The sequence below is a fragment of the Lygodium microphyllum genome, chromosome 4, assembly GCF_053477565.2.
Source record: "Lygodium microphyllum isolate KBCC chromosome 4, Lygodium_microphyllum_v1.1.10, whole genome shotgun sequence".
Lineage (NCBI taxonomy): Eukaryota > Viridiplantae > Streptophyta > Polypodiopsida > Schizaeales > Lygodiaceae > Lygodium > Lygodium microphyllum.
In genome coordinates this window covers 34,001,825-34,073,913 of record NC_141138.1, presented here as the reverse complement: position 1 = coordinate 34,073,913, position 72,089 = coordinate 34,001,825, and the positions used below count along the sequence as shown (strand labels likewise).

Below are 72,089 nucleotides of genomic sequence, written 5' to 3'. Positions count from 1 at the left end.
CAACTAATAACTAACTTACAATAACTAACTATACCACTACTAACCAACTAAGCTACCGTCTCTCTCTCTCTCTCTCTCTCTCTCTCTCTAACCAACATTGGGCATGTCAGCAATATTAATTATTATTATCTCACCACCCCCTCTCCCTTTCTCTCTATAACCAACCTACCTAACCACTAACTAAGCTACCATCTCTCTCTCTCTCTCTCTCTCTCTCTCTCTCTCTCTCTCTCTCTCTCTCTCTCTCTCTCTCTCTCTCTCTCTCTCTCTCTCTCTCTCTCTCTCTCTCTCTCTCTCTCTCTCTCTCTCTCTCTCTCTCTCTCTCTCTCTCTCTATGTTTGCAAAGCCGCTGCGACAGAGGAAGGGTGAAAGGACATGACATGTGTGTGTGTGTGTATGCACGCACGCGTGCGCATGTAGGGAAGCAGGAAATGCCAATCCAATATCCCATAGGAATCGGATTGATAGAGATAGGTGCGCACATGTGCTTGCACATAGATATGCAAGAGAGAGAGAGAGAGAGTGTGTGTGTGTGTGTGTGTGTGTGTGTAAATTATCACAGGCAAAGAGAGAATGATAATGTCTAGCAGAGAGAGAACAATGAAAAGGGGAGAAGAGAGAGAGAGAGAGAGAGAGAGAGAGAGAGAGAGGGAGTGAGAATGATCAGAGGCAAAGAGAGAACAATAATGTCTAGCATAGAGAGAACAATGAAAAGGAGAGAGAGAGAGGGACTCACTTGCCTTTGCTCCCTTTTGTTGGATGTTGTCTCTACCTCTGCCCACTACTGTCTCTGCCTATTGTGCTGCCTCTGAATGAGAGTGCCGAAGAGATTGTGTGTGTGTGTGTGTGTGTGTGTGTGTGTGTGTGTGTGTGAAGGAAAGAGACCACATACCTTTCCATTTTCTCCCAATTATGAGCAATCATCACCACCTTTCTTAGTTTCATTTGGGAGCTAGGTTCAAGAGCTCCTTGGTGCTTCGACACCCGAACCTCTAGCTCAAATAATAAAGTAGTATAGATTTAGCCTTTATTCATCTCCCTTTCTTCCTTCACAAGCTTCCCATTCATGCAGAGGGTGTCAAGGTCCTTACACAATCACAATCCTATATGAGCTGACTACAAGGAGAGTGTGGGAACCTCTACCAATACAAGAAGAAAGGCTAGTTTTCTTTCAACTTTCTCACAATCACTTGCATCATTCAACTTTCTTGTGTGTAAGCAAGACTTTGTTCTATAATCAATCTTCCTTCATTATTAATAATGGTGTGAAGATGTGTACACTACTTGTTGTTTACCTTCTCAAGCCCCAAGCCTCCATCCTCCTTAGCAATTGTGATCTAATCCCATATAATTGCTATCCACTTTTTCTCCTCCCCATAGGACCAAAGATATGCTCTAAAAAGAGACTCAAACTTTGCTAAGAAAGGGTTGGGGAAGGGCAAGATGGCTTGAACATAAGTAACTAGGGGAGACGAGGGAATTGTTTTCACCATGACTAGCTTTCTATCAAAGCCCCAAGTCTATCCTCCCTATTTCAACATCTTCTCTTTAATATCCTCAAAAAACCAATTGAGCCTCTACTACATTCTGATCCCTAACTCAACCAATGTAGTCCAAATACCTTACGATTATTGCCAATGTTGAGAAATTCGAAGACCAAGCCCATAATACAATCAGGGGATCTCTCAACAATGATGTGTACAAGCTTTGAATTTATTGCATTAACTCTAGAACCTGAGGCTAGTGAGAAGTCCTCATAAGTTATGACATCTGAGCGATAGTGTCATCATTTGCAAATATCTATGAAAGGGATAACAATCCCTTTGAGATGCCCTTCTCCCATCTCTCCTCATCAACTCTCAAAGGAGGTTCAATGGTGTGCACAAATAGGAGAGGGGCCAAAGGACACCCTTGCCTCACCACTTTATGAAGCTTGAAGCCATGGGACAACAAGTCGTTGATGCATAATTTGGCTATTCCATTGGTGAATAAAGCATCTATCATCTTATAGAATAGCTTAACCAAACCCTAAAGTACTTAGTATGTGCAACAAAAACCTCCACAATATCCTATCACATGATTTTCAAAGGCCACAAAATCCTATTGTATGCTTTTAAAACTCCACATTCATAAGGACATGTTTTTTTCACTTTGCACGGTAAAATCTACCAAAGTTTGCAAATTTACTTTGGCGTATTGAAATTTCTTGCCAAATATGAACCCATGTATGTTGTGGGTGCAAAATTTGAGTGGGAGAAATTTGATCCTAAGGCTAATGCTTAGGCCATTACCTTGTGGGGTACATTGAATACGATCAATTCCATCATTAGACATTGCCCTTCCAAATGATTTAGGTACAAACATAATTAAGAACTTGGTGATAAACTTGAAGACTACCCCTGAGACTTTGAATGAGTTCAAGGGCTTGCATAGGTTGTGGGCACAAACATCCCAAAAAACGTAGTTGCATTTGACATGAAGGCGATTTGGGCTAGGGAACTCAAGCTCCTCCAAGGATGATCCAAAAGAGTGGCCATCTCATTGGTTACCCTTGCCTCCATGTACTGGTATAGCTCCTTTCTTGCTATCACCATAGGCAACATTAAAGGAAATGTATGAGTCAAAGGTATTAGCAATTAACCTGATCAACTTGATTGAAGGGGAGCCATCAATGGAGGAGAAGTAAGACTCAATGATATTAGCAATATCCTCATCATATGAGTTCATTTTTCCATCTGAATCTTAAGCAATAGCCATACTATCCTTTGTTCTCTTTTTGTAAATCCTTTGAAATGAAATGGAGTGGGACCTTCACCTTACAGCTCCCACTTGGCTTTTAGCTACACCCTTGCAACATTAATTTGCATTTTTTATTGATTGAAAAATCTAATATTCAAATTAAGATATTTGATACATATATATCAACCTGTAGAGAATGGAGAGAGAGAGAGTAAGAGAGAACCTACTAATAGCTAACTTACAATTACTAACTTATACCATCTCTCTCTCTCTCTCTCTCTCTCTCTCTCTCTCTCTCTCTCTCTCTCTCTCTCTCTCTCTCTCTCTCTCTCTCTCTCTCTCTCTCTCTCTCTCTCTCTCTCTCTCTCTCTCTCTCTCTCTCTCTCTCTCACCAACTAACCTACTAACCAATATAAACACAAACTAACACCATAAACTTACAATAACTTACTAACTTACAATAATCTACTAACTCAATAAAGAAGATAGAACCTACTAGCTTAACTACCCAAATAACCAACCTACTAACAAACTAAACAACTAAGAAAAGAGAGAGAGAGAGGGAGGGAGAGAGAGAGTGTGTGTGAGAGAGGGAGGGGAGAGAGAAAGAGAGAGAGAGAGAGAGAGAGAAAGAGAGAGAGAGAGATATATATATATATATATATAAGAAGAGAGAACATACTATAATAACTAACTTACAACAAGTTACTAACTAATATCGTATATATCCCTCTCTCAGTGACCTTCTAACTAACTAACCTAGTGACTAACATAAACATAAACTAACATCATAAAACTAACCAACTAATACCGTATCTCTCTCTCTCTCTCTCTCTCTCTCTAACCAACTAACATCAGAGAAAGAATAGGGGGAGAGAGAGAGAATAGAAGAAGAGAGAGAAAGAGTTGAGAAGAGAGAGAGACGAGAAAAGAGATAGAAAGAGAAGAAGAAGAAAGAGGAGAAAGAGAGAGAACAAGGGAGAGAGAACGAGGGGAGAGAGAGACAGTGGGGGGAGAGAGAGAGGGAGAAGAAGAGAGAACCTACTAATACCGAGCTTACTAACTTATAACATCTCTCTCTCTCTCTAACTACCTAACCTACTAACCAACATAAACACAAACTAATATCATAAACTTACAATAAACTACAAACTCACAATAAAGAAGTTAGAACCCACTAACCTAACTATCCAACTAACCAACCTACTATGTAACCAACCAAGAAAAAGAAAGAGAGAGAGAGAGAAGAAGAAGAAGAAGAAGAGAGAACCTACTAATAGCTAACTTACAATAACCTAACTATCCAACTAACCAACCTACTATGTAACCAACCAAGAAAAAGAAAGAGAGAGAGAGAAGAAGAAGAAGAAGAGAGAACCTACTAATAGCTAACTCACAATAACTTACTAACTAATATCAACTCGCTAACTAATACCCTCTCTCTCTCTCTCTCTCTCTCTCTCTCTCTCTCTCTCTCTCTCTAACTAACTAAGTAACTTACATAAACTTACTAATTAATAACATCATAAACCAACCTACCTACCCTAATAACTAACTTACAATAACCTACTAACTAACCAACAAATAAGTAACTAACAATAACTCACTAACTAATACCATCTCTCTCTCTCTCTCTCTCTCTCTCTCTCTCTCTCTCTCTCTCTCTCTCTCTCTCTCTCTAACCATCTAACTTACAATAACCTACTAACTAACCAACAAATAAGTAACTAACAATAACTCACTAACTAATACCATCTCTCTCTCTCTCTCTCTCTCTCTCTCTCTCTCTCTCTCTCTCTCTCTCTCTCTCTCTCTCTCTCTCTCTCTCTCTCTCTCTCTCTCTCTCTCTCTCTAACCATCTAACTTACAATAACCTACTAACTAACAACATCATAAATTAACCAACTAATAACTAACTTATAATAAGATCATAAGCTAACAACTAACTTGCACTAACCTACTAACCAATAACATCATAAACTAACCAACTAATAAGTAACTTACAATAATTAATTGTACCACTAACCAACTAAGCTACCATCTCTCTCTCTCTCTCTCTCTCTCTCTCTCTCTCTCTCTCTCTCTCTCTCTCTCTCTCTCTCTCTCTCTCTATCTATCTATCTCTATCTCTCTCTCTCTCTCTCTCTCTAACCAACATTAGGTAGATTAGAAGTATCAATTATTTATTCTCTCACCACCCTCTCTCTTTCTATCTCTATAACTAACCTACCTAACCACTAACTAACTAAGCTACTATATATATATATATAACCAACTAACAACTAACTTACAATAACCTATTGAACAATAACATCACAAACTACCCAAACTAGCAACAACTCACTACCATCTCTCTCTCTAATTAACCAACTAACTAACCTACATAATACTAACTAATAACATCATAAACCAACCTACTAACAACTAACTTACAATAACCTACTAACTAACAACATCATAAACTAACCCACTAATAACTAACTTACAATAACATCATAAACTAACCAACTAATAACTAACTTACAATAACTAAGATCACAAATTAACAACTAACTTACACTAACTTACTAAACAATAACATCATAAACTAACCAATTAATAAGTAACTTACAATAATTAACTGTACCACTAACCAACTAAGCTACCATCTCTCTCTCCTCAGCTCTCTCTTCTTCTTCTTCATCATCTTCTTCCTCTCTCTCTCTCTCTCTCCCTCTCCCTTCTCACCTCTCATCATCATCATCATCATCATCATCTTCTTCTTCTTCTCTCTCTCTCTCTCTCTAACTAACCAACTAACTAAGCTACATAAACTTACTAACTAATAACATCATAAATCAACCTACTAACAACTAACTTACAATAACCTACTAACTAACATCATAAACTAACCAACCTATATTTAACTTACAATAACATCATAAATTGACCAACTAACAACTAATTTACAATAACCTACTAGCCAATAACATCATAGACTAACCAACTAATAGCTAATCGTACTCAACTAATAAGTAACCAACAATAACTCACTAACTAAGACAATCTCTCTCTCTCTCTCTCTCTCTCTCTCTCTCTCTCTCTCTCTCTCTCTCTCTCTCTCTCTCTCTCTCTCTCTCTCTCTCTCTCTCCTCCCTGCAGGGAAGGAGGAAATGCCAATCTAATACCCCACAAGAATCCGATAGATAGAGACACGTGCACACACGTGCTTGCATAGACATGAGAGAGAGAGAGAGAGGGAATGAGAATGATCATAGACAAAGAGAGAACCATGATATCTAGGAGAGAGAAAATGACGATAAGGAAAGAGAGAGAGAGAGGGGGAGAGGGAGAGGGAGATGGAGAGGGAGAGGGAGAGGGAGAGGGAGAGGGAGAGGGAGATGGAGATGGAGATGGAGAGGGAGAGGGAGAGGGAGAGGGAGAGGGAGAGGGAGAGGGAGATGGAGAGAGAGAGAGAGAGAGAGAGAGAGAGAGAGAGAGAGAGAGAGAGAGAGAGAGAGAGAGAGAGAGAGAGAGAGAGAGAGAGAGAGAGAGAGAGAGAGAGGGCATGAGAATGATCATAGGCAAAGAGAGAACCATGATGTCTAGGAGAGAGAAAATGACGATAAGGAGAGAGAGAGAGAGAGAGAGAGAGGGAGAGGGAGATGGAGAGGGAGATGGAGAGAGAGAGAGAGAGAGAGAGAGAGAGAGAGAGAGAGAGACTCACTTGCCTTTGCTCCCTCTTGTTGACTGTTGTCTCTACTTCTACATGCTATTGCTTCTGCCTACTGCCTTTGAGTGAGAGTGCCGGAGAGAGAGAGAGAGAAGGAAAGAGACCACGTACCTTTCCCTTTGCTCCCAATCATGAGCAATCATCACCACCTTTCTTGGTTTGGTTTGGGAGGTAGGTGTAGGAGCTCCTTGGTGCTTCCTGAACCTCTACCTCAAATAATAAAGTAGTATAGATTTAGCCTTTATTCATCTCCCCTTATTCCTTCACAAGCCTCCCATTCATGCGGAGGGTATCGAGGTCATTACACAATCACAGTCCTAGATGAGATGACTCCAAGGAGAGTGTGGGACCCTCTACCAATACAAGAAGAAAGGCTAGTTTTCTTTCAACTTTCTCACAAGCACTTGCACCACTCAACTTTATTGTGTGTAAGCAAGACTTCGTTCTATAATCAAAATTCCTTCGTTATTAATAATGGTGTGAAGATGTGTACACTACTTGTTGCTCACCTTCTCAAGCTCCAAGCCTCCATCCTCCTTAGCAATTGTGATCTAATCCCATGTAATTGCTATCCACTTTTTCTCCTCCCCATAGAACCAAAGATATGCTCTAAAAAGAGACTCAAACTTTGCTAAGAAAGGGTTGGGGAAGGGCAAGATGGCTTGAACATAAGTAACTAGGGGAGACGAGGGAATTGTTTTCACCATGACTAGCTTTCTATCAAAGCCCCAAGTCTATCCTCCCTATTTCAACATCTTCTCTTTAATATCCTCAAAAAACCAATTGAGCCTCTACTACATTCTGATCCCTAACTCAACCAAGGTAGTCCAAATACCTTACGATTATTGCCAATGTTGAGAAATTTGAAGACCAAGCCCATAATACAATCAGGGGATCTCTCAACAATGATGTGTATGAGCTTTGAATTTATTGCATTAACTCTGGAACTTGAGGCTATTGAGAAGTCCTCATAAGTTATGACATTTGAGCGATAGTGTCGTCATTTGAAAACATCTATGAAAGGGATAACAATCCCTTTGAGATGTCCTTCTCCCATCTCTCCTCACCAACCCTCAAAGGAGGTCAATGGTGTGCACAATATAGGAGAGGGGCCAAAGGACACCCTTGCCTCACCACTTTATGAAGCTTGAAGCCATGGGACATCAAGCCGTTGATGCATACTTTGGCTATTGCATTGGTGAACAAAGCATCTATCATCTCATAGAATAGCTTAACCAAACCCTAAAGTACTTAGTATGTGCAACAAAAACCTCCACAATATCCTATCACATGGTTTTCAAAGGCCACAAAATCCTATCATATGCTTTTAAAACTCCACATTGATAAGGACATGTTTTTCACTTTGCAAGGTAAAATCTACCAAAGTTTGCAAACTTACTTTGGCATATTGAAATTTCTTGCCAAATATGAACCCATGTATGTTGTGGGTGCAAAATTTGGGTGGGAGAAATTTGATCCTAAGGCTAATGCCTAGGCCATTACCTTGTGGGGTACATTAAATACGATCAATTCCATAATTAGACAGTGCCCTTACAAAAGATTAATTAAGAACTGGGTGATAAACTCGAAGACTACCCCTAAGGCTTTGAATGAGTTTAAGGGCTTGCATAGGTTGCGGGCACAAACATCCCAAAAAACCTAGTTGCATTTGACATGAAGATGATTTGGGCTAGGGAACTTACCCTTTTTGATCTTGTTGATCACATACTCAAGCTCCTCCAAGGATGATCCAATATAGTAGCCATCTCAATTGGTTACCCTTGCCTCCATGTACTTGTATAGCTCCTTTTTTGCTATATTTGTAGGCAACATTAAAAGAAATGTAAGAGTTAAAGGTACCAGCAATTAGCATGATCAACTTGATTGAAGGGGAGCCATCAATGGAGGAGAAATAAGAGTCAAAGATATTAGCAATGTCCTCATCATGTGAATTCACTTTTCCATGTGAATCTTAAGCAATAGCCATACTATCCTTCATTCTCTTTTTTTCAATGCTATGAAATGAAATGGAGTGAGACCTTCACCTTCCTGCTCGCACTTCTTTTAACTACACCCTTGCAACATTAACTTGCATTTTTTATCAATGGAAAAATGTAATATTTAAATTAAGATATTTGATACATATGTATCAACCCATAGTAGATAGCTCAATTTTGCTCACTATAGAGTCCCATTATGTTTCGAGAAAATTTCTTAACCTTGCTTGTCACTCGTTTCAAGTTTTAGCATCATAAAGGAGAAAATCATCATCAAGCCCATAGATATCCTTCAGTGAATGTAATGGATTACGGAGCACCTCATTCTGGTAGTCCAGCGGCAATTTTGAAAAGATATTGGATGTAAAGTAGTGCTTGAGGATTGTCCAAGGCTTTTATTTTATGTAACAAATCTTTAAACTCGTGTGAATATGTGTCAAAGCTCTTCTTTCCCATATCTAGCTTAAATAATTTATTTAATTTTTTAATCAGATCATTGGCTTCTAAGACTTTTGTTTTGTGTGACAAATCTTTAAACTCCAATGAATATGTATCAAAGCTCTTCTTTCCCATATCTAGCTTAAATAATTTATTTAAATTTTTAATCAAGTCATTGTCTATGAAATGTTTTCTCTCCATAGAGACATCCGATGCGAGTCTCATCCACGTTTGTGAGTTACCACCCGACAAGGTTACTGCAAAGGCCCACTCATCACAGCTGAGCATGTCAGCACCTATTTGGATTATGGACTTTGGAGCTATAGATCACATGACTCCTATAGAGGACATTTTTCGTACCCAAGCCGCTACAACTAGGCGGGCCGCCTAGGAAACAACTCCTCGGTCAAGATCTAAGCTCAAGGTTGCATCAATTTTGCCACCGACAAGGGTTTAGATCTGGCTTTTGCTGCACAATGTATACTATGTCCCTCAGCTTGGGATGATGAAACCAGCCTTCCTTCTGTGGATGGGTGATAAATCCTTGATTACAACTTAATTACAGCAACAAACAATAAATGCAAATCTGAAAATACAAATTTACCTACTACTAATCTTAAACAATGCACACTCGATTGGCCCCAAAATTGGCACCCCTTTCGGTATTTCTTTAGCTTTATTGAAGAATAAGTTGATTTACAATGGGATTCTCTCAATCCCCTTCGCAATCCAAACTCCCCTTGATGTCCAAAGTGATCAGCAAGTCTTCAATCTGATTTGCCCCATGATTCAAGCACTTAATCGGCCTTCACCCACTTCATAGATGATGGAAATGCCCCAAATTCAATGGTTGGTTATTCATCCACCTGAATTTAGCTAAAATTCACCTTCAGTCCTGAAAAATCCAAGTCTTGGAGCTTCCAATTTTTGGCACACTTCTCGAGGTTACTACTAAATCCTAATTTCTGTTGTAAATTAGGGTTTACATCAGATAAATTTGCAATTTCTCAGCCTCCAAGGGTCCAAGCAAGTATAAACATTTGTTTATTGGTATAATGTTCTTATTATCTTTGCGTAAGTCATCCTTCCCCCTTGCATGTTGTTGAGCTTGCTCTAATTTATCAGAGGGACCCTTTGAGGGTGGTTCACCTACCCCAACTCGACTAGTATGTTGTATTTTTTTGAAGGAAATTTTTGAACTGAAGTCTTGCTTCCTCCTTGCCATGAGTGGCCTTTTATCCTAAACCCCACCATTCTTTATTTCCACCATTTCATCCTTATTTTTATTTTGTGCTCTCTCCGAGCAAGACTTCATGAAGTAGCAAGAAGCCTTGCAAATGTAGCATGCATCAAGAAATGCCAAGAACCTAACTTTGGTGACAACTTCAAGCCCATTTGCATCAAAGCATTTTAGGACCTCCAATGTCTCTTTTCTTCAGTCTTAAAAAATATGCATGACTTCTTCTCGGCTTGCATTGCACCCCATTCATTGCTTGCTATATACAAAGCCTTCCCAAGTACCTTGGTTAGAGATCCAATTGTGTCTTTCTACTAGCATGGAAGGATGGGAGGGGAAGGAGATTCAAACATGACACTTGGATAGTAGTATATCATTAGGAGAGAAGTTTGCTAACAAGGGCATTGGGTGTACAAAGTCACCTCCATATCCAAGAGTAGTGCTTATAACAAAATCACACTCAGCAAAAGACCCAAAAAAAAACATTTTCCAACACACGTATTAATGCAATGCCATCTTGGCTTAAAACATTGTGCCAAACCACTTGGCAAACTCTTCCTCGCTAAGTACCCTTCATAGGGAGTATAAAAAATGCCTACTACTGAGAAATAAGACAAATGAGAGAGAATGTTGTAGGTTCTCACAAGAGCGTCATGTTTGATCCAACAACTTCTTGTTATGTATTGGAAGATAGGCTTTAAGCTAGTGCTCCACATTAACCATACTAACCCAATCGTCATGTACCACCATTGCAATGTCCACCTCGAAGGCAGTTGCATCTTCTTCTACATTGGGTTTACACCTCCCTTCCCTCCTTCTACAATGCCTTCTTTGCTACACTCTCGATTAGTGAACCTCTTGTGAGTGACAGGGAATTAACATGCATTTTAGTCTTGGCATTAAGGCTTATAAATGCTCCACCATTTGCTGCCATGTGTTAGAACTTTTCCCTCACTATTTGGCTAGCAAATTCAAGAAAATGTACACCGAAAGTGGATGCCTAAAGCCCCGGAGACTAATAGCTTAGTAATAAGGCCAAAGGAGTGGACAAAGGTTTTTACATACATTGAGATTAACGAGCTTTTACTAATAACTTGTACGCTAATCTGTTTACCAAGTTGTTATAAGTAAATAACTATTTACTATACGTTTGAACCTGGGAATTCAATGCCAAGGGTGAAGAACAAGAAGAAGGCTCAAGAAGAAATGGGCTCGCTACAAGTAGCCTCTGAATTGGGTACAAACTTCAACTAAGTCAGTGTTGATTTTTGCAAGTACCCTAGGTTTCTTCATGTGAATGGCTCCTTAGCAAGTGCCTTTCTTATGGAAGGGCTTTTTCAAAACTTTGCCCTTCGAGAGTCGCATGTTCTAAAATTTGCCCTTCTAGCTACAAGAATACTATTTTACAAACTCCCATTTAATTAATGTATAATCTCTTTGAGCTATTTTCTCGCCTTGTCATGTTCATTGTTCTTTACAAAACTATAATACCAACAATGATATGATAAAATTTTCTACACTTAGTATACTAATCAGCTAATGATTTTAAGCATAAGAAAATAAAATTGTAAATAATATCATGAGAATAAAGTGTAATGCTGGGAGAAAGGCTAGAGTTCAATTAAGTAAGATAGTTCAAAAGGGAAACAAGATAGTTCTATGATAATCCATGGTCACATATCAAAATAGCAACACAATCAAAAGCATATCATTACTCATGCTTTCTTACACCAATTCTGCTCCTACCACATTGACACTACGGTGAGCTTTCAATCGATCCCAGGTGGCATAAATGGCATCCCAATCAACATTCAAAGGGTCTTTAGCACCATTATATGAAAGAAACATGAGATCATTCAAGGTCTCCAATGACATCCTATTGCGATCATTGGACTTGATATGATTCATTTTAGAGAATCCTCTCTCACAATCAACTATGCTTGCAACAATAAGCAAGCATGAATGCCATAACTTTTTCATCTCTCCAAAGACTTGATCAAACTCAATATCATGCCCAGATAATTGCCATGCACCATGCATATTTTGACCTAGACATGTCCTCTTTAACTTCACCATAAAGTCTCCATACTCAAGCTTGCATGCATCAACATCATCAAAGCTCCCAAACTTTTCTAATAAGGCATTTATCCAAATTGCACCCATTGTGAAGCATCCATGAACATCATGTGGGTAATCCTTAGGGCTAAATATATTTGCAGCCTCAAATAGCTTTAAATCGAAAAACCTCACATATAGTGCAGATATAACTTCTTGTACAAATTGCTTGCCAATTTCAATGCAGCTCTCCCAAGTTACCAATTGGTTACATTTATCCTTAGGTCCCAACTGATTATTATGAAGAGTATGCCTTTCCATAGCTCCAGCATTGTTGATTGGAAAATGCATGTATCCATCTTTAACTTGCTGATAAAACTTTGTGAGATGTTGTGTCCCATGACCAAAATCTCCCAATAAGAAGCGTGCCTCTAGAATATTTATAGTGACCATAAGCTATGTTCCTATTGAAGTTATGTCTACTTGTTCAACTTGGAACTTTTTATTTAGAAGGTTTAGGTAGTGTATCACATCATGTAACAAATGTAGGAAGAATTCAACCTTGAATGAGGTGAACAACATATACAATTCTGCATTTTCCCTCATCCATATACTCAATAGTGCTGGCATCAATGTAACAAGCCTTTTCACTACTTGTCCTCTTGAGAGCCAACAAATCTCATGCACCTTCAAGACCTTATGAACTGGTAGCTCAAATTCAATGGCTAAGTTTTTCAATTCTCCATGCCTTTTGTAAGAACTACTAAGCCATTTGTAAGACTTTCAAGCAGTTGTTTCTACTATCTCAAAGATAGATAATGTAGACAAAGCATCCTTAGTTGCCAATGGATCTCTATGTGCTATACAATGGACTCCAACTAGGTGTGGTACCTCTCGTGCAAATCGGTCGACTAATCCATTTTGCCCAAGCATCACACCACATCCATTAGTGAAAAATCCTACAAGCTTAGATTTTGAAAAACCAAAGCTTTGCAAAAACTCATGAGAGCCCATCATACAATCCCTTTGCTGTTCCATTGTGTGTTTTCAATAATGAAACAAATCTATTACGTACATATCCATTGCCCTTATCACATAAATATGTGATACATATGATCATGTGGTGATCATTAGAAACATTTGTGCTCTCATCCACCATTAGTGAGTACAAGGGACTTTCACAAATATTTGCCTTTGCTTTCTCATACAAGTATTTGTAGCATGCCTCCAAAAACATATGAGCATAAGATGAAGAAAGATAGGATGCATAACTTCCTTGACTAGGTACATATGGTTCCCCAAAAAATACTAATTCCTTAACATTCTTTTGAAATTCTGAAAGAGGCTTGTCTCTGATCTCAATGAAATACATCACTTGAAGCAACACTCTAATCCGTGCAACCCTTTTGTCTACCTCTGCTTGATCCATATTGTGCAAATATGTATAAAGAGGTAAAGTTTATCTATGCTCTTTCTCTGCCCATAAGAACTTTGCTTTGTTGTGTTCTTTGGATTTTCATGCATCTCCAATGATGGTTGTTGGAGAACTATGCTATCAATATTAGCAAAAACATTGCTCATCTTGAAGTGTGTACACATCTTGCAGCGAATTCTTTGTTTGCCATCTGCATCATGTGTAGCATAGCTCCATGGAAAGTACACCTTCCAATGTTCTTGATACACATGCTGGCCCCTCACTTTTTTTGACACTGAACCTTCATAGTCTAAAACTGCATTCACATGTGCCTCATATCGTTCTCTTACTTCATGTATGCTTTGTAGTACATTCACATTTTGTTCCATGTGAATGTTATCTTCCTCCTCTTCTAACCTCACACTGAGGTCCACACTCACATTCATTGTAGGATGTGTATATGCATTAGAGCGTGTGTTTGGAACATCATTGTTCCCAACACTATTGGGCATATCCTCTATTGATTTTCTCTTTCGCATAAAAGCCATTGAGAGGCTTAATTGCTGAGAATCTTTTTTAGGGCGCCCAATTCTTGTTGAGAAGGCCATAACTTCAAATGCAACTGGTCACTATCAATAACAATAAGTTCATAAGTTTCAAATAAAGAAATAAATTTTCAAAGGTCATATAAACTATTTTATGTCATACATATCTTAATAAGGTCACAGTTTCACCCATCCATCTCAAAGAAAAGTGGTTTCATTTCTTAGTCAAATTGGGATTATAATACCATGTTTTTTCTACTAAAAAAGACAAACCAAAGAAAAATGAGCATATCCTTACTAGTAAATGTAGAGAAAAAATGAGTACTTATGTTTTGGGGATACATGTAAAGATTTGATGATATATGAGAGTCACTCTAAGAAGTTTTCCTAATATCTCTTCTTGCTAAGCAATCTCACTCCTATGGATAGTGACTTTCATAGTTGTGTCTTCTAGTTTGACAAAGGTTCTAACTCCATATATTTATCCCTATGAATTGTGTAAGACTTTGGCCTTAGTGTTTTTGGGTTATTCCTTGATAGTATAGTTCAAAGGACCTAGAAATTTTTTTGCATCCATAGGATCCATGTTACACTTAACTAAACTAATATGAGTTCAATCCTGAACACTGAAATATATGCCTTCTAAGTTCTCTCTCAACCGACCTTAATGAAGAGTCAAGACTATCTTAAAGTTGCATAAACATATAACAATTGATGACTTGTTAAGTTAGACAAGTCACCTGTTAAATCTTCGATGACTTGATTGACAATCAACTTGCAAATTTGCAATTTAGATCAACACCAAAGTATGTTGCCTCTCTCACTGTTGTACAATAAACTTCAATAATATGGATGCTTGCAGGCTGCAACTCCAAGCTCCAAAGTCCAACCTCCAAATTCCAATGGATTATAGACATGTGCAATAAATTTATAGCCATTTTAGTAACTAACAAAAATTACTTGTGCGATAAATTTCAATGAGTCGCTAACTTCTAAGTTCAGGCCAAGTGGTGAAGGATGAAGCTTTACTCTAGAGTAGAGAGAGAGAGAGAGAGAGAGAGAGAGAGAGAGAGAGAGAGAGAGAGAGAGAGAGAGAGAGAGAGAGAGAGAGAGAGAACAGATTCGTGACGTTGCAGCCCTGGCGGCCATACATGATAGTAGATACCTGTGAGGAATCAGGATGTGCAGTGAGTCATGACTGGTCACTGCATCCCTCTTGAGTCTTTGGAGTCTAAGACTGCTTTGAGTGTGGGACCATCAACAACCCTTACAACTTGCAAGTTGCAGGTGCACCATTCAAGATCATTATTTGCTCGCTCAACATTCACCCTGGGCGTTGGAGCCTTTCTAGCCTTTTATGTCGCTGCTGCAGCTTGTTGCCATGGCGGAGTGGCCGGTGGAACATAGGGAGCTATGGTGTGCTGTTGCGATCGCAAGAAGGGCTCGTGAGCTAGAAATCATGGCACATTTGTGCAACTGGCTGGCAGCTGCCGAGCCTATTGTACCTTGGGACTGGGAGTTGGATGTTGGGAGGAGAGTCGAGATGGAAGCATTTGGAAATTGTCATTGTCAAGTTTCCTCATCTCTATTCTCTTGTACAGTGTACTCTGAACTCACGAGTCACGACTCTTGAAGTTGAGTGTACTGCCTTTAGGTTAAAAATTAGGGGTTTCAAATTTCAATCTTTGGGCTACGGGCGGCTAGTAGTGAGCCGTTAAAATTTGGCCTTAAGTTTTGGGCAGCAGAACTCAAGAAGGCTTGGAGTTGGAAGTTGGTGGCTTCAAGCTTGGCCCTTGCTCTTAATAATAATATTAATAATTATTATTTTTTAAAACTGCCCTTCTAATGCAAGGTCCGAAAAAACTTGCCTTTCATGAAGAAGGGCAAATTTTTAATCTTGGCGTTCTATAACAAGGCTTTAAAAAACTTTGCCTTCTCTTGAAGGCCAAAATGCTTAAAGAAGGGCTCAGCAATCCTCAAAAAAAAAAAAACCCTACTACAAAGTGTCAGATAACCTCTGTCAAAAAAAGTTCCACCAACTTGTTTGCTTCCCCCCGTCGCCATCAATCAGCCCGTGTAAAATTTTTTGAAAGACCCACACAACTTTGAAGGCCTCTGCTCTACGCCCTTGCCAGCGCATAACCTCCCCTGCTGCTGCTCGGATTACATGCTCTTTCTCCAGCTGAAGATCGTTTGAGAGGATGAAGCTCTTCTCCTTTTAGGGCTTCCTCCAGTTATACTGGGCGGCACACAGATATTGTGACTGTGCTTCGATGCAATGTTTCAGCTTGACATTTGAATTGATGAGTTTTTGGAAGCCATTTTTCATGGCTTTTTGATGTCTCCAGGACACACGTCAGAGCAAATTTTAACGGGCTCGAACGTTTGCAAACAAACTGAGCATGGTCAACAGACGGGCAGTACACATATCAGAACAATATTTAGGGCTTGATACTTGCAAACAGACTGGACATGTTCTACAGACTGACGGCTTTTTGATGCCTCAGTACACAGATCAGAGCATTTATTAGGGCTCAAGTACTTGTGAACAAATTGTATGTGGTGAATAGAGCCTCTCAGACCAATTGCTTTTTGATATCCCAGTACACAGATCAGAGTATTTTTTAGGGCTCTGGTGCTCGGGCATGGTCAACAGAGCCTGTCTGACTTCTCCAAGTAACCATGGATTGGTCATTCCATGAGGAAACGGATGATGACAATAAGGACGATGGAGATCACAGTATACTTCAGCTGGGAGCAGATCAAGTGCTGGGCATTTTGCAGCGCCTCCCGGTATCCTCAGTATTGGCATTTGGGATGACATGCCGGCGGTTCCGTGATCTTGCCAATTCAGATGCTCTCTGGGCTCTAATTTGCAGGCGAGAATGGGGGAGCAGTGCCATGGATGCTTGGCTTTTGCCTCGTGATGGCAAGATAGGATGGAAGCGCCTGCACAGGCAGATGCTGGCTTTAGGTGCTGTTAGCTGGCATAGATTGTATCAGGGAGATGTCTATCCGGCTGCTCGGGCCTCTCTCTCAATGGCTTCTATCTCACAGAAAGTGGTGATTTTTGGAGGTGGATATGATGGAGGTAAGTTCAGGGTTTCTGTTACCTCCAGAACCATCTGGTTCATGACTCCATTTATTTCTTGTTTTTCTCAGTCAATGGAAGTAGAGGGGCAGCATTTTCTTGGTAGGTATTAGAAAGCTGATAGCAATATGTTGTATTTTTTCTTTGGTGAGATGACTGACATTTTAGAATATCAGAGAGCTTTATTTCAGTGTCTATTGGTGCACCCTTTTGAGATGCATTCATGCAGGTGTTGTTTGAGTCAGGGAAACGGAAGAAAGGTATCTGCTGCATTGGTTTGGTGGTCTTTGCTAATGTTGTTAACGAAATTACTTAACATGGTTTCAGTCTGATCAACATCACTTAACTACCAAGTGTATGTAACCTGGAATGACTACCTTGGGTCAGTATGCTCTGCTCAGTTTGTAGACGATAGTTGCGAAGGACGTAGATGATCACTACTTCAAGCTGAGAAGTTATTTTATGGTGTATTATATCCATTATGCTATTGGAATGTGGGTTGAGGGTCTGACGTTTGGTGTTCTATAGCTTCTGGTGGAGCTTCATCATAACCAATTCAAGTGCTCCACTTGAAATGTGGAACGTATTATGTAGAATAATTATCTATTTTAGAGAAGTATAGAAGCAGCAATCATATTTGTTTTCAGTTGCCACGCTGTTGTTAGAATCATCAATGTTTGTATAATTAGACCTAGTGGATCTAGGCTATTATGTGCGAGCTCTGAACAGTTCAATTCAGATTTTGCACTTTCAAAACTTCATCTCTCTGGAAGGATCACTGTCATCATTTGGATTGTGTTCTGTCACACTTTTTGAGCTACACACTTTTTTTTTTGGCTATGCATGTTGGCACACTCTCCTCATTTGAAATATCAAAAGGAAGACTTTCTGGATGGTTTGTGAATTTTGTTCAGCCATGTGTAACTTCAGAATCCTGATGCATGGCTTGCACATGTATGGGGAAGTGTCCTTGGGATCTTTTGGAGAATGGCATGTGTGGAACATATTTATGGGATGGTGGATTTGGTCTGGTTATCCCTTGAATTGCATGTGCTGCAATGGCTTGAGCTATGAACAGAGTTTCCAAGGTAATCGGTGCTGCATATTCTTGTGAATGTGCATGTGGAAGCGGAATGCAAATGAGAGAGAAAAAGAGGGGAAAGAAGAAAATGAAGGACTGCATACAATAGATTGAGCCCTTGCAGCGTAGTAACATGGGATGCGCATTTTCTAGCTTCCCATCTCCATTCCCAAATCCTTTCCCATTTTAATATGCCTTGCACTGCATGTCTAGAGGACAGGGAGTGAGGGAGCTGGGCAGGACAGGCAGAAGGGAGAAGAAAACACTGAAGAGGATGACTGAATAGGCACTGTCCAGCATGCCGACCATGATTAGGAGGGAAATTCAGAACTTGTCTGACCATAAATGCAGATTGGACCAGTGCAGTGAGATCTGGCTGACTGCAATAATGCTACATGGCACGCATCGCATTTGCAGCCTGCTGCCTTCATTTGCTGCATTTTGTGCTGCCAGCTCCCCTATTGCTTGTGTTTGTTGACGTCATTACCTATTAAGGCGTTTTGATGACGAGTGACATTTAGAAGTGCTGACATCATCATCAACAAGGGGTCATCGTCATATTAGCATTGTGTGTGTTTCTTTTGTTCAGGCCTCAGAAGGACATCCATGTTAGACTAGTACAAATGGTAGAGTTGATTGGATTGAGACTATGAAGATATCAAAGCGATGATTGAGTTTGTGAAGATTGGTGTTTTGACTATCATGACTGTGAAGATGGTCGAGGTTGGGAAAGAGATTGTGATGCAGATCGACATGTGGACCATTTGATTGACGAAACTCCCAATCACCATCCTATCATTGTATCCTTCTTCCCTGTCCTCTGACCACTACGATTGGGAATCATGGCACCATTGGTGTAGCTTTTTGTCATACCCTTACTTTTCACTTTTCAAAAGTTTGATGTGACAAACTTATTTCATTTGGTTTTGCAAAGTTGAGTGGATCCTTGACACCTTTGACCTCTTGGAGTTTGTCATTGCCCCTCATCCCCGACCTCCTGTGAATCTTCATGTTTCAATGATCGTGGACTCAATAGCTTTTCGAGATCAGGTCAATGGTAGTGTCCCCTCTCTTTCTACTTGAGTTGTATTGGTTTTGTGCTTGTGCATGTAAGATGCAGTTGCATTAGTATAGAGGCTTAGCCTAGGTTGGCATCCCTTTACCAGATTTGGACATTTGGATCTCGAATTACCCTTGAGCTAAAGCTATTACATCTCTTTGTTGCAGATTCCCCTATGACGAAGGACTACATCAACTTGATAGAGAAGATTTAGGATGAACGCTGTATCCCTAGGAGAGATTGTGGCTTTGGAGTACCTAGTTGTGATGCTTCTAATTTTTTGTCATCGAAGTATGATGTCTTATGTATGAGTCTTCTCATCTCTTGTACATAGGATTCCATCACATGGGAGAAGTTAATCCCTTGTAAAGAAATGGTATGTGTCACAAGGACGTGAAATTTTGAGATGCTTTAATCTTGTTGATAATATTTTATTAAGCTATTAAACAAATATACAAGGTTGTTTAATCACATGTGATGCATATGGAAAATATTCCATAGTAACATGCCAAGGACCTTGAGAATGCAATGGAAGGCAAAAGTTGAAGTTATGCCGATGGGGTTTTGTTGGTCAATTGGTATTAGATTGGACCCTAGGGCAATGGATGGTTTGGCTAATAAGTGTCAGTGGTGATACTAGGAATTAATGCTAGTCTAAGGATTAACAGAGGTTGGGAATCACTGTAGGTTGTAAATGGCCTAGCCAATTTAATTATGGGCTAGTCTCAATTCCATGAGGATATGTATTTTTAAAACCTCACTTAGCATGTGGATTAATTTTTAATCACATGGTTAAGTAAATGTTGCACATGTGAGGTGTAACTAGGGTTAGAGTAAATTTATGAGTCTACGACTTGAGGAAATCACGGGATGTCAAAGGCAAAAGTTGCTATAAGTTATGTTGCACATGTATTTGGTGGTATCTGGTGCCAGTTGTTGGTCTAGGTCATTCATTTTGCCATAAGTGTCAATTGGTGACACTAGAGAAGTGGCGTTTAATGGTACCTAATACCAATCTGATGGTCGAAGATGGCGTAGATGCGGTCGGGAAGGGAAGTTGCTTAGCCAATTTAATTATTGGCTAGCTAGTTTATTTTTTTGGGTGTCAAAATAATTATTAGATTAGATTTCAATATTTAAAGATTGAAAATTAATATTTAATTATGGATAATGCTTGAAAAACCATTTGGGAAGGTTGCCATTTGGCAAACTTGCCCATAAAGGCTGGTGGGATAGTGAAGAAAAGGAAAAACGTGACCATTTTGCTGTTGTGAATCGTGGGGAGCTGTTGGAGTTGATTGGGACTGTTTTTTCTCCATTTTTCAATCGGAAAGAGTAGGTTGGCTGCAGGCGACAGTTCTTGGGGATCCCCAAACTGCAAGCAATAGCATCTAGGCTGTTGGCGGCTCAGGGCTGGTTGATATTGATATAGTGGCTGAAATTTCTGCAGATTAATGTTGAAAACAGGGCAGAAAAAGAGGTTATTTATGTTGACACTTTAGAGATGTATGAAGTCATTCAAGAGTTTGTTGAGCATGAATGTTATGGGCTGCAAAACAGGGTTGAAGCAAAGGATGGATACAAAGTATAAAACAATTGCAAAGAAGGTTAAGCTTGTGGCTTTGCCTTTACTGCCTAAAAGTGATGGGTTGGTTGAAAAAGTGACTCAATAGCCTAGTTTACAAGATCCACATGGTGTAGGATATAAATTTACAGCTGAAACTTTACAGGTGATACAAGTTTTCTTTTGCCTGCAGAAAGAGCTTGTTTCTTGCAGATGTTGGCAAGGCATGAGAAAGCCTTTGCGTTTCAGCCAGATGAAATTGGATGTGTTGATTCGACCATAGTTGCACCTATAGTGATCTTTACAGTACCTCATGTGCCATGGAGTTTAAAGCCTATTCTAGTACCTCGGTTATATTTGCCTAAGTTGTTGGAGCTTTTGAACGAGAAGACCAGGATGCGGATTTTGGAGCCCTCTTCAGCTCCATATTCGAATCGGTGGTTTATTGTTCCGAAGAAGAATGGTTATTTGAGGTTTATACAGGATTTACAACCAGTTAATAAGGTCACCATAAGGAATATTGGATCAGGCTCGATTGTGGATGAATTTGCAGAAGCATTTGTAGGCAAGGCAATTTACTCTATGGGAGATTTATATTTACGATATGATCAGTTCCAGCTTGCATTAAAAAGTCAGGATATCACTACCATGAAGACACCACTTGGTTTGGTTAGGATGTGTATGCTTCCACAGGGAGTAACCAATTCAGTGGCGTATACGATGAATGCTATGCATAAAGTTTTGAGGGAGTATATTTCTCAGTTGACCTTACCCTTTCTTGATGATGTGCCGATCAAAGGATGTGATATCTATGAGAATAATGAAGAGTTGAATGAGCATGGATGTAGAAGATTTGTGGGTGATCATATTGCTGATTGTGATAGGATTTTGAGCTGTCTTGAAGAAGTGCATTTGTCTCTATCAGGAGAAAAGTCGATATTTGGAGTGTCAGAGTGCAGCGGTGTGGAAGCGTAGGACTGAGAGAGAGAGAACGCAGAGAGAGAAGAGAGAGAAAGAGACAATGGAAGATGAAGATCCGCTGTATAAAGTGTGCTGAATACAAAGATATGCAGATATATACACGGGCGTAGTGCGCTGGACTGCGTGTCTCCACCTGGACGATGCAACCTGCTGTTCACCTCGAAGTCCGCTGCAGTCTGCATTGTCTCCTGTCTGAAATCTGCGAACAGAGACGGAATCTGCGCGTCACTGGTCTGTAATCTGCGAGCAGAGAAGTGTAGGAGACTGTTGGGAATGTCGGCTATTTATAGCCAGAAATTGCCAGGAAATAGGGCGCCGGAAATGCCCAGTCGGCTGCATTAAATGCAGCCGACTGCTTGCAGAGGGTCGGACTGCCACGTGGCAGTCCGACTGCACACTGTCCAACTGCACCAGGCTGTGATCTCTAACACCCCCTCTCAGAGCCTGGGCAGGGCAGAAGCTTGAGGGATCTGGAATGTCTCCGAAGTAGAGCCCGGGGAAGTGCCTTCGTAAACAAATCCGCAAGATTGTCCTCCGTCTTGCAGTACTCCACAGTGATGGTCTCATCCAGAAGCTTTTCACGGATGAAGTGGTACTGGATCTCTATGTGCTTCGTCCGGGCATGAAAAACAAGGTTCTGTGCCAGGGCAATGCAACTCTCATTGCCACATTGCAGCAAAGTAGGACGAGTCTGGGGGCACCCAAGCTCCTCCAATAATCTCCGAAGCCACACAGCCTCACATCTGGTGGAAGACGCGGCCCGATACTCTGCCTCGGTAGACGAAAGGGCTACCGTGGGCTGCTTCTTGCTACTCCATGAGATAACACCTGCACCGAAGGTAAAACAGTAACCTGTAGTAGACCGCCTGTGGTCCACATCACCGGCCCAATCCGAGTTGCTCCAACCTGCAAGTACAAGATCTGAACCATCTGTCCCTGCGGGGTAATGAATCCCTAAATCAGACGTCCCCCTCAAATACCGAAGTATCCTCTGAGCAGCCTGGCAATGCACCATCTTAGGTTCACTCATGAACCCTGCCAAGAGCCCAACAGCAAAACATAGATCAACCCTAGTGTTGAGAAGCCAAATCAAGGACCCAATCAACTGACGATAGCGGGAAGCATCCGCCAAAGGAGAAGCTGAATGGGAAGTGGCCTTCCAGTTCGGATCCATAGGAGTAGAAAGGGCCCGACAATCCTCCATCGCAAAAAACACCAAGAGCTCTTGTACATATTTCTGTTGAGAGATGAAGATCCCCCTCTGAGACTGATAAATCTCATGGCCCAAAAAGAAATGGAGTAGACCCAAGTCCGTCATCTCGAACGTCCGATGTAAAGCTGACTTCATCTCTTGGACCTGCTGTGCATCATCACCTGTGACAATCAAATCATCAACATATAAGACAAAAAGCACACAACCATCCTCGGAAGTGTGAACATAAAGCTGCGGATCGGCCTTGGAACGCCGATATCCCAACTGAGACTGGAGGAACGAATCAATCTTCTTGTTCCATGTACGCGGAGCCTGCTTGAGGCCATACAAGGCCTTCTTCAACTTGTAGACTTTCCCATCTGAAGATCCAAAACCAGGAGGCTGCTCAACATAGATCTCCTCCTTCAAATCACCGTTGAGGAAGGCCGACTTCACATCCAACTGATAAACAGGCCATCTCCTATGGCCAGCCAAAGCAAGAACAGCTCTAATGGTCGCCATACGAGCTGTGGGGGCAAAAGTATCATGACAGTCAATCCCTGGGCGCTGTGCAAAACCTTTAGCAACAAGGCGAGCCTTGTGCTTATCCAAAGAACCGTCGCTAAGATATTTGGTTTTGAAGACCCACTTGACGCCAATCACCTTCTTATTCGAGGGGCGGGGCATGAGTGACCAAGTGCCATTCCTCTCAATAGCCTCCAACTCGGCTTCCATAGCTTTCTTCCATGGTGCGGACTGTAAAGCCTCCTTCACGGAGGTTGGCTCTCGATCTTGCATAACACGGGTCATCAAACAATAGTTGGAGGAAACAAGCTCCGTAGAATGTGCCTGGTGTCTCCGTGACCGCCGCGGACCATCCTGCAGTCCCCACTCCTCAGGAACCCCCTCGATCCCTGAATCACGGAGTGTGTCACGGGCCTAGCGAGGAGGAGGCCGAACCTCCCCTCGTCTCTCTCCATTAGCAGAAGACTCTGGAATATCCACCGGTGGTAACTCCTCTGAGGTGACTGGTGGTGCAGTAGACTGTGTGTCAGAAACATAATCATAATCAAAAGGCACGGGCTCCAGTGGAATTGTAGAAGGAGCCCAACTCTCCCTTGGATCTCCAAGAACGGGATGCTCCTCACCCGTTGATGTAGCCGGAACCTCCACAAACCGCACATCACGGCTAATGTACACATCCCGCTTGACGGGATCATACAGTCGGTAGCCTTGGGACTGGGAGCTGTAGCCAACAAATACCTGTTTTCGGGAAGCTGCTGCAAATTTATCATGATGAGTCTTGGGAATGTGAACATAGGCATCACACCCAAAGACCCGAAAGTAAGAAACATCTGGCTTCGTCCCAAAATAAGCCTCAAACGGGGTCATCCCTTCCGCGGCCGAAGTAGGGGATCGATTAAGGATGTGGACTGCAGTAGCCACAGCCTTGGCCCACAGAACCTGAGGGGTCTGTCGGTGCTCCATCATGGTGCGCGCCATCTCGATCACACTGCGGTTCTTCCGTTCAAGAATGCCATTTTCTTAAGGAGTGTTGGTATTGGCATACTCCTGGTGAATTCCTTTATCTGCACAAAACCGAGCAAACTCATTAGAAACAAATTCACCGCCCTTGTCGGATCGCAAGGTCTTCAACTTCCGGCCCGATCGGTTCTCCTCAAAGAGAAGCCAATCCTTGAAGTGTGAGAAAGCTTCTGACTTTAATGCCAAAAATAGGCCCATGTCATCCTGCTGTAGTCATCCACGATCAGTATGAAGTACGAGCTCCCACGCAAGGACTCATTCCTCATAGGGCCACATAGATCCGTAGATACAAGCTCCATCGGTGAAGTAGACCGCCGCGAAGCTGTGTGGGGAATGGCATCCCTATGCTGTTTCCCCCGAATGCAGGAGACACATGGCTGTTGGCTCACCACTATATCTGGCAACCCTCGAACAAGCTGTCCACGTGACGCTCTCCGAAGATAATCATAGTTCAAATGACCAAACCGAGCATGCCATAACTCTGACTGTGACTGAGAGGTAAGAAGAAGAGTAGAGAGGGCGGTGGAAGACTTCAGTTTGTAAATGCCGTTCTCCTCATATTCGGATGATAGAACCTTCCTCGATCCACGATCAAGGACTCGCACCGTAGTACTGTCAAACTCCACAAAAAGGCCAAGGGAGCAAATCTTATGAACTGAAAGGAGATGGTACCCTAAGCCTGGTACATGCAAAACCTCTGAGGTATGGGTACCACCTCGTCCATCGGGAATAAGCTGCATCTTACCCCGACCTGCAATAGATACTGAAGAGCTGTCTCCAATGAGAATCTGCCCATGCGAGGGTCGCAATTGGGCAACACCATCTGATGAAGGAGTCATGTGCCGTGAGGCACCACTATCAACGATCCATTCTCGAGCCTAGGGAGCCGTCATCGCAGCATCAGAAGCATTCGGTGAAGCGTCCTCACTGACAGCTAGATGAAGAAATGCAGCTGATGAGGGTGCAGCCACCGCTCCAGAATCCTTGTTGTCTTTCTTGTCTTTGTCAGGGCAATCCTTCTTCCAATGGCCAGTCTTTCCACAAATATGGCATGTGGAGTCTTTGTTCTTGTCCTTCTCCTTGTCCTTCTTGGACTTGTTATCCCCCTTCTTCTTCTTTTGGTCCTTCCCCTTCTTCTGAGAGGCTTGACCTGTTAGCGCCTCCGACTTGGAAGCATTCTGTCCCTTTAACTGTTCCTCTTGGTCCAAGACCATAGGAACCAACTCTTCCCACCGAAGAGTAGACTCTCGCCCCGAAGCAATAAGGGCAAAGTAAAATGTACCGAATCGTGGCGGCAACTGGGACAAAAGTGTGATCGCCATGTCTTCGGAGGAAATCGGCTTCCCCGCATTCTGAACCTGCATCTGAAGCTGCCTTAGCTTGTTCATGTGCTCCCGCAGCGAAGAAGACTTATTTACGGACAAGGTCCGCATCTGTATCTCCAAAGAAACCCGCTTCATAAGGGTCATCCGATTGTACATCTGATCAAGCTCTAGCTATATCTCCCGAGCCACCGTCAAGTGCTCGATGTGAGCAATCACGGCTGTAGTACATGATAGAAAGAGAAAGGAACGAATCCTGGCATTCAGTTTGTCCCAATGAGATTGGGCCTTGGCCAGCTCCGCACGAGCATCGGAAGAGAGTTTGGACTCATCTCTTATCGAGGGCCGGTCGATCTCCTCCTGGACCAGCTCTGCCAAATCATAGGACTCAAGGATGGCCAACATCATGACGCGCCAAATGCGGTAGTTGTCGCCGTCGAGCTTCTGATCTGCAGGAAGAGCCGGTAAGACAGGCACCTTCCGGTCCATAATCGACTGGAACTCCAAGTCAATCTTTGTAGACATCTTCACCTGTAATGCCTTCACAAACACAAAAGCAGCCCCCTCTGACTGGGAAAACTCAGCTTGCTAAGGCTCTTCCGCGTCTTGAACCTTCTTCACCCGCCGGAGGCGATGAAAAAGCAAAACCTGCACTTGTAGGCTGAAAACTCAAACTTCCTCCGCGTCAAACAGTAGTAAACAGCAGCAAATCCACCACCTGGACTCCTTTCCTGCGTACCCACACCCGTTTCAGCCTTGTTCCAAGGTGCAGCCCTCCTGTCTGCCCTTAAACGCAAAAAACGCAAATTTGTGTCGTGATGGAAACTCCTCTTCAGGTTGATTCTGCGCTCAGTCAGCCCTCTAACACTGCTCTGATACCATGTCAGAGTGCAGCGGTGCGGAAGCGTAGGACTGAGGGAGAGAGAACGCAGAGAGAGGAGAGAGAAAGAGACAATGGAAGATGAAGATCTGCTGCATAAAGTGTGCTGAATACAAAGATATGCAGATATATACACGGGTGCAGTGCGCTGGACTGCGTGTCTCCACCTGGACGATGCAACCTGCTGTTCACCTCGAAGTCCGCTGCAGTCTGCACTGTCTCCTGTCTGAAATCTGCGAACAGAGACGGAATCTGAGCTTGTCACCGGTCTGTAATCTGCGAGCAGAGAAGTGTAGGAGATTGCTGGGAATGTCGGCTATTTATAGCCAGAAACTGCCAGGAAATAGGGCGCAAGAAATGCCCAGTCGGAGTCGGCTGCATTTAATGCAGCCGGCTGCCTGTAGTGGGTCGGACTGCCACGTGGCAGTCCAACTGCACACTGTTCGACTGCACCAGGCTGTGATCTCTAACATGGAGTGGAGGAAGTATTAGTTGTTGGGCACATGTGTGGACCATATGGGAGAAAGCTCTCACCAGTAAAGATTGATGCCATAAGTAGGATACAGGAGACGTGTTCGAATGTATCCGAGGTAGAGAAAACCCTATGGCTGACATGCTTTCACGAGCAAGGTTTGAAGATGAAGAGGAGCTGATGGAAGATGAAGAGGGCGATGTGATATGTGCTGAAAATGAATTTATGACAGCACGGAATGAGTATACAGCTGCTGTTACTATAGGTACAACTGTTGAAACATGGATTTCAGCAGTAAGAAAAGAACTTACAGCCATGGGGAAGAGATGGGTATTAGAAAGAAAGCATAATCAATGTTATGCTTCTGTGAGAACACAATTTTTTGAAGAGTTGTATGAGAATGATTGGCTAGAAATAGCTCAATATCTTAGCCTTATGACAAAGAAGACTGAGTGGTCTGAAGTTGAATTCAAAAGGATTAAAAGAAAAGTTTTTCTTGAAAGACAGATATTTATGGAAGCATGCAAAGAAAAAGAGAGGAGCTCTGATATGTGTATTGGGAGATAGGGCTTCTCAACAATAGGTGATGCAGGAGGTTCATGAAAGCTTATGGGTTGGACATAGAGGAGTTTGGGGCTCATTTGCCAAGATCAAAGAGAAGTATTGGTGGCAAAACATATATAAAGATGTGGAGCATTATGTGGAATCATGCAGTGTTTGTCAGATGTATTCCATGGTAAAGCATAGAGATGGATTGCAATTGACCTATCCATTGTCTATGATTACAAATGGGTAGTTGATTTGGTTACCATGCATACATGTTAATGGAATATAAGATATCTTGTGCTTGTACGAGAAGACTTGATGAATCAAGTGGAAGGTCGAGCTTTTAATAGAAAGACTATTCAAGCAGTTTGCAGGTTCTTATTGGAAGAAGTCTTTTGTAGGTATGGTTGTGTTGGTAAAGTGGTTGTAGATAGAGGAGAATTGGATGCGAATGAGGCTCGTGACTTCTTTTCACGATTGGGTATCAAGTAAGCTTTAACTTGAGTCTACAATCCTAAAGCAGATGGCAAAAGTGAAAGAGGTCATCAGCCTATCATTAAGGCATTAGCAAAGTTATGCAAGGGCAGGATAAAAGAGTGGCCAAGAATGTTACCCTTTGCTTTATGGGCTGATAAGACCACTCAGTGTGTAGTTACAGGGTATATGCTTGCTGAATTAATGTATGGACAACAACCAATCCTATCTATTGAGGAGACTATTGCTACTTGGAGTATTCTACCATGGGAAGAGGGTTTGAATAGAGAAGAGTTGCTGGTCCTACGCATTAGATAGTTAGAAAGAAGGCCTGAAGACATTAAGACAACCATGAAAAAGCTGAAGATTGCAAGGATCAAGAACAAGAAGAGGGTTGACAAGCAACACAGACTTCAACCATGAGCTATATAAAAAGGAGACTAGGTGCTGGTTTATGTCAGTAGCTTGGAAAATCAGCATAGTGCCAATCGGAAGGTGGCAAAGCGGTGGTTTGGTCCGTGTGTGGTAAGGTTTGTTTTTGATAATGCTACCTATGCATTAAATGAGATGGATGGGATAGCTCTAAGGATTGCAATGGCTGGAAAACGTATCAAGCTCTTTAGACGTAGAGAGTCTTTAGCATATGAGTTGAAGGAGATTGATACTGAGCATGAACATGAAAATATGGAAGAAGAGGTAGAAGATAAAGACATTGATACGGCAGAGGATACTTCTTTTGACATTGTAGATCCGTAAGACTTTGGCACATGCCGGAGGATGTGCAGGTTAGGAGGGGGTGAATGTCGTGTCACTACAGAGTCACAATGTGAAAAACTCCAGAGTACATCGTCATTCGGCTTTCTTATTGATCTAGAGAGCCAATGCCATATTAGTCATTAATATTAGTGTTGGTAGTGTAGATGGTTAAAAAATACTAGATTTTTGGACAAGTTTAGCCAATTTTTAATATTTTAGATATTCTCTCTTGTAAATATCCAAAAACTATAGATAACTTCTAGAATAGGATGATATGTAAAAAAAAAAAGCAAGTGGCTTTCAATCATTTTTTGGGGATTTTATGTAAAAAGAAGGATTGGTGAAATCGTGCGACGCGCGATCCTAGTTTTCAGGCAGGAAACAACACTCTGAATTGGGAGAAGGAGTGATTTGGGAGAATTTTGGCCAAGTGTCTTAGTATTTTACCCCCATTTCAGAGCCAACGGAAGCATCAGATTGGCGGTCTGAGCAGTAGAGAGGAAGCTATTGTTTAATGTACGTTTTTTTGTCTGCAAGAGATTTATCTTCTCAGGATACAAAAATAAAGTGATAGGCTTCACCTCTATGAGTATTCTTCTACATCTTCTATTTCTTTAAACCCCTTTTCTTTCATTAATTGCTCTCCTTGAATCTCCCTTCACCCTACTGTCTCTCACCCCTGTAGTAGACTTTCAATCCCAAACGCTCCGACAACGTAAGTATAGGTTGGTCATTAATGATAAGAAGAGTGATTTTTTCTTGCATGAGATCCACTTTTTGGGGCACAATATGTTGGCTGATGGCATTTGTATGGACCTTGCAAAGGTTAAGGCAATATGTTGAGAGCCATCTTTTAAGAATGTACATGAGATCTGTAGCTTTTTGGGTTTGTCTATACTTCTATTATTATAGGAAGTATATATGTAATTTTGCTGAAATAGCATCTCCATTGTATGCTTTGTAGAAAAAGGGCGTATCTTCTAAGTGGATATCAGTGGGAATTCCAGCATTTGAGAAGCTAAAGGAAAAGATGACTTCAGATCTTGTGCTTGTATTGCTAGATCGAAGGAAGTCATTTGTTGTTTAGTGTGATGCATGCGAGAATAACATTAGGGCTCTTTTAATGCAAGATACTCGAGTTGTGGCATGTGAGTTGTAATTATTTCATAGCGTGGGACCTAGGATCCTGAAATATTAGTTAATACCAAAGGTAAAAGTTATAAGAAGTTATGTCTGGCAGGTACTAGGTGGCACTCCGTGTCAAATTTTGGCATAGATTAATTTATTGGCCACTGATGTCAATGGTGACATTAGAGACTAGACATTAATTAATTATTTAATAGCAATCTAAGGGCCAATAATTGCTCAAAGATAGTTGAAACACGAATTGGTCTAGCTAATTTAATTGTTGATTGGTGAAATTATTTTTTAAAATTTTCAATAAAATTTTAAAATAATTATTAAAATAGTTTAAAAATAATTATTAAAATAATTATTTTAATAAGCTGAATAATGTTGAAAAATGGGATTAGAAGATTGTTGTTTGTCAAAACTTGTCCATGCAAGTGGGTAAAACGTTTTTGGGGACTAGTCGAAGTTTATTTCAGTCATTGTGAGAGAGAAGAAGGTTGTTAGAGAGCAAGGAGATGTTGTTAATGTGATTTGTAATCACCAGGGACTAGTCTTATATCAAGTGATAGTAGTTTGGGACCTTCTAGGTGTAGGTGATAGAGCCTAAGGTCTTTCTCATGCAGTTGACAGCATATAGTAGGGAGCAGTAGCCTTTCTGGTGGTCCTAAGCCATAGGTGATAGCTTCCATGGCTGTTTGAGCAGAGCAACAATAAATTTTCAGCCTTTCTTGTGAGAAAACTCTGAAATCTCTTTTTCTCTCTCTCTCTGTGGCAGTCTCTCTCATTCTCTAGCCATCTCTCAAGTTATCTTAGCAAAGTCTAGCCATTTGAGTCATCAGAGGAAGAGATTTCACTTAATCTCTTTTGTAAATCCTAATTTACAATAGAAAGTAGGGTTTTGATAACCACCTTAGGATGCGTGCTCAAAATTGAGGGCCTAGGACTTGAATTTCAACAGTTGAATTAATGAATGTTAGGAAAATTTAAGAGGCTAGCTAGCTAATATTTGATTTGGGATTAAATTTGTCTTTCAAGGAGCAAGGCCAATCCCCAAGCAAACCAAGAGGCAAATTGGTTTGGAGGCTTGCTGGCTAGTTTCGACAGCAAGAGGCATTTGAATTAGCGAACGAGATTAGATGATCTTAGTTTTACTTCATCCATTTGTAGTAAAAGCTAAAGAAATACCACAAGGGGTGCTAATTTTAGGGCCAATAGGCTATCGTTCAAGATTAATGAGATCATTGCCGCTAAATTCGAGGAGGAAGGTTGGTTTCACAAATTTTACAGTGCTTGATCTCTTGAGATGCTATGTATTTGAGTATAAGTCACAATGGGAGTAGAATTTGCCTTTGGTAGAGTTTGTATACAATAATACAACGCATAGTTTCTCTGGCAAAGCTCCATTTGAGGTTGTGGAAGGTAGCAAGAAAGTGCCCTCTATTTTGCACATAAAGAACAAGATCTTTGGAGTTGATTGGTACGTAGAAAACATGGATGCAACTTATACAAAGGTTAAGTATGTTTTTTAGAGGTATCAAGAGAAGCAAAAGAAGGCAACTGATCGCCATAGACTTGCTTTATAGTTTGCAAGGGTTGATTATGTGTTACTGCCTTTTGAAAAGGGAAGGTTGAAAAAGATGAAAGGTAGAGAGAGATTGTATCCAAATTTGAGTATGAGATACTATGGACCCTTTCAGGTGTTAGAGAGGACCAAGGATGCTGCATATAGACTGAAATTGCCTCTATACTAGTGGATACACGATGCCTTTCATGTGAGCTTGTTGAGGCCTTTTCATGGTGATGTGCTTGAGGATGTATTTGCTAAAATACAGCTAGAGGTTGAGGAGCTAGATGAGATTTTGGTACCCAAGTAGGTTTTGGCACAAAAAGAGAGAAAGATCATAGGTGAAGTTTCCAGAAGCTCTTTGGTAAAGTTTTAAAACTATTCACCAGGGGATGTTAAGTGGTTGGAAGAGGAAGACTTGGCAAACCATCCTCTATTGTTGCAACTTTACCTCGAGGCTTTCAATTAGAGCCAACTTTGGATTGGGCTCAGTCAGGTTTAACAGTGTAGGGGTCCATAGCATTACTTGATGCTCAAGGGGGAGGTAGCACTTCCACTCCTCTAGCGGTGGAAAACTCGTGTATAGTGGATCTCTGATGTATTTAGCATGCATCTAGGGTATTGTGTTGACAATATGTTTGCTATGAGGTCACTATTCAATGTACTAGTCATTGTTGTTGGTATGCAAATGGATATGGTTTTCACTGCAGTTTTGAAACTATACATTTGCATTAGTATGCATAAGTTTGCATCACGTTACGATCATTAGAGATTGATTATCAGTTGCTGGTTTTCAATGGATGATCATCAATTTTCAATGGTATTCACCTAGTTTTGTGGACAGCAGCATGTTTTATGAATGCATTGGCAGCTCAGCCATGTTTATGCTCAATTTATGCTTTTATATGGTTATTTTGTTAGAACAATTGAGATATTCTAATGAGAAATGCATTTTGTGGGTTCTTGGCAGCAATTTTGGATTCTTTTAAAAGTCTTATGTTTTATTTATGATGGCTGGAATTTTTTCAGCAAGTGTTTGGCATTAGCATGGTTAAGCAATGTTGTTTTCACTACGATGCCGTTTGGGAAATTCCAATGGAGTATGTTTTGCTTTGGTCATTGGCACATTGCAATGCAATCAAGGATGATTGCAACAATTTCAAGGGGGTGGACTGACAGGAGGATGTAAAATACTATTGCTTTGCTTAAACATTTGATTAAACGCTATTCAAGTGTGTAAGTGTGACTTGCACGTTAATTATTTCACAGTGGGGGACCTAGGACCTTGAGATATCAGTTGATGCCAAAGGCAAAAGTTGTAATCAGTTATGACTAATAGATACTAGGTGGAACCGGGTGTTAGAACTTGGCCTAGAACATTCAATTAGCCATTAGTGTCAGTAGGGTTGATACTAGGGAATTGACATTAATTAATTAATTAATGCTAGCTCCAGGCTAACAAGTGCTTAGGATCACTTGAGAGATAAATTGGCTAGAAATTGGCCCAACCAATTTAATTGTTGGCTGGTTAGACTATTTTTTTGGACATATAAATAATTACTAAATTAAGTTTCAAAATTTATATTCTAAAAATTAATTTAATGGATTGGGTAATGTTGGAAATTCATTTTAGAAGGTTGCTACTTGGCAAAACTTGCCCATGCAAGTTTGGGAAAGCTGAATTGGGACTGAAGAGAGAAGAAAATTTCGTTTTTGCATTTTGGAGTTGTTGGGGAGAGAGGTTGGGTTGTTGTTGCCTACTTTTGGGGCCATTTCTTAGCCATGGGAGACCATTTTGGTGAAGGTGATTGCACATTCTTGACTAAGAGAAGCTCATGATTGGAATTGATGCACGTTCTCTTGAAGATTGTAGCCTTTGATACTCCCTTTGCTGTTGGTGAATCCACTTGGGTTTGGAAAACTGGATCAATAGCTTATTTTCAATAAATTCTTGTTAGAGCAGATATAGAAATGTTAGTTCATGGCTGAGTTTGTGCATGTGATTCAGTGAGCTAGGACACTGGGATATTATCTAGATTAATTAGGCATTTTTCTTGGCATTTTATGATGGTCATTTTAGCATTTATTGCTAGCCGACCAATATTAAATGCTGGCCGATTTGACATGATTTATGACATTATTTTTGCCTATTTATTGAGCCTTCTCCTCCATATTCATTGATCATTTATCACCTGACTGGTTTTGGTGGAGGGAGAGAAGCAGATGCCAGTACTTTCATGTTGAGAAAACCCTTCACCCACAGTTTGTATTTTTGCGTTTCTGTGTTTTGCGTTTAGGGTTTGCAGCCCAAAAAGGGGTGCCACCCTAGATTGATTGTGCCTATTTATAGGCCACTCTCTCATTCATTCCTTACGGTTGAAAATTGAGTCCGTCACTCCCACACTCTCTTCGTCAATTTTCTGACACTCTCTCTCTTCAATCATCTCTCTCTTCTACCACCATCTCCATATTCTCCTGGTGCGAGCCTTCATCTCTAGTTGGTTGCGTTTATGGTAGCAGTGTGCTCCTCTTTAGCTAGCATCTATCCTCATTGTTGGCGATGACATCTTCTATGCTCCTACATCTTGCGTTTGGAGTCCACACTCCCTTGGCGTTAGCATCCGCCCTATCTGGCGTCATCCTCCACCCTTCTGGCGGTTCCACCTTCTTGTGTTTGGTTGCTAGGGAGGTTTCTCACCATCCGGTGTCTCTCTCCAACATGCGTCACCTTCATCAGAGGCAATTGCACCTTTGCGTTTGGTTCCTGGCTGCTTTCCACCCTTTTGATGTCACTCAACAGCTGGTGTTTCACTCCCAAAGGCTATCTTCATCCGTGTTTTCAGCATTTGGCTCATCCTCACCACCTGGCATCACTCCCAGTAGATGGGGTCACCTCATGAGACTTGCGTTTGTAGATGGAGGCTTCATCGGGTGTCTCTATGCTTGTAGGTACCACTCTTCATCCGTGCGTTTGTACATTCAGAGGCTCCTCACCCTTCGACGGCAGTCTCTTGCTCTAGGCGACACCTCCTCATTCTGTGTTTGTAGACTCAAAGGCTTCTTCGGTAGTCTTCTTGCTCTCTATGGCTTCCTTTGTGCTACGGCGCCCTTGTATTAGATCACTTCATCAGCATGATTCATCTTTCATCATCTTTTGTGTTCTTTTCTCTCTCAGTGTTTGCTGTACACATTGTGTTTTCCCTCGCAAACCCTACTGTCTCTCTAGTCACTTAGTCATTTTGACACTTCACAGCCGGTGACTCAAATTGGTTTTGTACGTCTCATATCTTGGTATGTGGATTCCATTTCCCGAGTATCTCTTTGCTTTTGAGTTCCTTGTGTAGTGTCCTTTTTTTTTGCAATGTTTCTCTTTCTCTTTCCTTTGTCTCGTGTTTAGCAGTTTATTACAACAGTTTTCCACATGCTTCCATCATTGCATCTACTTCTGACACGATATCAAATTGCAGGATCGTTGTTCCTGCTGCTGTTTTACATTGTTTCAGGTTTGAGTTTTGACTTTTCATCTACTGATTGAACCTGTTCTGAATGCTGCTCCCAAGTTACAGCCTGGGTGACCATCTTTTGATCATTTTTGGCTTGTCTCTTCAACGTTTCGTAGACTATCATTTGCGTTTTCAGGTTTTGGGATCTGTTTAAGCGTTGGGGACCTGTCCTTGACCCTTCCAAATCTGTGTTTTGGTGTGTCTGCTTGTGTTTTACTCATAGTAACAAGGAACAGCCGTCCCGAGGCCCCGGAACGCAGAACATCGTCCAGAACGGATGGGCCGAATAGGAATGCTAAAATGGAACGGGGACGTCCTTGTCCGTCCCCAACAGCTGTTCCGGTCGTCCCCTACTCCGTTCCCTTGTCATGTCCCCTGTTAGGGGACGTTTTTGACTTTTTTTTTTTGGGAGGGTGTTTTTTAGAGGGTGGTTTTTTTTGTATGTTCTTTGGTAGTATACATTCACCCACACATACAGTAACATGGGACCGGCTTTGGGGATAGGGATGGGAATAGGGATGAGTCCACGGGGACAAGAATAATAAATTGCCATCCCCTGTTACCACGAGAGAGGGGGTTCTAATATGGAGATGGGACTAGGACGGGGAAGCTACAAAATGGGCATCCCCTATTACTATGCCCACACATCCATCCACCACATCACATGCATATATTTTCAAATGCTACTTATGTATGTTGTTCCCTCCTGCGTTCCCCCCCCGTTCCTTTCTTTTAGTCTTCTCCTGTCCTTGACCCCGTCCCCATTTCCCATTCCATGTTACTATGGTTTTACTGATCGGCATCTATGTTTTGGTTGTTTGCTCTTGTGCAGGGCTGGTGGGTGATAGTAGTTTCAAGCTGGTTTTGGTTATTTTTGGTCCGTCTTCTCATTTTGAGATACACTTCTCAGCTTTAGAGAGGGTCCATGTGCATCCGGTTGTCGTATTCTCATCACTATACTCTAGTTAGTGTTGATCTTTTCTCTATGTGCTTTCTTTACTGCTTGGAGCTTGTGCAATCCTTGTGAGTTTGTATTTTTGGCATACTTTTCTCCCTAAAGATCCCTTACCTTTCTTCATGGCTCCTTTGGTCTCTTCTCTTGATGGTAGCATGCTGACATTATTTCTTTATCTAGAAATGTTATATTGGAGACTTGCTTTGTTCAACTTTAGGTTTTTGTGGGATGCTCTCTCTTGGTACTTTCGAGGTTCCAATTTTAGAGAAGAGTGCCATATGATCGAAGAAGCCTTAGTGCTATTATTATGGCAAGAAGGGACGCCTCTAGAATTACTATAAGACATTAGCAACTTTATGACAGGAGCATGTGCGGACGGTGACAACGGGTGCCAACTCTCTTGGCGAGTCTTCCTCTTTTGAAGGTCTAGGTTTAGGCTCCATCTATGTGGCCTCAGTGATGGCTGCAGGGGCCTCCCTTCTAGGTTGTTGTATCCACTTTTGACAAATCTCATGACAAATCTTTGAAATCTTTCTCTCTACAATACTCTCTTTTTCTCCACCAGCTATTTTCAAATTTGCTCCAAGTTTTATAACAATCCAGTCATTGGAGGTGGAGATTTTGGTAAATCTTTGGTGTAAATTCTAACTTACAATACAAAATTAGGGTTTGACAGTCACTTTGGAAAGTGTGCCCAGATTTGAAAGCTTCAAACTTAAGTTTTTAGAGCTGAAATCAATGTATTTGAGGAGGATTGAAGAGGCCAGGTGACCAACGTTGGATTTGGGGCTAATTTATTACCAAAGAAGCATAAGTGTAAGTCAATTTCCTAGCAAATCAAGGGGCAAATTGATTTGAAGGCTTGCTAGTCATTTATGACAGCAAGAGACACTTGGATTAGTGGAGGAGGTTGAAGAATCTTTGTCATACTCCATCCATTTGCAATGCAAGGTAAATAAATATTGCAAGGGGTGCCAAGTTTTGGGGCCAATAGACTGTTCAATGTCCATGATTTAGTGATGTATTTGCATTTTCAATCTATGTGAATTTTATACTTGGTTGTACTTAGTGTTAAATCAGATTATTTATCACGCTATTTGAGAAGGAATGCTAGTTTCAACTATCTACCAGTGGATGCTAAGTGAATGGAAGAGGATGACTTGGCAGACCACCATCCTCAGATGTTGTATAACTCGAGGCTTTGTAGTTACCGTTGAATTTGGATCGGGCTTATTAGAGTAGTAGTCTAGGGCATTGCCTGATACTCAAGGGGGAGGTAGCACTTCTAGCACTCTAATGATAGACAACTCTTGTATACAATGGATCTCGGACATGCATCAAGGGTACTAGGCTGTCAGTATGTGCCATGAGGCCACTATTGAGTGTATTGGTCACTGTGGTTTGGTATGCATGTGGCATGGTTTTACACTTGTAACTTTGAAACTATACATTTGCATTAGTATATATTAATCTCCATTAGTGTAATGCTTAGTTTATGCTTTGTTATAGTTGTTTGGCTTGAATAATTAAGATATTTTAATGAAAAATGTATTTTGCAAATTTTTGCAATAGTTTTGGATTCTTTATGAGTCTTATGTTTTGACTATACTAGTTGAAAATTTTCAGTAAATGTTTGACATTCACATGGTTAATCAATGGTGGTCAATGTTATTTTTACTATAATGTCTTTTGGAAAATTATAGTGTAGTATGTTTTGCTTGGGCACATTGCAGTGCAATTGAGAATGATTGCAAGGATTTCAAGGGAGAGGTTTGTCATGAGGATGTGAAATTTTAATGGTTTGCTTTTTGATTAAAAGTTAATTAAATGTGCGAAGATGATTTGTACATGTGAGGTGCAAGTTAATTATTTCATCATGTGGAACCTAGGACTGTAAGATATTATTTGACAAAAGTTGTAATAAGTTATGTCTAAGAGGAATTGGATTGTATTTGGTATCAGATTCGAGTCTAGACCAATTTATTGGCCACTAATGTTAGTGGCGACATTAGAGACTAGGCATCGATTAATTAGCTAATGTCAGTCTATTGGTTTTTTCTCAAGGATACTTGGGAGATAAATTAGTCTAGTAAATTTGATTATTGCTTGTGAGATTATTTTTCTAGACACTAAAAATAATTAATTAAATTAATTTTCAGAATGAATATTTTGAAAGTAAATTACTAAGTTGAATATTAGGGGAAAGTGGGATTAGAAGACTGCCACTTGGCAAAACTTGGCCATGCAAGTGGAAAAAACGTTTTTGAGATTTGGGTGGAGAGAGAGAGAGATGGCCATTTTAACCTTGTGCAAGCTATGAGAGAGAGAGAGAGAGAGAGAGAGAGAGAGAGAGAGAGAGAGAAGGTTGCCATTGTTGCTGTAACAATTGATTGGCCATTTCCAATCAGTAGGAGACTTTCCAGGAGCTAGTGATATGTCCAAAAGAGACTACAATTGTAAATGACAATGGTGTTTAAGGCTTGTTTCAGCTAGGCAACATTATATTTGGGGTGTTTAATGAGTGGAGGTAGCCTTCATGGTTGTTTAGATAGGTTAGCATTAAATTTTTTCATTTTCTCGTGATGGAAGTTAGAATTTTTTCTCTTTTGCATTTTCTCTCATCCTCAAGCCATCTCTCAAGTTATCTCAACAAAATCTAGCCATTTGAGTTATCAGAGATGGAGATTTTACTTAATCTGTGTTGTAAATCTGAATTCACAAGTGGAAATTAGGGTTTGACACGTGTTGCTTAGAATTGAGTGCCTAGGACTTAAATTTGAATAGGTAAAATAAAAAAATCTTAGGGAGATTGAAGAGGCCCAACTAGCCAATGTAAAATTTAGGGCTAAATTTGTCTCACAAGGAGTGAGAAAAGGCTAATTCTAGAGCAAACTAAGGGGCAATTGGTTTGAAGGCTTGTTGGTCATTTATGAGAGCAAGAGGTAGTTGGATTAGTGGAGGAGATTAGTAAATCTTAGTTGTACTCCATCCATTTGCAATTGAAGATAAAGAAATACCACAGGAGGCACTAGTTTCAAGGCCGATTGAATATTCAATGTCCAAGATTAAGTGGTAATGTTTGCATTTTTAGTTTATGTGAATTTTATACTTTCTATAATTAGGGTTAAATAAGATTATTTACCATCCTATTCTTGAAGGAAGGCTCATTTCAATCTTCTCGAGTAAGGATATCCAAAATGTTTTCATGATTGTTGTGCATAGTAGCAAGGGAACACTGTCCACCCTCTTGGGAACGTGGGAATGCGTTTCACACCAAAAAAATGCCAAAGGAACGGAGGAACGCTGCGAGGAACGCCTGTGAAGGAGAAACGGCAGGGGGAACACTGCGGGAAACGCCTGTGAAGGGGGAACGTGGATGTTGCCATTCCCCAAAGGGGAGCGTTGAAAAAGTGATGGTTACCGTTGGGACTGTCGAAAGCGATCCACAAGGTGTCCGAATTGTGGCGATTGGCGTGCAAACTATCGGACTATCGGGAGCAGGGTGTTGTGTGTTGCGACTCACGTGCATTCGTTTCAACCTCAAGGTAAGAGAAAACTGCCCGCTGGATTGCAATCTCCTCTCTCTCTCTCTCTCCCTTCCATTTTAGAATAATTACAGTTCTCTCTCTCTCTCTCACTCTCTCTCAAAACAAGCTTAGAGCCTTAGATTTAAATGTTTACAACTATCAGCCTTTTCTTTTACTAATTACAACTCTCTCTCTCTTTCTCTCTAAAACAGCTCTGTTTTCACAGTAGCCTCTGTCTCTCTTAAAACAAACTGAGTCTCATGGAGGGTTGACTAATGCTTTTGATTCTTGAATTTGTAGAAGTCATGGCTTCCTCGGGATCAAAGCGTTCGGGCAATAAGCGATCTGAGCCTAGTTGGTGGAACGAGGTTGAGAAAGTGGACCATTATGCATCAAAGGGAGGTGCAAAGAAATGGAAATGCAAAAGGTGTAAGCAATTGAAAACAGGAGGATCCAATCGTGTGAAGCAACACTTATGTCATGTTGACATCGGAGCCCAAATAAATTTCTGCCCAAATACCACACTTGAAATGCGAAGGGAGCTCTTGGCAAAGTACCCAAGTGAAGAAGACAAAGCATGTGCAAGGAAAAAATAAGCAATAGATGCATCTTTTTATAGTGGACAAGCTGATGATATAGTCATGGGTGATGGAGCCATGCATGGGGGACTTGGAACTTTTGCATCCTCACAATCCCATCATGGAAAATGCAGCAAGCAACAAACCTTGGAAACAACTCGGGATCCTCGTAAAAAGAACAGGGTGGATGCAGCTGTGGCAAGGTTTTTCTACCATGATCATGTTGCATTCAATGTTATAAGATCTCCCTGCTTCCTTGAGATGGTCCAAGAGATTGCCAAGTATGGTCCAACCTATAAGCCTCTATCATATGAGATTGCGTACCACTTTGTTGCAAAAGAAAAAGGATGCAATTGAATGTGCTTTGGCAACTGTGCAAGAAAGTCGGGTGAAGAATGATGTCTCTTTGATAGTAGATGGGTGGAGTGATACTCGAAAACGGTTCATCCATGGGATGGTTGCATATTCTTGAGGAAAGATGCAATTCATTTCCTCATATGATGCCTCAAGTACATGAAAAAGTACAGATTGGCTTGTGGAGGAATGGGCGGAAGGTGTTGAAAAAGTTGGGGCTGAAAATGTAATCCAGTTTATTGCTATGGTGAGGCAACAAATAGGGTAGTAGGTATGAGACTTGAGGAGAGATATCCGCACATCACATTCAGGCTATGCTTTGCTCATTGTTTGAGCAATTTGTTGAAATATATTTATAGCTTGTCATGGATTGATCCCTTCATCCAAAAGAGCAAGGATATTATCAGTTTCATCAAAAGACATTAGTTCATTCTTAGTGAGTTCTGTAGGAGATCATCTAAAAAAGATCTCTTGAAGTACTCTGAGACACGCTTTGGCTATAACTTTCTTATGACAAAGAGACTTGAGAAGGTAAGCTTACCCCTGAAGCAATTGGTGGTAAGTAATGAGTGGATGGGATGGGCTACTTCTAGATCAAGGGTTGGTATAATAGTGGAGAACATCATACAAGATCATGCATTTTGGAATGAATTGAAAAGCATCAATATTGTCATGAAGCCAATCATGCGCTTGATGCGAATTGCAGATGGACGAGAGCCATGCATTGGAAAGGTCTATGAGGGGGCAGATCACATGATTGAGAAGCTAGGACAGCTTGGTTTGGGTGATGCTAAGTAACAAGAAGTCCGAGATTTATGTGAGGCAAGATGGAATGCTTATCACTCACCTATGCATGCAACAGCATATGTATTAGATCCAGAGTTCCAAGGGTGTGGTCAAGAGAAGGATAAAGAGGTGATGTAGGGTTGGGACATAGTGGTTTCTATGTTGGTTCCCATTGATACTAAGAGAAGATTGGTGAAAGATCAGCTTAGTTTTTATGGAAACAAGTTAGGAAGGTTTGGGTGAGGTGATGCACAAATAGATTGGTTTAAGATTGGGGCTGCCTTGTGGGATTATGGGGCATATACATCTGAGCTTCAAACATTGGCAGTGCGGATTTTTCTCAAGGTGCAAGCTCCTCTCCCATTGAGCAACTATGAAGTGTATTTGGGCATGTTGCATCTAAAAAGGTGAATAGGTTTGGGACAAAACAAGTGAATGACTTGATATTTGTCAGTGCAAACTTGTGCTTGCTTGCAGATGTGGCTTCCCTTAAGGCAGAAAAGTTTATAGCTCTTGATGAAGAAGAGTCCTTTGATGACAAGGATGGGGAGACACCTATGCCTACACATATGGCCGATGATCAAGATGCTTTGGAACTTTCAAATGCTGATTTTGATGATGATATGGCTTTCTTAGACAATGTGGATGATAGTCTTTTGGATAGTCTTGTTGCCCGTGGCAGCCATGTATGATCCAATGGTTACTTTGAGAGACTTTCAAATTCCAAGTTGCCATATTTTGTCAACTATACTTGTTACTTGATGCTTCTTGACTCTTTTATGTAGTATAATTCTAGATTATCATCTATTTTAGATCTTATAAGTTATGTGCCATTTCAATGTAACCATTCTTTCATCTATGAAAAAGACTATCGTGTTTTGCAAATTCTGCATGTGTTTTTCAAAGAGCTTTTATGAAATATATAAATGAATAGTTTAAATTATATAACTCATATATATAGTACAAGTCGTTCCCCTTGTGTTCCTGTTCCCCTTGGGGCTTCATTCTTGTTCCCTTAGGATCTCGTGTTCCTGTTCCCATTCCCATTCCCGTTCCCGTTCCCGTTCCATTGCTACTATGTTGTTGTGACCTTGTCGAGCCATCACTGCAATAAAAAACACAAATTGCAACCAAAGACTTTCAAATTGAAGTGCAAAATGTACTTACACGAGTACCGAAATCCCAACAGAGTGTCCTGCAGATTAGCATCCTCTGTGTAGAAGCTCTAGATGTTGTGCTGGGTCAATGGCATTAAAGGAGTGGTTCAAACTGAGTAGGATGTGCAAATAAAACGTTGCTTTGATAAGCTAAGGTTCATGCAAGCTTGCAAAGATTCTTGTTGTCGAAGAGTAAGGGAGAAGAGCAAGGATGAAGTGTGTGCACGAATCTAAATATTCTACTTTTCTTGTGACATTGGAAGTCATTAGGGAATTGGCTCTTTGGTAGCATGCATACTATCCATGCTAGGGTCCAAGTGAGTGTGTAGCAAAAGGATCTTGGAGTCCTTGAAGTGCTTCAATAAAGGAAAAAGCCATTCATAAAAGATGCTGATTGTTGAGTAGATGAAAGCAAGCTTTTGGAACATGCATGGAAAGTGGAAGCAAAGGCTATTAAGAGCTCAAAAAGGATGCAACCTTTAAGAGGGGAAAAATGTGTGGAGAATCAGACTTTTCGGGTGATGCATGGTGCTGAAAGGAGCGAAAGAGAGGAAAGGTACACGTGCCAAAAGAATGGACCCGAGGGGCAAAATGGCATGAAAGGATGATAGGAGAGTCAACATGGTCGAAGAAGAAGAGCTTATATCAATTTGCTTTCCAACTATGCAAAGCAAGATTATTGTGATAAAAAAGAGGAATGGTCAACTATGTGTACGTTGCAGATTGCAGGCGATCACCTTTGTCTGTGGCTATGGCTTCTGAGCCGGCAAGTGGCAGCGCATCTTCATCTTTAACATCTTCACTAGTTTGGGACATAACATGACATGAGTTGCATGTTGCCTTGCGAAGCCTGCAATTGCTGTTATTCTCAGTAGCTGGCTGGCTGTTAGTTGATACTTTACTGGAAGATGAGACGTCAGTTTCGATGCCATCAGTTTCAATTCTAGCATCTCAATTACCTCCAACGGCCCTTTTCGCTACTCTTGTGTATATATTTACTTGTACATGCGAACACACCCTTGCAGGTGTTAAGTGTGCCGTACCCTAAGTATAAATACATTCTTTTATTCTTTGTGTGTACCACACTGGTACACACCCACCTCTCCAATCTCCACTCTCTCTACACACTCTACTGCTGAATACACCTCGTTTGATGCGCACACTACTTGAGTACTTTCTCTTGCGCCCTTCACATTGGTATCAAAGCTTTGGCAAGAGTGTGCGCGCTTCCCGAGAACTGTGCGGGTCAGTCTTTCCATGTGAGTATGAGCCGACAGGCAGTCCAGATCAGTCGGTGGTCAGTCTGACTAGATGGCAGCTGGCGTGAAGTGCAGGTCGTGTTTTTGCAAGTAACAGGCAGGCATGGTAGGTCCGACAGGGTGTCGGCAGCAGACATAGGCCATGAACAGCAGCGGACGTCACGTTTCAAGAGGCGGTGACCAGCAGCACAGTTCCAACATGTGACAGGTGACAGGCAACACATCACAGGTCAACAGCTGGTTGATTTGACACATTTGAACCATTTTTTGACGGTTTTTTTATTATTTTCAGCAAGCAGGCCCCTTGCTCACCGATGGGGTTTGCGCGCGTAAGCATAGTGCTAAGATCTGTGCAGATTTATACCAGAAAATCTGGGGCTTTTCCCAGATTTGATGCTGGTCATGCAGAACAGTGACATCTGACCTAGAAATTGCAGACATTGTGCACATTTACTTCAAAAATTTGGGGCATTTCTTATATAAGTGAAAATTTGCTCAGCTGAGCCAATTTCATTGTAATTTGTGCACGTTCGGACCCCAAAATTTGGGGCTTTTGCAGAATTTGTGAAATTTCAGCAACATTTGCCCGTATTTGACACTTGAGACGATGTATTAATGCAATTGGGGCAGATTTATTGCAAAAAATTTGGGTCTTTTCGCATCGGTGATGCATTTTGAGCCGATTTGTGCTTTGACAATGAAATTATAGTAGATTCATTGCTATGTGGGAGAAATTTGGACTTTGGGATGTATCGATTGTTGTAAAAGGGCAGCTTCTCTTGGTACATGTATTGTTGAATGCTCATTATGCAGTGAAACAGTGGTACATACAGCACTTGGGTTATTGCATTTGGGCGTTACGGTGATGTATTATTGAAGTGGGAGCTGTCATTTATGCATATGTATCAGTTTTGATTCATGTACATGCTGTAATCAGCTCTTAGGATTGAAATTGCAGCCAAATATTTGCTTCTTGGACACCTTTGGAAGTACAAGTGTGTGTACTTGTTGTTATATTTAGCAAGGTTGCTATTGATTGAAAGTATTCAGCATTTTATTGCAGTTTTTATTGTTGAAGATGGCTGGCAGTGCATCTACATTTGACATAGAATCTTTTTGAGATTCGTAAATTTGATGGCAATGGCTTTGATCTTTGTAAAGATCGTATACAATGTATACTTTTTCTAAAGGATTGTGATGATGCTTTGGTAGAATGTAAGCTTGTTGCTTTACCAAATGAGGATTGGGCTAAAATGAACAAGAAAGTCATTACTTACATCAAAATTGCTATCATTGATAATATCTTGGTTGATATCAAGGGACTTACCAATGCTTATGTAGTTTGGGAGAAACTCAAGACTACGTATGAGAATACAACTTCTACCAATCAGGTCCATCTTATGTGAAAGTTAGTTAACTTGAAGCTTGATGAGTCTAAACACACCTCGGAGCTTTTAAATGCTTTCATTGGTATTTTGAGTCAGTTATAGGATGAAGGGTTGTTGGCTTTTGATCCTAAGCTGGGGGATATTTTCTTGCTCATGACTTAGTCAGACTCATGGAAAGCATTGGTTGTGTCATTGAGCAACAACCCCAACTTGATATTTGATGGTGTACATGGTTCTATTCTCAATGAAGAGATTAGATGCAAGGCAAGTGGGAAAAATACTAGATCAACCTACAATGTAAGAGGACAAACTGAAAAGAGGTCAAATGTTGCAAATAAGAACGAAAATTGCTGCAAAAGCAAGGAAAAACAGCAAGATGTCACTTGCTATCAGTGTGGATGCAAAGGCCATAAAAAGCCCGATTGTAGGTACTATAAAAAGGAGAAATAACATAAGAAGCAAGCTAATGTAAAAGGCAAAAAAAATGAGAAGGATAATAGCTCTAACCCTAAAGAAATAGAAAAGAAAAATGTGGTATCTAATGTTGTTATTAAGGAGATAGAATAAGATAAAGATGCTAATTTGTTGGTTGCATCTTTAGATCCACGTGCTATGACAGTGGAAGATATGTATATCACTAAAAGCGATGTGATAGATGCCTTGTTATCTGCTCATAATGGTTTGTCAAAATCTTGGATTGTTGACAGTGGTGCTGCATTTCATGTAACTCCATCTTTGGAGTGTTTTTCTTCTTATGCAGAAGGTAACCTTGGGAAAGTTCACCTAGGGAATAACCATACATGTGATATTGAAGGATTGGACACCATACACCTAACTCTTGAAAATGGTCAATAATTAATTATTCATGATATTAGGTATGTACATGGCATTAAAAAGAGCTTGTTTTCTGTTGGGCAGCTAGACAACAGGGATTACTTTGCTACCTTTGGTGGTGGAATGCGGAAGATATAGAAAATATCCATGTTAGTTACTAGAGGCGGTAAAAAGGAAACTCTATTATCTTCACTGCAAGGCACTTCTTGGAAAGTTTGTTGCAGTTGTAGAAGTGCATTCACACATGGAGTTATGGCATAAGCATCTTGGACACGTGAGTTAAAAGGGTTTACATGCACTTTTTTCACTTGGAAGAGTTGATATGAAAAACTCAAAGCTTGACTTTTGTGATGACCATGTTTTGGGAAAACATGTAAAGTGTTTATACTCTCATGGAGCCTCTAGAAAGGCATGTATTTTGGATTTAGTTCACTTTGATGTATGTACCATGTCAATAAACTTTTGTCATTTTGTATCTTTTATTGTTGACCATTCTAGAAAGCTATGGGTTCATTTGCTTAAGCAAAAAAGCGAGGCATTGGACGCCTTCAAAAGGTTTTATGTATTTGTTAATACTCAAAAGGGTTTAAAATTAAAATGTATAAGAACAGGCAATGGGGGAGAGTATGTATCTAAAGAATTCAATAAGTTTTGTGATGTCAATGGGTTTAAATGGGAGCTTACAACTTCTTATAATCCGTTGTCTAATGGTGTGATTGAGCGAATGAATTGCACTTTATATGAGAAGATTCGGTGCATGCTGTCCATAGCTAATTTTTTGCAATCGTTTTGGGGAGAGACACTTAAAACCATGGTGCATATTTGTAACCGATCTCCATATCGTGCACTTGAAAGTGGTATCCTTGAAGAGGGTTGGTTTGGCAAACCTGCTTTATATGGCCACTTAAGGGTCTTTGGCTGCGAATGCTATCTACATGTACCTGTTGATACCAGAAGCAAACTTGACATGAAATCCTACAAAGGCATCTTCATGGGTTATGGAGATGAATGTGAAATGGGCTATAGAGTTTGGGTTCCAAGCATGAAAAAGGTGCTACGCAGCCAAGATGTGGTATTTAACGAGTCAAAGTTGTTGAACAATGCCACATCTAATGATTTGGACAAAAAGAAAGTGAAATTTCAGCATGATTAGCCACTTGAATAGCTGTCAGCCACCACTGAAAATTTAGCTCCATTTGATGTTGGTTATGATAATCAGCGTATCATCATTAAGCCAGATGACAATGGTCAGCAAAGGGATATTGAAAATCAGCTTGGACAACAAAATCAGCATGCTGAAAATGAATTACAGTAGCCTGAAAATGTATTACAGTAATCTGAAAATGCAATTTAGTAGCCAAATAATGAGGTCATTGACATTCCTTTGGATGTGGATATTTGCTTGATAACATAGATCATTGGGTGAGAAGGTCTACATGTGTTAGGAGACCTATACAGAGGCTTGATCCCTCTTTGGATTGCATTTTACTCACAGATGAGGGTGAGCCTCTCACGTGTCAGGAGACCTATAGGTTTGATCCCTCTTTGGACTGCATTTTATTCACAGATGAGGGTGAGCCTCTCACATATAAAAAGGCATTATCATGTGAGTTAAAGAAAAAGTGGGAGCTAGCTATGCAGGAAGAAATGAAATCTTTGTATCAAAATGATACTTGGGATTTGGTTCCATTGCTCAAAGATAGAAAAGCCATTCCTAATAAATGGGTCTATAAAATCAAGTATGTGGATGGTAAACCCAAATACAAAGCCAAATTTATGGCTAAGGATTATACACAGAAAGAGGGGATTGAACTTCCGGAAATCTTTTAACTACTTGTCAAAATGACTACTCTTCAGGTATTGTTTGTTATCATAGCAACTATGGATCTTGAACTTGATTAGATGGATGTTAGAATTGCATTTCTGCATGGTGATTTAAAAGAAGAGCTGTACATGAAACAGCCAGAGGGCTTTGTTATGCCAGGAAAGGAGCACTTGGTGTGTAGACCTAAGAGAGGCTTGTATGGTTTAAAACAGGCTCCTAGACAGTGGTATAAAAGGCTTGTATGGTTTAAAATAGGCTCCTAGACAGTGGTATAAAAAATTTGATGCCTTCACACATGGGTTTAAAAGAAGCAATGCAGATTATTGCTTATATATAAAGAAGGCTGATAATAGAAGCTTTCTAATTCTTTTTCTCTATGTGGATGATATGCTTATTGCTGGTAAGCATAAAAGACATGTTAATGCATTGAAAAGACAGTTGAATTTAGCCTTTTCCATGAAGGACTTGGGTGCACCCGAACACATTTTTGGCATGTGTGTGACAAGAGAGAGAGATCGGCAGCTCTTGTTTCTCTCACAAGAAAAGTACATGAGCAAAGTACTTGATCGTTTTTCTATGGTAGATGCTAAGCCACTTGGTGTTTCGTTACTACTACCTTAAGCTTAGCAAAGAAGATTGCCTAAAAGATGATAAGGCAGCCAACTCTATAAAGGGTGTTCCTCATGCTTGAGCTTGTGGGTCACTCATGTATGCTATGGTTGCCACTAGACGTGACATTACTCATGCAGTGGGAGTTGTGAGCAGGTTTATGCCAAATCTTGGCAAAGCACATTGGGAGGTAGTGAAATGCATCTTTTGGTACCTTAAGGGTACACAAAGAAAATGCATTTGCTATGGAAAGAGTACATTAGATTTGTAGGGGTATTGTGATGTAGACACGGCAGGTGACTTGGATAATCATAAGTCTACTAATGGGTACATATTTACTTTGATTGGTGGGGCCATTTCTTGGTGTTCTAGATTGCAAAAGATAGTAGCACTTTCTTCCACTGAGGTTGAATATATTTCAGCCACTAAAGCTTCGAAAGAAGCTATTTGGCTTGGGCGTTTGGTCAAGGATTTTGGGCTGTCCACCAAAATACCTATACTTGGATGTGATAGCTAGAGTGCTGTATGTCTAGCTAAGAATGCCATGTTTCATGCACGTACCAAACATATTGATGTGCGTTATCACTTTATCAGATAGGTTTTGGATGATGGTCCAATCACACTGACTAAGATCAAAACACAGGATAACCTTGCAGATGTTCTTACTGAAAGTCTTGCAAAGGCTTAACATGAGCATTGCATTCAGCTAGTGGGAGTTGGTTAAAGGTTCGCTTAGGACCTTTAAGTGGGAGGTTGTTGGGTGTAAAGGCCCTTTTCGCTACGCTTGTGTATATATTTACTTGTACATGTGAACAGGGTGTAAATGTACCATACCCTATGTGTAAATACATTCTTTTATTCTTTGTGTATACCACACTGGTACACTCTTATTTCTCGAATCTCCACTCTCTCTGTACACTATCTATTGCTGAATACACCTTGTTTGACACGCACACTACTTGAGTACTTCCTCTCGCACCCTTAACAACAACTTAGTTGTCAGCCTTGATGCCATTGGATCAAATAGCTTCAGGAGTCAATGATTTGCTTCGACAAAAGCAATAACGAAGCTTGGCAAGACGAAGAGAATCATGCCTTGTAGGTCATGTGTAGGCAGCAATTGGCCACTTTGTTGAAGCCTGTTTCCAGCATGCTAAGATAGACCGGTTCATCTTCATCTCTCTCTTCTCCTTCAGCATTGCCATACACTTTGAAGTGACTGCAAAGTCCTTGCTTCACTGTATAACTAGAAAAAGTTAACATCTTGTGCCATGCTAACCCTTGAGCTGTACAAATATGCATGTGTTTGGGAGCTCAGTGAGATATCACATGAGCTAATTGACTAAGTCAAGTTATGTTAGCTTAGTCTCATGCTAAGGAGTTGAAACTAGAGCTCTATATGATGAGTTTGTTTGCTTGGCCAATGTTAAGCGAGTTACTGATTCCTTGCCATTGTATCTGTGCAATATTGTATCTAGAAGTTCTAAGTGAGAGAAGGAAGGGATTATGCTGGAAGGTATTTCATTGTCAAGTTCTATGCGAGTGGAGTTATTTGAATGATCAAGAGTCAGTGTTCTCTTGAGAGCGATTGCTGGGAGAGGAGTCGAGGTACAAGTTAGTTGCCTAGAGTATGTTTGATGTGTATTGAGTTGCTCGTAGGATCTAACAAGATGTCTATGTTGGTATTTTCCTAGCATTTCCGTCTTCTTCTTCATAGCTTGCCATGCCTGCTTCACGAGTTGCTGCATCTTTCGGCATCGAGCTCACATCGCTTTGACAATGGGATTGATGATGCAATTATAAAACTGTCGCAAACCTGTCCCAAAGCAAAATTTGCCCTAAATGCTTCATAAAGTGTGACAATACTGCTTAGAACAGTAATACATTGCTGTACCTTGAAATTGTGCCCAAAAAGTCAATTTCAGCAATTTAATGATGTAAATCCTCAAATTTGCACAAATTTCTGCGCTCAATTTGTATCAATAAGCAAATAGATACTGTATTTGCACCTCCTTGTTGTCTTGGGATATGTGAAACACATCCTCAATTTTTGCAAATAAATTTTGAGAAATTGAAGATTTTTTATACTAAATCTTTCAATTCAATGCAATGTCACCTTAGGATGTGGATTGATTGGAACCAACAACTTCATTGCACCTCTTAATGTGTATTGAACCCAAAGATAACAAAAGCTCCAAATTTCTCATGGAAATGTTTAGAAATTGGGCAAGTTAGTCGAGAATTCCCAAATTTCTTGGCATTGAGTGTGAGAAATTGAAAATTTCTTTGAAATTGGGGATGAGACAAGTAAGATAGATTAGAAATTGCACAAATTTTCAAAAATTCCCAAATTCTAAAATTAGTCTATTTGCACTTGAGGGTTTTTGAGTATTTCTACACAATTGAAAATGGTAGAGATGGGCAAGGTGAGGCGGAATTACACATATTTTTGAAAGTCCCTGAATTTAGAATTTAGGGTTTTTGTGTTTTTTAAAGATTTGCAAAAAATGGCGGGCAGGGCCTAGAATATCACAAGTAGGACTGAGAGAGGCTGTGTGTGTAGGGCTGCATGCAAGATTGTCTATGGTTAATGGGACTACATGCATGATGAAAATAGCAATAGCTCCTCCTCCAGAATAACAACTCTTCCAAAATAGTAGTTCCTTCCTCCAAAGCAATAGCTCCTCTTACTTTATTAGCTGAGTGGACTTTGTGTGGGTGGTACGAGCTGAGTGGTGGCAAGATGGAACCCATGGGTCTAGTTCTAATACCAATTGTTGGAGATGGAAGGGAGAGAGAGTGTGTAACACAAGACAGTCAACAAGAGTGGATAGTAGTTCCACACTCAAAAGATAGAAGTACTAGAATGATAGAATGAAAGTACAATAGGTCTTTAGTAGTTAGACTATCCCTAACTCAATTAGAGTTAAACTAACTCTAGAAGTAGTGACACAACTTATTAACTTAGTTGTGTCCATAGCACAGACTAAAACGTTGGGCATTGCCCATAATTCACTAATTCTAACATTTGTTGCCATTGCTTGACTGTCCATTGAGCTCTGTCTCAAAAGTCCTACATATTTTGGACTTGGACTTCCTACTCCTCTCAGTTCATGGCCTTATTAGACTTGGTATCCATGTTGTCTTTACTAAGCAAGTGGTCTTTATTGAGGATTCTTCTTCAAGAGCCATTTTGGCGATAAGTTGGTAAGAGAGAGGGCTTTACAGGCTCCATTCTCCTTACATTGTACAGGGTTCTTCAAAGCATTCTTCCATGGCTGCACCCGTTCCCGATTATGCACCACCTATTCCACAGGTTCCATCCCATCCCCTACCTTTTCTTTTTGCAGTTCCCTCGTACCCCCCATCGCTTTCAAAGGGGAGGATATTGGTGATATGGATGTGGATTCCTTGGCCCCTTATGTTTCAAAGGGGAATTCCGAGGATTGTGAGGAGTTTCTTTATTGATGGACTCTATCATTGGTGATTACTTTTAAGCATGACGAAGTTGGTGTGCCAATTTATAAGGATATTCATAAGCATGTGTCTTGATGCACCTAATATTGACTCTCTAGTATACAATGGACATTGGCTTTGGATTGTTGATACTTGTGTTGACCTCACATGGTGTCCTTTGCGAATGCATATGTGTGAAAAGGTCTATTGTGTCAGCCTCATGAAGCTGAATGGCACAAATAGGCTAGGCTCTTATGTTCCTTTCTAATTTCCAATAGCTTCATATATCCATGAATTTTGGTGAGATTGTATAACTTGTGTCATGATGCAATTTGGGTTTTGATTGTAAAGAAGGCCTATTCTATCATGGAATTTAACAAGAAAACTAGTGAATTGAACTAAGAAAATAACAGGAAAATAACATGAGATGCTTCAATCATAGCCATGCCATAGGCATCTTCCATTATACCATAGCACAACATAGCCATCGAAGCTGAAATTAAGAAACAAGAAAACAAAGCTTGGTACTCATCCCAAGATGGTGATGAACAAGAAATCTCTAAGGAAAAAAAAGTGTAAATGTCAAAAGGCCTCCAACTTTGACTAGGGCTGCCTATTTATAGCAAACCCTAAGCCTTAGACCTCTAATCTTATTACAAAGGCTTTTAGCCTGTCATTGGCCTTATTTATTTCATTACAAACCCTCCTTGCTTCAATCAGCTTTGTCCTCAAAGCTGCAAATGGAAAGATACTACAATGGATGTAGCATAAAAGTTCAAAGGCACAAGTTGAAGAAGAGTCCATGGTCCAAGAAGTTCATGATTGTTTTCATGTTGCTCATGCTGTTCAAGAAAGGGCTGTCATAGTAAAAGAGTCATAACTTCTGAAATATAGCTCCGAATCAAATATATGAGGTGTCATTTTGAAGAATGCACCTAGGAGCATCACATCCAAGCATAAAATCTCGACTTTGATGACGTCTGACCATTTATTTTTATGACAGGAACTTAATACATCAAGCTGTATTAAATATTCAACTCATGCTTCTTCAACTGTTTCTCCCATAAGCCAAATAAAAATCAATGAAAACAAACTGTCAATCATATTTGCAGGTCAAGGGATCAAAAAGTCCAACCATTCTTTCATAGTAATCCTCTTGGATCAAATGGGAATCCATCAAAGTGATCATCATCATGAAAACAACTGCCAAAACTGTCAATGACTATGCCCGGGTCAAATGGAAAAGAAGAATCATCCCAATGATCCCCCCGATCAAAAGAGTAATGAACATTCTCATAATACGCCTCATAGTCATCATGGTCAAATGGATGTAAAGGATCTTCATTATCCAACATGTATATATCCCAATCACCTATGGGCTGATATGCATCATCAATAGAATCACCATAGAAACTAAAATTTGCATAATCATGTCCCTCTTGAAGGATAGAGGTCTCATGAAAGTCCTCCTTATGTTGCATGCTGCCCTTAGTGAGGTTCTCATGAAGGTCCTCCTCATTGTCCTCATATTCTTCAACATTGTTCTCCATTCGCTCTTCTTCATTATCGTCATTACCATCTATGCTGTCCACATCTGCATGTACTTGCTTTTTTTCATAGAAATCTTCAGCTTGTAATGCTTTAGGTGGCTCATGTGGTACATAACCCACATGGTTGGGTTGCTAGTAAATGTCATAGCTCTCATCTCCATAATATTGTCCATAAAAATGATCATAACTACTACATTCATCCATGTCATGCTGATCATGATGGCTGACATTCTCATAGACATTACCATAGGTATCTTTATAGGCATGCTATCCAAAGTCATGTGGATGGAACCTTGAAGGAGAAACATGATAATCATGATGAGAAGGTTGATCAAATACATCATGCTGCTGTCTAAATGTATGTACATGTTAATCATAAGCAAAAGAATCTGACCAAAATGGTTTGAATGATACCCAATTTGCTCATCATGACATGAAGTATAGCATCCATTTTGTTCAAGACATCTTCCAAAATGTTGCTTATATGAGGGAGAAGTGCCATATGGTTCATATGCTGAGTTGCCATGAGATACATACTCATTCACTGAAGTATCATGACATTGCTGACCATAGTTCTCACAAGTGGAAGGACTTGAGAAATTGGAAACTGCTGTAGGTGGTAGCCATACATCAAAGAGAGTAATGAGTTTGTCAATGCCCATCTTCATTTTCCTAATATCACTTGCCACACTTGCTGAACAGTTCTTTGCATGCATGCTGTCCCAACTATTCATAGACATAGTTTTGGCCATAACTTGATGAATACAAGTCCAAATTGAACAAATGATAGCTCTATTTGAAGCCTATGATGTCTAGCTTCAAATGAGAGTGCTGGTTTCAATTTAGGAGCAGGAATATCCCTCTTTGTAAAAGGATTTTCAGATTTGTCCACAGTGGACTGCACCCTATTTTTACTCTGTTTTGGCCCTGTTTTACCTCATGAACAATGTCTTCCATCCATAAGAAGTTGGCAGATGCTTCAGATTAGTAAGTACATTGATAATCCAAGCATATTCTCTGCAAATAAGCCCGTATTGTCATACATTGTATACCCTTAATGACTTGGTCAAGTGTGATCCATTGTATATGCAAAGGAAAGAGGAATCCACTTGCTTGTTCAATCTTGTTGAAAGGTGCCAAAAAGAGCATTCAATCTTGAAAAGCACTTACTGATATTAATATTGGAAATACCCCACATGTCAAGGTCCATACATGCTATTCATACATGAAACAAACATGTCTTAAAGAGCATTAGGCTACCCATACATTTGTCTCATGCTGCTCTTTCTTTTGCCTTCAAAATACCCATACATTTGTCTATAAGAAACTCATACATGTGTCTTTATGCTGCCCATATCAAAATGGGTATTCAATCTTCATGAGATCTTGGTAAGAATGCTTGTAGGAGTGATTTGATTGAAGAGATACATGTGTCTTCAATCTTCATGAGATCTTGGTAAGAATGCTTGTAGGAGTGATTCACTGATTGAAGAGTGCTTCATTACTGATGATGAACCAAATCTTCAATGAAATTATTGAGTACAAATTGTCCATTATGTCCAAGAGACAAGAACGCTCCAAGACCTCTCATAGAAGCTTTGAATTCTATGCATTCTTTTAAGAAATGTAGATAGAATGATCCAAGAAAGTCCCAATTTAACTTGTTTCAATATGGAATAAGCTCTCAGCTTCAGACTCTTCTCCTATGAACTCCATTGTTACTCCAATGCTTCAAGTATGGTTGGTGAAGGTAAAATCTTCTTTCATTTGATATAGAGCTTGAAGGATGATAATGAACAACTCCAATGTAGATTGTAGACTTCAAAATTTGAGAAGAGAACCAAAGATTTCAGTGACATTGAAGATGCATGCTGTCCAAAACTTCCATACACCAATGTATGCCAAAAACTCTTCAATGTTGCTTCAATGTCTTCAATAGATTGAAGATACGGGTTTAAGCAAGCTCCAAGAGTGATTTGCCACCAAAACTCCCTTCATTTGCTTCAAGAAATCTGAAATTCTTTGATGCTGTCCAAAATTGTCATGTTTAGGGTTTCATGGGAGAGAGAGGAGTCCAACAATGGAAGAGATCTTGTCCAAGCTTGAAGAAGACCACTTGCCAATGGGTTTGAAGCATTAACCATGGATTACTTGAGCTATATAGCTCATTTTTTTCGAAAATAGGCCGGAATATGTGATCAGGCACAATTCATGTAGTTGCATATCCCAAGATAACAAGGAAAGAAATAGGCTTAATGAGCCAAATCACTACTCTATGGAAAGCTCAAGAGGTGAAGAGCAAGGTTATGAAGTCCATTGGCATGATAGAGATCATGGGAAGGAGATTAGGTCCGTCTTTGGCCATGGATTCTTGAGGGCAGCTTGAAAAGGAAGAGAAGGAACCCCTGTTCTTGAAAAGTAACTCAAGCTTAACCCATACTAAGTCATGTAACCCTCATTTTGTCCAACTTACCCCAATTTTTGGTCCAAAACTTGGTTACGAGTTATCAAATTGGTTGGAGCCCGCCATTTTCCACAAGGTAATGCCAAGAATCACCATCTTTGTCACTGTTTGTAGCAGACCTTCAAGTATAACCCTGGTTATGAAGAAACTAAGTCCTGAAACTCAAATCTAACTATGGTTTCCACTCCCTAGTTTGTGAAATTGGATCAAGTACAAGAAAATGACTCCTAAGAAGGATCTAGACTAATGCTCTGATACCAATGTAAAGAAGGCCTATTCTATCATGGAATTCAATAAGAAAACTAGTGAACTGAACTAAGAAAATAACAAGAGATGCTTCAATAATGGCCATGCCATAGACATCTTCCATTATACCATAGTACAACATAGCCATGGAAGCTGAAATTAAGAAACAAGAAAACAAAGCTTGGTACTCACCCCAAGATGGGTGATGAACAAGAAATCTCTAAGAAAAAAATAGTGTAAATGTCAAAAGGCCCCTAATTTTGGCTAGGGCTGCCTATTTATAGCAAACCCTAAGCCCTAGATCTCTAATCTTATTACAAAGGCTTTTAGCCTGTCATTGGCCTTATTTACTTCATTACATTGATGGATTGATTGCTGTTGATGGCCCATCTCATCTGTGCAAGATAAATTATGTGAAGTCACAAATTGGCTTCTTGCTTTGTCAAGCACTTGGTGTATTTATATGGATTGCTGTAGAAATTGGTAATTAGCCATGAATCTAAGTCCATTGTTATTTTTGGGGGTCGGTCTCTCAACAACCAGAGACCCACTTGTTACACCGTTTTCCTGTTGAAATAGTCAGTACAATTGCAGTTCACTGGCCATTTTTTGGCACATAGATTTCCCATTGCTGAAGTCCCCTTTCTATTTGTTAATGTCAGGAACACTCAAGATCAGACCACAAAGTATAATCAATTCTTGGAGAATATGCCTCTCGTATGTCTCTTGTTGTCAATTTGGTCAGAATCATTACCTTTTATGTATCAGATTGCATGTCAGTGACAATACTAAACTCTTGGGTATTGGATCCACCCTGTTCTTGCTGATGTATGGCTTTGAGCCAAGACCAGCAATCGCCCTAGGACCCAAAAGAGTGAGTAAGCAATCAGTAGTCTACTTTCTGCACAGTATACAGGAAATGGGGATGATTACTAGCCATCATTGTAATCCTTTTGAGCTTCATGAGACTTGGAAGATTTTGGATGTACCTGAAGGTATCGGCAGACTTTGTATCAATGCATGCCGGCAACTATTATAAACTATCTGAAATACAATCCAAATTATCAGAAATACAATCCAAATGATCAGAAATAGAGTTAAGTGATTCCCGTTGAAGTGCTAATCAGAAGTTGTCAGTCAGGTGGAAGGACTATCTTTTGGCAAAAGCTACATGAGAGCTGGTATGCTTGCTCAACAGTCACTTTTTTTGCTTCATCCCTGAGTTATTTTGAGGACAGCAATCATTCACAAGGGGAAAGTGTTACATCCTTGGACATCATGGATTGGTCCCCATAGCTTTGGCCACTAGAAATCACTAGGTGTGAATGACACTTTAGGGCTAACTAAAGGGTCTTGTGTGATGAATGTGTTCAAAGAAGTTTAAGGTTTGGGCGGCTAGGTTTCATATAAGGAACTTGTTGCTCGGTTGTGTGAGACTTTTCACATGAAACTTGGCCCGACATGCTGCTGGTTCTGAGGCTCAGGGTGAGCTTGTTTTAGCTCTATGGCTGGGAGGTCAGTCTGATATCCATCTTGTATATTTCTTTTCATGCGTGTATGACTTGTTTATGTTATATGTGCTCTGTATGGGTGTTTCAGTAACAGGTCTAACATCAAACACTTGAAATGTTCCCCCAGACATTACACCTGCAAAGCCTCAAATTAGAAAAGGCCTCGGATTATCTTCAATAGAGTTGGAGAAGGATTCATTTCTATTTGCCCTGAAACCAGACACATTACCTTGTTCCAGTAATTGCACGATTGGTAGTATGCTGGTAGCTGTCAATGGTTAAAAATTGCATAATAAATCTGAGCAATTCTTCTTTGTACCTCTTCTTTCCCTCAAAAGTGGTAATGGATATACTTCTCCCTCTTGTCCATTGCGAGTCTCCAAGGTTTTCCATATTATACAGAAGTGGTGCAACTGCTCCACTCTGGCCACTGCCACTGGTGTGTCATGCTCATTTAAAGTAAGATTGTGCTGAATCAATGGATGCCTATTTGCATCATCTACTCAACTTGAAAGCCTGTGTCTGATGGACTTGTCGAGCTGAATCAATAGACGAAGCATGAACTGAGATCTTGAGAGGTGAAAAATTCTAGAGTTTCCAGTCTGAAATTTGCGATTTTTATGGTTCTAGTTTGGGCTTTTAATCTGAGGGGGTTTTATTATTGTGCTGCAAAATAAAGTAACTGACTCGACAGTCTGAGGTCTTGTTTATTCTCTTGCATATGTGATAGGTGTTGTTTTTTAAATTCTTCAGAGGTTTACATTTTCTATCAGATCTGCACCTTATTTTCATATAAGTGCTGTACTTCATAGAAGTGCAAATATATATCAAACTTGTTTTTGGATTGAGACCATACGTTGCATGTATGGTTTTTTCAGTTCATACAGGTTACCGTATAACTTACTGATCAGTTATGCCACTTTACAGGACGTCACCTGGATGATACATGGGTAGCATCTCTGCCAGATGACATTTCTGAGAGTATAATCTGGCAGCGAACTAGTGTTGGGGTTCCTGCTGGTCGTTTTGGTCAAAGCTGTACAGTTGTTGATGATGCCCTTGTACTCTTTGGAGGAATTAATGACCATGGGATAAGACAGAGTGATACATGGATCAACAGAGGCATCCGCATGAATACAGAAGAGAGGTATTCTTGGAAACTGTTGCCAGTAGCATCAGCACCATGTCCACGTGGTGCTCATGCAGGTTGTTATGCAGGGGACAGTAAAATTGTGGTTTATGGAGGCATTGGAGCGGATGGTGTAAGGTTAGATGACACATGGGTTCTGGACCTTTCAGAAAAACCCTTGCCTGCTTGGCATAAGCTGAGCACTCCTCACTCGCCCCCTGCTCGGTCTGGTCACACACTGACATGGGTAGGAGGGAAGCGCATGATTTTGTTTGGTGGAAGGGGGACGAAGTTTGAAGTTCTGAATGATGTCTGGCTACTTGACTTGGAGGGAGAGTTCCCAGAGTGGGTGGAGCTTCGGGCATGTGAACTTCATCCCTTGCGTGATTATCCAGCACCACGAGCTGGGCATTCTGCAACGCTCATCTTTGGAGGGAGAGTGCTGATATATGGAGGGGAAGATGCCAGGCGATGCCGTAAAGGGGATGTGTGGGTACTTGATCCCACTGTTGGGATTCCAGTTGGGAATGTTTCAACATGTTTTGATAATCTTCACTACAGAACTCCAGTTCGTAGCAGCAAGTATGACCGCAAATTTTGGAAAAAGTTGAAACAATGGGGCCAGCCTCCGAATAGGAAATCATTCCATGGGGCATGCTCAGTGCATTCAGGACGTGCAGTTCTCATCTTTGGTGGTATGGTGGATGGGGAACTTGTGCCAGCTGCTGCTGCAGGTCTTGGGTTTGATGCTGATCTGTACTTAATGCAACTTGTTCCATAGTGGTTTAATGATCTGTACATTGTGTCCATGCTAGCTGTTTTAGACAAGCTACATACACAATGATATCTAATCCCCAATTTACAGTAGCTGTTTTCAGTATGCAAAGTTCTATCCAAATACATTAGTTGCCAGGTCAATCACCTTTTAATGGAGTAATATGTACACGTGTAAATAGTTCTCAGCATGAATTCATATTGGGTTGAGCCTCGAGGATATACTTATATAAAGCATGAAATCTTCTTGGAAATCTGTCAGTAATTGCTTTTTAGGTTATAACAGATACCTCTGCACACAGGTGCACCTGTATGGTTTCTAGTGAACAATATCCACACATTCAAGAATCCGCAGTCTCCTTCCTTGCTTAGTATCAAGTAGGGGGATGATGATGCACTCTTTGAAATGAGGAGACACACACACCTTTTTGTACATGGACCTTCAGCTTGGGGGTCCAAGTTGTCAAGCAGGGAAGATTGGTTGTGTAAGATTAGAAACTTGCTGTAACTAGGGCTGCAACTTGACACGCAGGGACAAATTTTTAAAAAAGGTAGGTTGTGAGATGAGGTTATAGTTACGCCACATCAGAAACTGTTTATAACCATGTTCATGCAGGGACAAATGTTTAAAAAAGGTAGGTTGTGAGATGAGGTTATAGTTACCCCACATCAGAAACTGTTTATAACCATGTTCCATGCAGGTTCCACCTCTAGTGTATGGTGATCAATGTCACAAGCAGGAAAACAACTATTCACCTACTATCACCATTCATGTTCATTTCTGCTGTACAATTAAGCACTTGAATGATATCTGAACTGTTAAAGCTTTTTAGCATGTGCTGTTTGCAGGGGTGTTCTAGAAGGGATAATCCCATTCTTAATCATCTTGGGGGCATCTGCTTTGGCCTTAAATAAAGCACAAAACGAAAGATGTGCTTTACATCCTTATCAGTTTAATGTTTGATTTGCAAGTGGATTCCTTGAGCCTTAAGATTTTAGAATGACTTCCTCTCCTGTTACGGCTTCATCATTTTTGAAAGAGGCCATTAAATGGGAGTGTTTGCAGGTGGAGTTAGTAGAAATCTCTCATGCAGTGATTCTTTTAACCCCCTCCAAATTTGTCACAGCTGCATGAAGTGGCAACTTGGTAAGTTTCTTCAAGGGTGCTGTGTTGAGATATCGAGCTCCACTCGTGCTATGCCAGGGTGATCGTTGTGCATTTATGTCACCGACTTATCAGTTGCAGATGCGGTTGGTACACTGCCCATGAATAATAGCTACATGACAACTATCCTTATCCACTCTAGTTCATGGCTCAGTTAGTATGTCACCTTAGTTAGTTGAGTTTGCTTTGAGACCCATATATAGGGTTCTTCTATTTCTTTGTACTTGACTTCTTTTTGGCTTACACAACTAAGAAGAGGAAAACTGTTTTCAGCCTCCATCCTTGTGTGTATTCCCCCATTGTGCAAGCAAGAAAGCTACAAGTGAGACTTCTTCCTTCTCTCCCACAATCTTGACATGGTATCAGAGCCTTGTTCGTGGTAAGGAGCTCAAGAAAGCAAGTCAAGTTCGCGGTGTTCTGGTAAGAGGATCAGTGTTGCTTTCATTCTTCTGTTTTGGGAGCAAGTCTCTGCAGGTAGCACAGTCGGAAAGTGCAAGAGTGCATTGTCTCAGGTTGAGACGCTCTTCGCGGTGAAGCAAGAGGGCAGTATATGCTGTGGGTGAAGGCTTTAGCCCTTGGTGACCCTGTTTTTTTGATTTGAGACCATTTCGGGGCCTGTTTTGGAGGTAGAAGTTTTCTGGACGTACTAAGGAAAATGCCAAATTTTATGCTGTGCGATCACTGTTCTACAGGTCGATGAAAAGTTACTGTAGAAATTATATCGTATGCCTGTGCGCAGAGACATTGGGAGTTAGAGAATCATCCTTGTTGCCTGTTGATGCAAAATCGTCACTAAAAGTGACTGTGTGGTCAAATATCACTTTCGTCAGTTTTGCAGATTTGCCCTTGTGAGGCTGAAACTGTGTTATTTGCAGTGACAGAATTTTTTGCAGTGTTCTGTAATGACGTCTGATTCTCTCACACAGATTGTCACTGAAAAGCTTGACAAGAACTTCCAAGCATGGAAATTTAGAATGACGAATTTCCTTATGGGAAAAGGATATTGGGAATTTATTGCAGGAAATGAAGAAGAACCAGTTCTTCCTGATGTTCCCAATCAACAGTAAATTCAGGCATTTAAAGCATGATATGAGAGAGCCAAGAAAGTTATGTACTGGCTGTCTATTAGTATTTCAGACTATGATTGTGCATATTCAGGATGTAAGTACGCCGAAGGAGCCATGTGATACTTTGTAAAAAATGTATAGCACAAATACGCAAACCAAGAAAATGCAGCTCAAGCAAGAGTTGCATAATGTGCAAAGAGAAAATATGAGCATTAATGACTACCACATGAAGGTGAAGAAGATTGCAGATGCACTTGCTTCCATTGGGTCGCCAGTGGAAGATGATTTAGTTTCTGTGACCTTGAATGGTCTAGGAAAGGATTATGCACAATTTCGAATATCCATTTTCGTCCGTGAAAGATTTCTTGATTTTGAGGAGTTGATTGTTCTTCTAATTTCTGAGGAGCAGAGAAATAGTGGTGCATATTCTTCAGGAGGAATTTTAAAAGAAGCTGTCTTCTACTCAAATGCTGGAAGAGGTAGAGGAAACCGATCTGAGGCCGTGGTAGAAATCAAAATATACAGCAAACTCAAGAAAACCAGTCCTATGGAGGAGGACGTGGTAACTCTAGAGGTAGGGGGAGCCAAAGAGGTCGTGGTGGATGGCAAAGAGGGCAAAATGCTAACAACAATGTTGAATGCTACTACTATGGTAAAATGGATCATATGGCTAAAGACTGCTATAAAAAGCAGAATGACATCATGAATGGAAGATTGCAACAAGGAAATTATGCATCTTTTAGTAGGCAGGGTGATGACAGAAATGAGCATTTGTTTATGGTGCAGCACATGATCAATTCTGTGGACAAGTGCAGAAGAAAGTAACGATGTATGGTATGTTGACTCAGGTGCATCAAACCGCATGACATGTCATGCAGAATGGATGCATGATGCAAGGAAAATGGAAAAATCAGGATTTGTGGAGATTGGTGATGATACTGTACATTCTATTGTGCAGATTGGAAAAATTCCTTTGTCTATGTAGGATGGAAAAAAGAAATACCTGTCGGATGTATTTCATGTCTTGAATATCACAAAGAATCTGGTTTCTGTTAGTCAAATGGCTGAGCAAGGCTTGCAGGTCAGATTTAATCCTCATGGATGCTTTATTGAGGATATGAAAATTAAAGGTTGCTTGATAGCAAAAGAAAGAAGAAGGACAGAATGTTTACGTTGGATGCAGACATGTCTGGATTGAGTGCAACAATGTTTGCACATGGGATCGGTGTAGTTGCAGATATTGATATCTGGCATAAACGCATTGGTCATGTTAATGTACAACTTAAATCAATGCAGGCTCAAAATATTGTTGTAGGATCACTTAAATTCAAGGTTGCAGAAATGCATAAGGTATGTGAAGCCTGCCAATTTGGAAAACAGGCAAAGGAAACCATTTCCTAGACATGTTCAAGAGAGTGAGAAGCCATTGGAATTAATCCACTCTGATGTGTGGACTACTAAAGCTGCATCTCTTGGAGGTTGTCATTATTTTGTCACTTTTAGTGATGACTATAGGAGAAAAGTTTGGGTGTATTTTATGAAAAAGAAAAGTGAAGTTTTTGGGCAATTCAAAACTCTTAAAGCTATAGTTGAAAAAGAAACAGACTTGCAAATAAAATGCCTAAGGTCAGATGGAGGGGGAGAGTATCTCTTAAATGAGTTTGCAAGGTTCTTGCAGGAGTAATGCATAAAGCAGCAATATTCATGTAGACATACCCCACAACAAAATGGAATTGCAGAAAGGAAAAACATGCATATTGGAGAGGTATCTCGTACCATGCTCAATGAAAAAAACTTGTCAGATTTTTACTAGGTTGAAGTAGTTGCTACAGCAGTCTACATAATGAATAAGACTCTCACTGCAACAATACATGGGATGACTCCAGAGGAGAGGTATACTGGTAGAAAATCAGATATTTTTCATTTGAAGATTTTTGGTTGCATTGCCTATGTTCATGTGCCAGATGAGTTGAGATCCAAGTTGGATCCAAAAGCTGAGAAGTGCATCTTTATTGGTTACTCTCTGCAGCAGAAAGGGTATAGATGCTATAATCCTTCTACTCGTAAGCTTACAGTGAGCAGAGATGTTTTTGATGAGATGAGTAGTTGGTATAAACCAGTAAATGTGATTGATGATGTAGATGCACAAAATGGTAATGCTGCACAGAATTCACAGTAGCAGTCACAAAATATTAGTGGACCTGGAGTGTCCTCTAGCAGTGGTTCATATTCTTCGCCATGGACAGGCAGATTGAGATCAGGAGAATCTCCTCAAAATAATGCAAATAGTGGTATGTAGGTTTTACGAAAAGGAAAAGAGAAGGTAGATCAGTCCATGTTTGATGTGAATGCATGTCACTTTTATGTGGATGGTGAATCCAGTGGCTCAAAACAGAGCATTGATGATGAGTTGGGTATTCCTTCTATTGTTATACTTGGAGTAAGGAAGACCAGGGATGTTTTGAGAGCACCTGGGAGTGAACCTAGTTTGCGCAGGTCTACCAGAGCTAGGTATTCTGTGGATAGGTTGAAATATGATGGATTTACAGCCATTCACTATGCATATATGGTCAAAGTGATACAGGAACCAGAACCCATTTCTTTTGAGCAAGCCATGGAAAAAGAAAAATGGGAGACAGCTATGGATGAAGAAATGGATGCCTTGGAAGCAAATGTTACATGGGAGTTGGTATCTTTGCCTAAAGGTAAAAATGCAATTGGTTGTAAGTGGGTTTATAAGGTGAAGCACAATGCAGATGGTTCTGTGAACAAATACAAGGCAAGATTAGTAATCAAGGGGTATGCACAAACATATGGCATTGACTATGAAGAAACATTCAGTCCGGTTGCAAGGATGGCAACCGTAAGAGCAGTCATTGCTATGGCTGCATCAAAGGGATGGTCTTTACATCAGATGGATGTAAATAATGCCTTTTTGCATGGTGATTTGCAAGAAAAGGTCTATATGGAGCAGCCACCAGGTTATGTGCATGCTGTTCATCCTGAGTTTGTTTGCAGGTTGAATAAAGCCTTGTATGGCTTGAAGCAAGCACCTAGAGCATGGTCTGACAAGATAGGACAATATCTTGTCACTATTGGCTTTCAGATTTCCAAGGCAGATTTCTCAGTTTATGTGAGAAAAACAGAGAAAGGTATTATGCTACTTGTCATTAATGTTGATGATTTGATTATGACAGGTGACAGTGATGAAGATATCCTTCATGTGAAAATGCTATTGAAGCAAAAGTTTGAGATGAAGGGTTTGGGAGAGTTACGTTTTTTCTTGGGCATTGAGGTGATTAGATTACCAAGTGGGATACAGCTTTTGCAGAGACAGTATGGATTGGACATGCTGTCCAAATATGGGATGACATGCTGTAAGCCTATTTTAGTTCCTTTGGAGCAGAATGTGAAGCTGAGCGCAGATACAGGTGAGTTTCTGGAAGACCTTACTATGTACAGATGCATAGTAGGAAGTTTGATTTATATGACTATTACCAGGCCAGATTTGAGCTATGCTGTTGGATTGGTAAGTCAGTTTATGCAGGCTCCAAGGAAATCGCATTTGGATGTGGCTAGACGCATACTCAAGTATGTGAAGTCCACATTGCAGTATAGACTATTTTATGAGACTGGGGTTTAGATACAGTTGCATGGATACACTGATGCTGATTGGGCTGGTAGTATTTCTGATATATGATCTACCAGTGGGTATGTGTTCTCTTTTGGGAGTGCTGCGGTCACTTAGAGCAGCAAGAAACAGTCTACAGTTGCCTTGTCGAGCACGGAGGCTGAGTAGTACAGGGGTGCAGCAATGGTTGCATGTGAGGTAGCTTGGTTGCATAAGCTACTTTATGATATGCATCAGTCTACAGATGGGCCAGTTGTCATTTATTGTGACAACATGAGTAGTATACACTTGGCAAATAACCCAGTCTATCATGTTAGAACAAAGCACATTGAGGTGTATTATTACTATGTGCGGGAGAGAGTTTTACTAGGTCTTATTGATCTAGTTTATGTCAGCACAGAGGATCAGGTAGCTGACATATTTACGAAGGCATTGGGCGCAGAGAAGCTGCGCAAGTTCAGAGACCTGCTTGGTGTGCATGAATTGGGATTGAGCTCGAGGGGGAGTGTTAAGATATCAAGCTCTACTCGTGATATGCCAGAATGACCGTTGTGCATTTATGTCACCGACTTGTCAGTTGCAGATGCGGTTGGTACACCGCCCATGAATAATAGCTACATGACAGCTATCCTTATCTACTCTAGTTCGTGGCTCAGTTAGTATGCCACCTTAGTTAGTTGAGTTTGCTTTGAGTCCCATATATAGGGTTCTTCTATTTCTTTGTACTTGACTTCTTTTTGGCTTACACAACTAAGAAGAGGAAAACTGTTTTCAGCCTCCACCTTTATGTGTATTCCCCCATTGTGCAAGCAAGAAAGCTACAAGTGAGACTCCTTTCTTCTCTCCCACAATCTTGACATGCTGTTCTCTCCCTTGTAGAGGAGAAACATAGGTTGGAGTTGGAATATTGGAGACATCAAAGCTCATAAAGAGAGAGTGAAAGAAAGTCACACGTATGTGGCATAATAACTTCTAAGTACGGCCATGTTCCAAGCTCATGCATCGCTACTAATCAAAGTTAGTAGTGACCTTGTTCCATGAATATGTTCCTTTGTAAGCATAAGCAATTTGAAAAGATAATGGTATCTTTATTGTAGTTTGTAGGATGAAACATTTCATTTGAAATTACCAATTCTTGGTTTATACGGAGATTAATGCACCTTTGATTGATTTGTTAACCTTGCAATGATATCATGGTGCTCAAAAGGCATTCTTAACCATTTTGGCACTACTATCACCATTGTTAAGATTCACACCATTTTCCTTCATAAGTTTTTCATGATTGGAACAATATTAGTGCAGCCTTTGAAGTATGAAGCTCTTTAATGTTATCCGATATATGAGTGAATTGGATCTACTCATGACAAGGATATCGTTAAAGAAAGACCTCTAGTAATTGGTCCCCCAAGTTTACATACAACATGAGGGTCTTTAAAAGTTTTTCATGATTGGAACAACGATATCAGTGCAGTCTTTGAAGTATGAAGTTCTTTAATGTTATTCAATATACGAGTGAGTGACTTGGATCTACTCATGACAAGGATATTGTTAAAGAAAAATCTCTACTGATTGGTCCCCCAAGTTTGTACAACACCTTGTGTTGTATACGATTTTCATTCATTAGAACTATGTTGTTTATGGTGTAGTTGAACTTTTAGCTAATAAACTACTATTTTTTTTCCTCTTTACTTGGTCCTTAACACGTAATGATATTTTGAATTGATTCTTTTAGATATACTTTCCATGGTGCCACTATTGTGACTTTAGTGGAAGCAAATCATTTAGATTGTTTTTAACTATTGATCTAGTTAGTTAATTGTTAACAACTAATAAGCACAAACATAATCAAAAGTAGGGAGTGTCACTAGTTTGGCAATTGCTTAAACTTTATTGAGGAAATGAGAAAGAAAGAATTTGGGACATCATTTTTATCTAAGTGGATTCTTGTATCTTTTATTGAATTGTGATGTGTTTTGTGAATAATAAAATTGTAGAAATGGTAAAGCTATTTGTGCCATGTCACTACATTCTAGATCCATAGTTTGAAGATTTAACTACTTCCTTGATAGCCAAATTCACATCTCAACTAGTTCAAATTGAGCCTATGCTTGTAGCCAATTCAACCATAGGTATACATATGGGATCTCTAGCACCTTCAAGTTCAACCAATGGATAACTAAGTTGAAAAGCATTTAAGGTTGTCCTTACATAGCCATGTGTATGGATCATAACCATGAGATCCAAAGAAGTTGTAGCTAATGGTACAAATTTTTTCATGTTATGCTACTCCAGATGTTACATTGAGGCTTCCTTTCACTTTTGTATTTGTTGGAGAAAGGTGCACATATGTACCAATTGATTTGCTTTGTAATCCTTGCTGAGTATTTTGTAATGAGAACTAAGTATTAGTGTTACAATCTTTCTTAGCTTTATCAAGTTCTTTTTGCATAGATTAAGAACATTGAAGCCATCAATGAAAGATACTCCAAACTTGTTACATTGTAGCTTCTTCTTGCTTTGAATTTGGTACTTTCTTTTTGAGTGTAGTGAGTTTGTTGATTTTCTTTTTAATCCTCACTTGCTCTTTTGTGATGAGAACTATATTTTTCAGTATTAGTTTTAGAACGAGTGCGAAACTCAAGTTAGAAGCCTTTAAAGGTAAGCATGTAGATAAGCCATCAATGAAAAATAATAAGGATCTAGAATCCACTGATTCTAATATCATATTAACGATCATTTATAATTACACCACAAACTACCAAGATTGAAGTGGGATCAATATCCCTACGTAATGAGCATGCAAACAAATCACTATTGAAATCTAACTATGTCATGATATTGTCATGAAGGTGCTTTTCAAGCGATTTATCGAGGTAAAAATGGTGATGGCTTAAAATACATAGCCACATTTATACCTTACACTATATATATATATATATATATATATATGAATATATGATATGATATGATATGATATTGTAAAAATAATGGTGAATTGGACAAGGAAGCCCTCCAACACCGATACTAGCTTAGGAAGAGCCAACAACAAAGTAAGAAGAGAGAAGCAGATGCTAGAGTGAACATTGCCCATCATGATGACTGAAGAGCGGCATAAGGCTTTCCACAATGAGATGGAGTCATTAAAAGAAAGCCTCTTGAAAGAAATAAATGTGCTACTCAAGGAAAGAGACAATGCCTAAGAGAATGTGGCAGAATTGTTGGATGAGCTTGAGGCCACTCAACAGAGTTCATTAAAATGTGACATAATGATGAGTGGGATTTAGAGCAAATCCTCGAGAGTTCACAAAAGTCGTAAGTGAAAAAGATGTAAATAGTGAGGTAGGCCCCTCAAATGTCAATGAGATGCCCATCCCATATAAATGAGTAAAGCATTGCCAAGTTTGTAAACACCAAAACATTTTTGTATGGAATAACATTGCCAAGTTGTAGGTAACAAAACATTGTTATATGAAACAACATTACCAAGTTATAAATACTAAATAGTATCCTTTTTAGTACATGATCTGACATTGTCTCAATCATGTTACATTTCAATTTTACTTTCAATCATGTGCTTTGTGTCAAGTTGTATAAGAGTCAATATCATTGCAATTGTATACTTTGGGGCTAAATTGTTTGGAAATAAATAAATGCATTGTATTGTCCATCGTATATGGAGTACTTGGATTGTAATTGCATATTCTACGATCCAATGGTTTGAAATCAATGCATGCTTCACATCATCCAATCATACATACAAGTTACTTATGTTATAATTGTGCATCAAGCCAAAAATCAAACTATATGCGAAGTTTTGTTCTACATTAAACTAAGAATCAAATTATATTTCTAAGAAAATAAATATATTTATGATGGACCTCACAGTAAATTTCAATAAGTGTGGTATTTCTACATTTTAAGTTAGTATTGATATTTTTTACACTTTTTCTATTACTAGACAAGTTTAGTTGACTAAAAAATTTCATCAAGTAAAGTTGTTACTATTTTCTTTTCCTATCCCTAAATATGTCTACTTAAAATATAAATTCATCAAGTAAACATGTCTTTATTTTCTTTTGTTTTAAACTATGATGATTCAAATTATTTTATAAATTTCTAAAATTTTTAATTCATACACTCTAGTCAAACTTGTATAATTTTAATTTATAAATGATTATATTAATAATTTATAAATTATTATTTAAATAATATTAATGATTTTAACTATTTAAATATATTAATAAATATTTATTTTTAAAATTTAGTTATTATTGTATATTTTTTTACTTAACCTTTGCAACCATTGCAAGCTAAGGCTTAATTTATATTAAGTGATTAAAAATCAATAAATCTATTTGCCTTTTTCCTAAGAGTTCCTTAGTATTAGAGACTATTTAGACTTGAAAGCTATGGTGCCAATCTCCATATTTTTATAGTGAAAAAGATTTTAGTACAAAACAATCTTTCATAAGGAACAACCTTTCATATTAAACATTTTTTTTGAACTACTTTGTACAAAATAATTTTAGTAATGGTCTTTTTATTAATCCAATACAATAATCTATGCATTTGTTGAGGTGCCCCCATATTGGATCTCGTATTTTGCTAGGCCATTGCATAATAGTCCTATATTTGTTATATAATATGAATCTCGTATTCATATTAAAGCAACCTAACTTGTAGAAGTTGGTGAAACAAGTAGAGTGCACACACTAAGTTGCTTGTTGAATATAGTGACTAGCACTATTGGGGTGAAACAAGGGTGTTGATTGTCACCTACATTGTTTGGCCTCTACAATGATGAGGTGGAAAACTAAATATATAGACTAGAAGTTCTAGGTGCGATCCTTGTTTGGCTTTTTATACCTACCCTATTGTATGGAGATGACATTATACTTATCTTAGACTCTCCTAAGGCATTACAACAACATTGAGATGCCTTACAAACTGGATAAAGATGTTGCAATGAACCTCAAGAAGACAAAATTCATGGTATTCACCACTGCACAAGCTTAGATGATTACATCAAAGTTCTAGTTCCCTTTTGGCAAAAACCCTATCGAGAGTGTTATATTGTATGTACAACTCTCCATTTGGAAAGCAACACTAAGGTTAGATTAGCATGAGGTTTTGTCGAACTAGGGGCACTTTATTGGCAATGTGCACATGTATAGTTTTTAGAGCCACACACTAAACTCTGTGGCTCTTTGATACATTGATCACACCAACACTACTATAGATGGAGCCAAGATATCAGGACCTAATTTATGCCACAATAGGAGAGAGCCAAAGTAGCATTGGACGGATAGGAGAGAGAGTTCTATGATGGATGAAAGCCCAAGGAGAGACCATTAGTCATGATGATAGCACACATGATTTGAATTTAGTACCTAAGACATTATTAGAGTAGTACATGAACAATGACAAGGATCCTCTTCTAAGAATTGACATTCCTCCATAGATTATGGGAGCTTCCATAACAGAGATGTCCCCACTTCTTAAGTTATGTAGAAAGGTAAATTCAATATGTAATAAAATGATACATGCTCTAACACACATTACATTAATTATATCATTGTCTACCACAATTATTTCATTTATTTTATATGATTTATCATTGTCTACTACATTATTAAAAATTAATGGTTTTGTGTCAACTTTCAAGCTTAAGGAAAAATTTTCAATAATATCTGGCTTGGTCGGCTCTCCTCTGGGGGAGCTTTTAAAAGTTACAGTGTTTCCCAACTCCTCACTCTAGAGAGTAAGGTACAACAGGAGGCACCCCACTGCTTGTATGCCCAAATGTGCAAATGGTTGAACTCTGCCCAAATATGCACATGGTTGAACTTGGCATTAGGATAGACAAATCTTTAGACTATAGCCTTGATTGTCCTTAGTCACTTAGAGGTGAGCTAAGTGATAAAGATAAATATTGTGAGATTAGATATATGAAGGATGTGGGTAAGTCTGGTATGACAATTGTGCATGAAGATGGTACGATTTTAGATACATCTCCTACACCTATTTGCAAATGGATGGGGGATGGATTTGTTGTCCATCGAACATACATGGATACATATATCTAACACAATCTTAGATGTGCCACTGGTCATGCCATTGGTCAAATCAACACTTGATCATACCATCTACAATATGCCACTAGGAGATATGAGGATATTGTAGTAGATAGGATATCATCTATTAAATTTTGTGGGGTGGAGGAAGAGTTAGGGGAGCATTACATATGCCATTGCATGGTATACTAAGGGTGATACTACTATCTCTCCCAAGAGGGTTTTGGATCATTACATCAAGTCATGGAGTATGGATACTAGAGATGTTTGGGGCTATTATTTCCTGAGCTTGATGACATAGAAAGGCCCTTCTGAGAGAGAGAGTGTAGCATTGAGATAGAGAGTAATCATAGATTTCCTTAGTGCAATATACACTAGTGTGTGACCCCCTCCTCAAGAATAGACTCTCCACATCCACATAGGTCATCTCACTTTGAAGTGTGCTACCATG

The 72,089-nt window shown here is 40.0% G+C and overlaps 1 protein-coding gene and 1 pseudogene across 1 annotated transcript; both read left to right on the top strand.

Annotated features, from left to right (window-relative positions):
* The first annotated feature begins 16,155 nt into the window (after positions 1-16,155).
* LOC148036934 (Kelch repeat-containing F-box family protein) lies at positions 16,156-59,959 on the top strand. Its single transcript, XM_087675861.1, has 2 exons — positions 16,156-17,228; positions 58,726-59,959. The coding sequence occupies exons 1-2, from the start codon at positions 16,820-16,822 to the stop codon at positions 59,706-59,708; spliced, it is 1,392 nt and encodes a 463-aa protein (XP_087531987.1). The 5' UTR covers positions 16,156-16,819; the 3' UTR covers positions 59,709-59,959.
* Positions 40,040-42,311, top strand: LOC148036935 (uncharacterized; annotated as a pseudogene).
* Positions 59,960-72,089: the final 12,130 nt, after the last annotated feature.

Coding starts and splice junctions, on each gene's coding strand:
- LOC148036934 (XM_087675861.1), top strand. CDS start 16,820: ATGGATTGGTCATTCCATGAGGAAACGGATGATGACAATAAGGACGAT. Junction 17,229..58,725: donor TGGAGGTGGATATGATGGAG/GTAAGTTCAGGG, acceptor GCCACTTTACAG/GACGTCACCTGGATGATACA.